Source organism: Neltuma alba, unplaced genomic scaffold (genome assembly GCF_004799145.2).
Source record: "Neltuma alba isolate B1F8T4 unplaced genomic scaffold, ASM479914v2 tig00012734_pilon, whole genome shotgun sequence".
NCBI lineage: Eukaryota > Viridiplantae > Streptophyta > Magnoliopsida > Fabales > Fabaceae > Neltuma > Neltuma alba.
Window position 1 is genome coordinate 714 of NW_021637154.1, and position 72,089 is coordinate 72,802.

Sequence of the window (72,089 nt, forward strand, 5' to 3'; positions counted from 1 at the left end):
ATGTATTTGTCCACAATAAAAATGTATGTTTAACAATGATGATTACCAGAAAGAGCTAGTTCTTCATAATAGAGTGACTAAAGACTTTATTTTATATTAGGAGTGATATCTACATTTAATATGTACTGGACTGTATTTTGGATAAGATTATCTTTGTGCTTAAGAAAAAGTGAGTATAAAAAATTAGGCTAATGATCATGCTATTTATTTTGTATGATAAACCAAAAAAATTAAAAAAAAAATTGAGCAAATCATGAAATCACTAGAATATTAGAATATTTTGTAAGATAATCTGATAAATCATATTTATTGTCTTTTGTTTAAAAGTATCACGTAGTTTCCTTAAAGAAAGTGTGCGCCACGTGGTCCCATGCTGCCTCCACATGTATCGGTCTCCCATGTGTAGTAAAATTGGTACATTTATGAAAAATTGATTGAGAAGTGATATAATTAATGCAAGGAATATTTATATTATGTGTGTGTGGTGTATGCTATTTGTCATTTTGTACTCAAAATGCCAATTTTTATGATAATAGGATATGTTAGAGGGAAGCCTACCTCTTCTAAGTTTAGGACACTGTCTTTCCGAACCATACAATTAATTTAATGATGCTTTTGAGGTTCCTTTCACCTCATCGCTGTTTTATTGGACAAAAGATTGAAATGCTCACGAAATCTTTCATTTTGCTTGTCTCCTGTCATTGGGAAATTAATGTTATATACAGGTTGTGTTCTTTTTCTATACGTATCTGAACTAACAAAACTAGTCACGGAAACTAGTTAGTATTATCTCTGATTCTTAATATAAGAGTTATTTGACTAATTTGAGTAGATTAAGAAAATTAGTTAAACTAGTTATTTGTAATAAATAAATACTGTTTTTCTTAAGTATCTATGCTAATCAAGTATATTAGTTAGAACTACTATTATTACAAGAACTATCTTAAAATAAATAAATAAATATAAGAGAAAAAGTGGATGTGGTCTTATATTTAGGACTAAAATAAAAATCAAACGAGCTCTTATATTAAGGATCAGAGGCAGTGTATAGTAAGAATATGCCAATTAAAAATGTGTATGTGTGCATTTAATGTCTTCTTCAGAATTTTGTAATAAATGGGGGTTTTTCCCCAATTATATAGTGATGCATTCAGGAAAAAAAGAGAAAAAAGAAACTAAATAATGCATGCTAAACTCTATGTTTTTGTCAAGGTTGTATTAGTTTAAATTAGTTTATTTTAAATAATTTACATTATGAGATAAAATTTTATTTTATAAAGCATGAAAATGATTAGATGTAGTGAAGCCAATTGATTACAACATCTCTTTTATTTCTCTAATCCAAAAGAGGGGAAAAATCCCTTGATGCCACAACAGACTTCAAAATACCCATCGTTCTTAAATACAAAATAAGTTTTATATTTAAGATCGGAAGATTATCATTTGATATGGTAATCTGGTCAAGTAATAAATTTTAGAGTGACTTGGGCTCATTCCTCTAGATGGAGAGTAGGCCCAGACTATTAGGCCCACCTTATAGGCCCAACAATAAAAAGTCCAACCAGGCCCCTATCCAAAATATTATTTGATTAAAGCAAAATTTCTGACACAACAATGAAATCTGATCGGTGGGGCTAAGATGAGCACCAATATAAGTCTTCATCTTTTATACAAGTTTTATGGCAAATTTCTTTCTAATTTATCAGCATGCCATGCCTAAGAAATTGGCTATATAGTTATATTACTGGAGACACAAATCTGATATGCTCAAAAAAGCAGTACAAAGGTATGTCAAACTAATAACAGTATCTCATCGAGTATCTTATATAATGGAGCCACACGTCACATATGTTCCCTTCCATGCATATACGTATATAATCCATGAAAATGGGATTAGTTTTGGTGAATATGTGCGTCACTTGCTTTCTACTTGGAGAACCTGAGAATGTCACGGGTAGTGTCACAACCAGAAAGGTAATGAACAGCTGGGAATTTCTGGTGGGTCGAAGAAGCCACAACACCAGAATGATCATTTGAAGAAGGAATGAATCTGTGGTGGTGTGAAGCAAGAAGCTTGTCCAAGAAAGACCAGTGATCATCATTATAGTTACTGAGATTAAGATTGAGTCCGCAGCCGCCATTATTACTGCCACTTGTGAGCTTCAACAAGTTGTGAGAGCATTCGACTACTTCGTCCATGGAGTTGGGTAATACTGCAGATTCAGGACTGAACAATTGGGGTAGGTGGATTGATCCATCAAGGCTATAGTTATGATGATCATATAGTGCTTGCATGTGATGATGATGATGGTGATGGTAGTGCTGTCTTGGGTCTAATACCTGCTGGTTTGATCCACTTCTTGTTCTCATTTGAGTAGCTAAGTACTCTTCCTCTTCCTTTCTGGTTGCAGGTAGCCTCTATTGAGATTCTTCTTCGTGAAAACCCTACACACTACCCATCCATCTTCCTGCACTCAAAATATAAAAAAAAAATAGACTGCCTTCATAAGCATAGAACATTTTGATGACGTACAGATGCAATCTAAAGTGATAATCAAGCCTCGGATGGAGACTTAGTAAAATGTTGTTGACTGACATGTGGCCTATTAGCTCAGTTGGTTAAGGTCGCAGGTTCGAGACCTGCATGGGCCATATGTTTTACTTTTTATGCTAATTTTTGACATTTTAGACAAATAATGTACCTGAACGTGGAGGTCATCTTCGTCAAGGCGATACTCGTGCATGATCCAATCAGTCTTTTGGCCGTGAGGAGCACGACCAGTGTAGAAGACGAGGGTTTTTCTGAGGCCAATCCTCTTGGAATTAGTGAGATAAATGGCTTTATCCCTTCCTGTGGCTTTCCAAAACCCAGCAGTGGTTGCCCTATTTGTTCTTGTTCCTGTTGGGTACTTCTTGTCCTTGTGGCTGAAGAAATACCACTCGTTCTGTGGCCCTGATCCAATCCTACACTTTTCTGCGATGTTATGTTATTCCACAACACCAAGTCAACACACAATATTATTGCATGCTTGCACTTCACTGAATCTAACTGAAATCTGTAAATTTTTGTTACCTTTGAGGTCCCAGGGCTCAAGTTTGTTAAGATCAACTTCTCTGATGACGTCGAGGTCAATGGCTTCGTAAGAGACCTTCTTCCTGAGGTAATAGTAAAGAAGTTCTTCCTCAGTGGGGTGAAACCGGAAACCCGGAGGAACTGTCACTTGTCCACCTCCTGGCATATCCTCCAATATGTATATTTCTCTCTTCTTTCTCTTAATTATACCTGACCAACACAAAGCATGTAAATCCAATCTTGTTTACGTATTTCCATAGAAGATGAAATAACCCTTTCGACGTAGTATCATACAAAGTCTGAGAAATAATACATTATTTACAACTTATGAATAATGTGCTAGGCTTCAGTTTTGTCCATCTCTCTCTCCATTGACTCTTTAATTTTCTTCTTTATTTAAGCATTTTCATGCTTTACGAGATAAAACTACTCTCATATATTTACTCATCATAAAATCACTTAAAATAAGCTAAATCAAATGAGTCGGTTTGGTGCATTTAGTTGTTAAATTCAGAGAGTTCATTTACAGCAGTGAGAGTAGTTGAATTTTATGTTCCATAGATTATAATATAGTAGTTTAATGCATGCATGCGAGTGGCTCAATGCAACGAAACTGATGAACATGGTTATATATATAATCAGGGGCTGAAATTTTTCCATGCACAGCATCATAATATTCAAAAATGAAGGCTAAGGTTTGGTGATTTCGAGGCTATTCTAATTTCTCCATATTCACACTGGAAGCAGAGATCAGAGGCGCTTTAATTATATATGACTAAGAAAGAAGAGAAGGAATTAAGGAATAAACGAAATTTATTGGAAATATTATATATTAACTCCAAATTAAACTAAACCAATTAGGCACACCTGACTAAACATGTATATGGAACCGATCGAATTCAAAGATCTGCTGAAAATATTAAACAAAGTACAGTTGACTACATAGAAATGACTCGTTCAAAAAATGGGAGCTAACTAGTAAGCCCTAGAATTATCCCTGAAAAAAGGAGCTAAGGTGGTTGGGATAACCTTTCTCGTTAATTACTTGATCAATTTCAAAATCCTACTTGAAAGTTCTTTATTAGGTTGGAATTAATCTTTTCTCTCCTTCATATCTATATACAAACCTGCATGCGCCATATGTTATGCATCAATTTCTTGAGAATTAATATAAACTGGCTTAGTGGAGACCAGAACTATTGACAGCAGCAACAACATATCAGAAAAATCTCACAACCCTTCAGAATCAGACAAAAATGAAAATAATATGTGCCTCATGACGGTGGATTTGCTTGAAAAAATGACTGCATATATCATTCATTTATATTCTGATATTTTCCAAAGGAAATTTTGGAAAGAAATCAAAATATATGTATGTATATATAAGAGAAATCAAATGAAGAGTACATGATCTCCACGTAACTTGTAGATGCTTCTGTTTACTTGTAGATCATAACACTGAACGCATTATGAAAGGAAACAAACACGTTTCTGCTGCTTTATTTTCTTTTGGAACTTTCGGATTAATCAGATATATCTGTCTGAAATTCAGTCTAAACAAGAGCTAAAAGCTCGAAATTCGGAAGAATCATGAAAATACCTCCAGAGACAAAAAGACAAAAACGAAAGAATTAAAGTGAAAATACCTCCAGAGGCAAAGAGACATGAACAAAAAGGCCATAAGAACAAACAGTAGGAACAATCGGATAGTCTAAAAAGTAGCTAAAGAACACAGGCCTTGATGTAGTGATAATAAGCAAGTGAATATCCCACCAGGACAAAAGAAACCAGACAAATTAAGAGTTACGTACCTTATTAGCTACCTAGGTTTGCCCAGTTCCTTCGCTTGAAGGGCACGGACGTGGGTTCTTAAGAGAGAGAGAGAGAGAGAGAGAGAGAGATAGAGATATGTGTGGTCTTCTGTGCAATATATGCTAGCTAGCTTCACTCACAAGTTTATCACAACCAAGAAATGGCACGGAAATATATAGAAAACTGTTTTCAATTAATTAATACTATTCATGATGTGATTATAACATTATTGTATTGCAGACAACTGATATGGTTGAAGAAGAGTAACACAAGTTAAGGAAGGACTTTTAGGCTATATCTAGCTGTTTGATATGCTCGTATCAGACAGATCAGTATTAGTTAATTGATGGGTTTTAATCTATAAAAACTAATAAATGTAATCAATCAAAATCATTTCATGAGAAATGCTGCATATCATACCAAAAAAGTTATAATTAATGTATATAAGCAGGAGTTACATGCATGTTTTAAAATCGATTTTTAGATCATTAAGTTTTTAAAACTAGATATCGTCTTTTCATACCTTATTGAATATAAGTCAATAACATTATTGCAATAATATCAAGAAGTCTTTGGTAATTGTCGGTTGAATGGGAGACCTAGCTCCTAAAAATCGCCTTGGATGAAGAAAAGTTGCTAACTGTCAATTACAATCCATATAAATCTATATATATGTGTGTGTGTGAAAATGTGGGGTTTAGTTTTCTTCATCTACAATATATATTGTATCTGTCTCTTAAGTAGTCTTAGTCAAATATAACTATAGAGCCATTTTGAGCCGATTTCATTGCATTAGTTCAATATGCTTTATTATTAGTATTATTTTAATCAAGATCTTTCCAACTGGAACCAGTTTATATGCCACTTGAAAGAGATTTTCAAATGAAAGTATTATACTTATCTATTTTGAATCACTTGAGCGTGTGTAAGACGAGCGATATTTGCGTCGTCATATTCATTCTGACCCATCTATAATTTACTTTAATATTAATTAATCATATTATTATTGCTTTAATTATTTTGATTTTGTGAAAGGTATTATCGTCAAACTCGGAAGAGGATGAAGATCCAGCGGCTAACCTTGAATCACGTTCATATGTAAGAGTGGAGAATTTGCATCAAATTCAGTGCAAAAGGGTCAAACCTTCGGGTTATATATATATATATATATATATATATATGCATATACACACATAGTACATACTATATACTGATAATTCAGTATGAACTTAGTCAGGCATTATGAATTAATTAATCACCGATTTAATTCTTTCGGTTCATTGGGATGCAGCTATGTTTCCCTTGGGATGACGCAGCATGATTATGGATCCAAGGCAATATTAAACGATTTACAGGAAAAAAAAGTGAATAAAGTTAAGGGAGTGAAAAAATTTTTAGCATCAGATTGATAATATTGATCGAACAAATCGAAGCACAAATTAGTTCTAATTAAACTAAAGACATGTAGCAGGTTAATAATTGGGTAAAATTAGTTAAAGTAATAAAATAATTTTTTTAAAATATACGCTTATTTATAGAAAGGGTGAATGAGATACCTTATAATTTTTCTTTATGAGCCTAACTACATATATCAACATAATTTATGTAGTTTATATTTCATGGTGGAAAGTATAGCAACCTTCATTTTTGTTTGTTACTTAAGACCGAGTTTGTTTGGTAGTACTTGAGACATGGAAGATGTTAATATGTGCTTTGACCATTCTTTTTCTCAAACTGTTCTGATCGTAATATTACATTTGTCATATTTTCTGGCAGCATTTTAGAATTAAGACTTTATAAGTTTAACTACCATAAACTGTACCCTCACGTGATCGAACTAATTATGGTGTTATATCCGAAATTATGCAGAAATGTGGTGAAAGCCAACAAAAATATTTGGCTGTATTATCTATGTTTTTATCCTCCAAAATTTCATCTATTCTTAAAATAATCACATATATGAGCAATTTATTTACACTGCTAATATATATTGTCTTAAAATTTGAATACATCCAATTATTACAGCTTATCTGGCCGATTAGCAGTAACGTGATTCATGCGTATATACTTTTATTGGCCATGAATCAACTTCTCTCCTCTTATTAAAGTGTGTATTTTTTGCGGTCCAAATCACCATTAAGTTGCATGTTTAACATTAATTTGTGTTACTCAGACTTACGTAGCTTCTTACACCCAAGAAGTCAATTTATATGCCCAAAGTTATGTTCAGAACTGGCTTTTGTGAAATGACTTGTTCACTAAAATGACTTTAAAGTTGAAGTAATTTTTTGGTCTTTTGGCTTTTTGACTTCCAGACTTTCAAAGATTTCAACATTTTAAAATTTTTTTTATCAAATTGATTTTTTTTCATAATAATCCAACTATAAATTATGTTATACTACTTGACTTTTATTTCAATTTTAGTTTGAAAATTTAATCGGAATAAGAGTTGTTTTTGCAAACTTAATTCAAACAAGCTCTTGCATAAATGGATAAGTTGACTCCTAATTTATTGTTTTGTGGACTGATAGTTTTTGGGAATTATACACCTTAAACATAAGTAAGGTTAAAAAGTTAGTAAATTCTAATATTACGTTAATAAAGTTTAAAATTTTCTTGGTTCTTGTAAACTATGTTGAATATGCACTATACAACGGGTCATGGAATATTAATTTTGTAATCACGGAAGATTTAAATGGAAATAAGGAAATAGTAACAGGGACAGAAGGTAGTGAGAAAGCAATAATATATAATAGTCCCTAAAATCCGTGGGTGATGCAAAACAGACTACACAAATCAAGGTATGGGTTAGATAAATCCCAATACATTATAATATAATATAATAATAATACAAAATCCCTTCGGATCTAGCTTTCTTCAACCCACTTTTAATTTCTTTTATTAAATTTTGTTATTCCAAGGTAGCTAGCAGGTCAAACACGTTGCTGTGCTGATGAATGGAAGAAAACCAAGCTATGCTTCTCTTATAATTTCTGTCATTAATTATATAGTAACACTGTGATTTTCTATGCAACCATTTAATTTGATGCTTAATTTAATTTATTTGCAACATGCATATATGAATGGTGCAGACTGCAGCTAGTTGCTGGTAGCAGTGCCGTCACCTTTACGAACACTCGATGATATTAATGATGTTTCTGGCTTTACTAATCATAATATCAGAATCTTATTATCACACACTCTCTCTCTCTGGAGTTTAAGATTCCATTAACTCAAGACAGCATCATTAGGCAAAGTGTTGCATGATCCTAGTGGTCAGAGAAACTGATGAGAAGTTGATATTCTGGCCTCGATCAACTGGAGTTTCAACAATCATATTCTCATTATTCAATGTAAAATATTACCTCCGGTCGTTAATAAAAAAACCGGATAAGTGGTTAGATTTGGTTCTAAATATAAAATCTCAATTTATTTTGTTTTTATTTTTGTCAAAATAACCTTGTTGATTATAGAAAATTCCATCAAAGGGTATTCTTCCAATGCACATAATTAAATAGAATAATTTAAGGACATCAGTACATATTGGTGATCAATATCCAACTCAACTAATTTTTTTTAATAGTTTAAATTAGTTATTGAATTCTTATATTAAGGACCGAAGGTAATATATTACTATAACACATCTATTTTGTATAAAACCTTAATTTATTTTATTTCTTAAATTAGCACATATTTCTAAAAAATAATTAATTGTTTAATTTTTTAAATTTGTATATAAATTAATTGTATAACTCCTATATTAAAAATTGGCGGGTATTCAAAAAATGTCAAGCCCGGAGTCTACAAGAACAGAAACCAAATTCAAAACTGGGCCGGTAACCCCGAGTGCGTACTTTCTCAAATCTCCAATAATATGTAGCGTTGCTCCTGGCCATTTGTTTTCGGTCAACGATCCAGGCCACTTTTAATTGTTTCATTTCACGTTTTAAAAATCACAGAAAGTCCTGCATCAATTAAAAAAAAAAATCAAAGAAAATCCCAGACATTGAAAAGCCCAGTCCATAGAGAGAGCCCATTGGGCCTCATACTCGACGTATAACATTTTTTCATCAGCCTTTTGATGAATGAGGATCCATTCCAAGCTAGCAAAGAGTTAGGGTGTGTTTGGATGAAACTTAAACCGTGATTTGGAAAAGTGATTCTGGAGAATAATTCTGTGGAAAATAAATTTGGAAGAATAGATTCTGAGAAAAAATGATTCTGAGAAGTGAGAGTGTTTGGATAGTTATTACCGGAAGCATTTTTTACATGTGGAAATTACCAAAAAGGGTATAAGTTAATATGATAATTATATAAGGGATAGATTTTATGATATATTTTGATTTGAAGAAATAAAATTGTTAATGAAAATTTTTTACTAACATAATTAATAATATATAAGATAATATAATTAATACATAATTAATATGTGTACATATATTTATAAAACATAATATTAAATATGTTTATAGAAAAATGATTTTTTATAATAGAAAAATATTAATTTTCTTTAAAGATTTTAAACGTGAAATCCCATAACATTTTTTCACAACTACTTTTTGTAATAACATACTACATGTATAATAACCTCTGATGTTTAATACAATTAATTAATTAATTGTCACCACATATATATTCATAAAATATAAGAGTGAAAATATTTTTAGAGAAGATGATAATTATTTTGTTGCAAACAGAAAGTCATGTATTTTTTATGAAGATTATAAAACATAAAATGGGATGATTATTTGATAAAATAGAATAAACACGTCTTAAAACAATTTATTAATTATTAAAGTAAGTAATAATTAGCTTGAGAATATAAGGTATAATATTAATAAAAGAAATATAAATAAAGAAAGTGTCATAATCATTAAGATGATGCATCGATACAAAGCATTTGTAATAGGTTTTGTTTTTAACTACATATTACAATTTATGATAAAAGGAAATAAATAAGACATGACTACTATCCTCGTATTGAATTAACAAGTTCATCTCTTTGCTGTCACGAACCTGAGCCATGTAAGATGAAGATTGAATTGATGAATGTATACGTGAAAATCTAACCCCATCATCATCATCTTCTGTATAAGTACCTTCTTCTTCTAACTGAACAAATCCAGGATCAGTAATAGATGTCGTTCTAATAAAATTATGTATAGCCATCGTTGCACAAACGATTTTAACTTGTGTTTCATAATCATAGGATGGCATGTTTTGTAAGATTGCGAACTTTTTTTTCCAAAATCCGAAAGTTCTTTCAATTGTACTCCTTAAACTTGAATGGAAATAATTAAAGATCTCATTGTCATTTTCAAACCCAGATGTCCTTCGAAAATCAGGCAGATGGTAACGCTCCCGTCTGTATGGGCCGAGATATCCATTCGGTGTTGGGTATCCAGCATCCACCAAATAATATTTTCCTATATAAAAAATGAAATTATTGTAAATTATGTTTCTATTATTAAGCTAAATATAAAAAAAATGTAGGAAATAAAAAAATACCTTCAGGTGGATGGGGAAAGTTCATTGAAGGAGTTGTGAGGGCATGATCAAATATCCGAGCATCATGTGTGCTACCTTCCCATCCCGCCAAGACAAAAGTAAAAACACATGTCCCAATCACAAACCGCCATGACATTTTGTGGACACTGTTCCTTTCCTAGAGATAAATTTAGTTTGATCTGTTGCACTGACAACGCAGGAAACATGTGTGCCATCAATTGCTCCAATAGCATGTTTAAAAAAAGGCCAGTATTTACCAAACCGAATTTTTGTATGAACATGCCGGAATGTTGGATCTTTTGGGTTTGATATTAGACATGGCAAGTCTACAGCATGCCATTAGGACATTATGAAAATGTCTGCTAATTGTCTCCCCTGAATGTTGAAATCTTTCTTGTTGCATTCTGCTACTAAGTGCATGGCCAACGGTATGTAAAAACATTGCAACTGATTCATGTAACCCTATATTTTTAGTTTCTTTTAGACCATGTTGTTGCAATTGTTCCACCAGACTTAAGAACACATCCCGTTCCATCCTAAACATGTTACTTATAGCAAGACTGGGGTTGCCATGTAAAACATCCCTTACCCATAAGCAACCTGTATAAGCACTTGTATGCCGAGGCTCCTTACACAAGTTCAAAGTAGCGTATGCACCGGCCAATGCTGCAACTTTGTAACCCTTTTTTTTCGTCCCTTAGCATGCTCTTCCACATTTAATTTCATCATCCATATTCGTTTTATCCTGTGCACATACACATAAAGTTTAGAATTCCTATGTAGAAATTACGAAACATTTATAAAAGTTACAGAGTTGTCTGATTCATATAACAATCCACTAGTCACATAAAACGATACACATATGAAACTGTCTAATATAATAAATAAGTCATAAATCCCTAGTGTAAAACTCCAAAATAGGCAGAAGTTGTTCCTTCTGATCCTTCAGAGCTGCATACATTTCCGTGCCTCCGGCCGTTCCATAAGGAGTTGTGTGCACCGTCTAAAGAAATCAGGATCACTGACAACTTCAGGAACTGTTTTGAGGTGAGACAGGACTCCCCTAATTGAAATCTCATAAGCACGCACTTCTTCTTCCAACCTTCTAGCTTCCACTCATGAAATGACCTCATTTTCACGCTCGGCCTCAGAAATATTTGTTTCAGCAATCTTGCTAAGTGCATCCGCTATTTTCATAGAGGGAGATGTGCGTTTCTTCTTGACTTCACTCTTTCTTCTGACCCCCAGTGAGCTACTAGGTCGACTCCTACCTCTGCTTGTACCCCCACCACTGTTATCCTGCCTCAATTCAGTGTTGCCTCCACTACCTCCACTATTATCATTGAAGTTCACTGTGTTAAATTTCCCACTTATACCAGTTGGTGCACCTAAAATTTCATCACTATCTCCGGACCCTTCTTCCAAATCTTCATTCGGTGTTCCTTCACTTGGAAGTGTCATGGAAGAAGGTGCCCATGCTTGTGATCCAGTTGCAGCCACACTCCCGAATAGTTGAGTTAATTGATCCCTAAATTGAAGTCCTTTTTCTCTAAATTTTTCATAGTTTGGAACTTCCTGCACATTAGACACCAATAATATCATAAAATATTCAAAAAATAGTAAATATGCACAAAACATTAACAGGCAAAGAAAATGTAAGATCAAAAGGTTCAAAAATTACCCTTATTTTCCTCTCCCACCAATCATCAGTTGCACTAACAGTATTCCTTTCAGTATCCCATCCCAATCCTGTCTCGCGAAGCAGCCTATCCCATGTCTGCCACTCCTTTTGTAGGGAATCATATTTATTTTTAAACTGAAATTTTTCATACACTCTCCCAGTTTTGGCAATAAACTTATCACCAAGAATATCCCAAGCTTTCTTTGTTAAGCTAGTACCTTTTCTTTCCCCTTGTTACACAAGTTTAATGCACAGGTCAAGAAACACTTTAGTGGTTCTTAGATCCCAGGAAGCTTTCACCGTATCCTTACCCATTATGCTATAGCACAATTACAGCTCTTCAGTCATCACAAGTTAATCAACCCAAAATCATATGAAATAACAAAAATCATATTGTCTACTCTAATAGGTGAAAAAGTTGATCACATTTTAAATCTCAATTCCTTCCTACCAAACCAAGTGTGACAAAAATTAACAAACACAAGAAAATTCTAATTTTACATGGCTGGAAAAAATACACCCCCTCCTTTCTAAACTTCATTATCTGTTTTTACTTCAAAATACTAAAACTTTTAAAACGTCCAAAATAACATGCCAATTAAATATACTTTTTTTTCATAACTATTGTAGAAAGACGATTGGAGGCCAAAATAATAAGAATAACCATATTTGAACTATCATGCACTATAAATCATCTCGTACTTAACCTTTGAATAACTGTGTATTACGAATATATTTGAAAAAAATTCGTTCATCTATGTAATTAATACAAATGTTCATGATGAACGCAATAATATTATAAAGCACATTATTGTTTTTAAAAAATAACATGTTGCACAAGCCTTTCATAATATTTTTTAAAAATTATATCCTTATTAGATTTGTCAACCGAAAATAAAAAAAAAACTACCAACATAAACCTCTGACCAAAATACAAATCACTTCCTTCAATATATACATGGATTTCAGTTGTGATTTCATTTTTCCTCACTCTCAAAAGTTGGCCATAAATTTATCAAAATCCTTAATACAACAATACAGGACAACACAATTCTTATCTCATCCCAAATCAGATCAACTCTTAACAAATAATGTTAATGAATTTACGTTTAATCACAAGTACTATCCACGGCAAAAAAAAAAAACCAAAGTCTCGACTTCATAGGCTTCTTCTCCGGGGGAAATCTGGACAGAAAAAACAATCCCACGCCAAGCAACAACAGGAAAAACAACTTGCATTGAATTTATATAACAATTGCCAGACTTTCTCATCCATATACGTCCCCTGCCTCCAGAACCAGACATTGATTACCAGAATCTGTTCCCTCTTCGTTTCATAAAATCAGAAGCAATTTACCAAACGAAGCAATAATGATATCATTCCTTCGAACAACAAAAACCTGGTTCAGCAAATTCAAAAATGGAACCGAGAGGAAGCTTGCAATTCAAAGAAGATATACAGCCAAATCATTCCAAATCAACATACCACAGTCAAAATACTAATAGCCACGGTTCTAAAAAAATTCATATGACTTGCAACTGGATGACAGACCGAAAACAAAGGAGGGACCAAACCAGAACCATAAGCAGGAAGCTGATAGATCGATGAATGGAGGAAATACATGAGTGAACAAAATTTTTAATATCACCAGAGAGAGCTAACCTGAGTACAAGATTTGACCAACCGAACTACACAAGCAGACCTCACCGGGCGAACTGAAGAACGAAGATTGGAGACAGAGGATGGATGGATTGGACTACCCAACGCTTGCTTTGGTTTTGGCGAGCCGAGAAAAACACACGACCACCCCTGTTTTCACGAGGCCAGGACGATCTCACCGGTGTCGAGTTTCAGAGCAGCGACGGCAAAGAGTCGAGCTGGTGAAGAGGCGACCTGGCGATGAAGAACGGGCGAAGACGCGACCTGATGATGAAGGGGCGAAGAGAGACGAGCTGATGATCAAGGGGCGAAGGGCCGAGCTTCAAGCTGAGTGGAGCGAATAATCACTCTGATCGTCGGCGAAGAGAAGGAGTGTCGGCCAACGAAGAAGAGAAGGAAAAGAATGTTTTTGGAATGACCATTGCCTACTGATGAGCCGTCCCAAATTTTTTACCAGAAGCGAATAATATTAGCTTCTGATAAAACCATGGTTTCACCGGGTGAAACCATGGTTTTATCTTAAACCACGGTTTGCAATTTTATGGAGCCTGTTTGGATGACATTTTGGGCAAACCATGGTTTGGGCTCCCAAACCATGGTTTCCAGTGTCATCCAAACAGGCCCTTAGTTTAATTAGTAGAGAGTCGGTTTATAATCTCACCATCTATGTAAGGATTTTATTGGTGGGCAATCTTTAATACTTCTATAAACGTTCTTGAATCTAAAAGTTTGCGCTAATCCTGGTAAGCTCCTAAGACTCAACCAATTTAATCTTTCTTGTAACAAAAAAAAAAAGATACATCTCCTCGCATTCATGGTTGAGTCTAACAGAAAGAGTTAATCATTTAAAATGTTGCAAACAAGATCATCTCTAATAAAAAAACGTGTGCTGGGTAATAAAAAAGAAGAAGAAGAACATACATCGCCTCTTGTACAGCGGCATAAACTGTTGTATATAGTATATACTTGTATGTTCTGTCTTATTGTGTTGTTTAATTATACATGGCCCATCTATTACTATATTTTAAATTATAAAATGAAATTTTACACAATATCTAATTTAACATGTTTATAAAATTTATAACCTTATTGAAAAATAATCATCCTATAACCAATAGATAAAGTACTACGTCCAATTCTAAAGATAAAAATTATATAACAAGTTTTTAAATATTAAAAAAATTAATTAAGTTAGTTATTTATAAGAAATGTGTGTCAGTTATGTTAAAACTGTCTCTTGATAGTATTCACCAAAAAAAAACTCTCTCTTGATAGAACCTTTGCTAATTAATAAGTGTAATCAATATGGATAATTTTAATGTTATAAGAAATGTGGATAATTTGAAGGGGAAAAAAAATAAATCTGGGTGTTAAAGTGTATTGAGATTCTCCATTCAGAACCAAAACAAACCTTTTAACTAGTTTTTATATTTGGAATTGGTGAGTATTAATTATTACTATCTCTAATCCTTAACATATGAGCTAGTTGAAAAGTCAATTTGGTCTTAAATATAATACTTCTCCGGTATTAAATATAAGACCTATTTTATAGTATAAAATACACTAAAAAATGGATATTATATTTAGGACCGAATGAGTATTTCAATCCGCTTTGTCTCCAATACTTAACTATTTTGCTTCTAAGTAATTCTTATAGTGATTACACATGTTAAGTAGTCTTCATTAATATGTATCTTTAATACACATAATTAATCAAAATATTTTTTAAAAATAATATTTATTTATAACAAATAACTAATTTAACTAATTTTTTTAATATTTGTAAATTAATTATATAGCTCTTATGTTAAGCATTAAAGAGGTAGTAATTAGCTGCATCTTGCATTTAGTAGATTGTTGAACTTTTGTTCATTGTGCGTTAGAAGAGCAGGCGATATATACATTCTCTGCCAAAACAATAACACCAATTTTTTAATGCGCTCTCTCTCTCACTCTGTGTGTGTGTCTATATATTATAAATTCACACAGCTATATGCTTTTTCTTTCGTGTGACATTGTGACATACGTGCTAGCATACCCAGCTTAATAGAATAAGGGGTACCTCCAAATCGCCAACACTTTCAGAACTTTTGAAGTGCAAAATGAAAACGCATGAATCATCGATCTATTTTAGAATATGAAAGGGTTGACAGCTAATAAATACTTCCCTAATTTATCTATAAGTCATTTTTAATATGTTTCACAGAGTAAGAAAAACCTAAAACTTTATTAACTCTCATTTAAAATTTAACCATTTTTTAACTTTATTCCTATTTAATATATATGATACTCTATGTAAATAAAGTCAACACAATAATAAACGAAAGGTAAAATTGTACATTCACGAAAATTTTTTTTCTCATAACCCTATAAATAAATAGGATCAAAAAATATTTTCTTTCTGCCCTGTAAATATATAGGACCAGAGGAGTACTGTGTTTTTGCCTAATTAAATTACATTTGATCACCGCCATAATCAATCACACGGAGTTCAAATAATGAGTCTTCCATGAATTGTGCAACTTATTATAAATTAATTTTATTATATATCGATTGCCAAAAAAAAATTATTATATATCATATACATGTATTTTAAATTGCACAAATTATTTAAATTTGCGTGTGGGTATAAAAATATGAGTCAATGTAAAAAAGAAAAAAAAAACATACTTGTTCAATAAGATACAGATTCATTGAATCAGTTACACCACCATATATCAAATTAATTAGGAAAAATTACAATAAGGTCATACCCAAGAGAATTAAATACAAAAAAGTATTTCGAAATCATCAAATTAATGTGAAGTTTCAAGAGACTCATTGCAAGAAATTTTATTTGTTTAATTATCAAATTGCCCTTATCTTTTTTTTTTTAATAAAAAAGTATACATTTACAACTGAAAGTACAGTCATTAACAACTTAAGGTATAACGATTAACAACTATAGTGGCAGATATTGACAACTCATGCATTATATTTTGTGATGCATTGAAAAAATGTGTTATTAATACCTGCCGCGATAGTTATTAATTGTTACACTTTAAGTTGTTAATAATTGTTCTTTAGTTGTCAATACATACTTTAAAAAAATAAGGACAATCTAGCAATTAAATAAATAAAATCTCTTGCAATGAGATCTTTGACACTTTAGAATAATTTGATAATTTCAAAAAACTTTTTTATATTTAATTCTTTCATGTGGGAACTTATTGTAATTTTTTCAGTTAATTAATGGTCGCATACCCACACCAAAATCTAGGTAAGGCAATCGCAAAACTTTTCCTAAAGAAATTGAATTATAATTATTCTACTTGGATTCACTAATTTGCATACATATCCTCGTCAAATTATAACTACAATTCCTTTTCTTTTTGTTAAATTAATTCCTTCTAATGTACTTTCCAGTTTTTTGGAGGATAGGTTTTTTTTTCTTGTTTTAATACTATGTAAATTTTGTAAATTTTAATATATCATTTTGCCTTTTTTAAAAAAAATTAAAATTCATATAAAATTTTGATTAAACAACTCTTAAATCCACTCAACAATATAAAGACTTCAGCCATCAAAACTTGCATTCACAACATAATAGAATTTTAACTAATTTAATTATAACACATTTTACTTATATTGACTTAAATAGTCAAAATTAGCTCCTGTAAATTTTTTATAGCCATACCCTATGTAAAAAGTTGGTCGTCACCCACTTTCCATATATTTGGAACACGCTCAAAATGTTTGGCTGCCAAATTTTAGCCTAACAAAAATATTTATTATTATTATTATTATTATTATTATTATTTTATTAAAACTAATCTTAATAATCATGTCATCCATACTTTGATGATTAAAATTGAAAACATTTGAATTCTTGCTTAGAGAGATGCCCACATTTAGTGATCAACAATACCTCGAACAGGATTGTCTCTAATTGGAGATACCTGTGCCTACTAAAAAAATAAAAATAAAAAATTTTCCTTGATTAATCATAGTTAACCATATGACTTTAAATTAAACTAACCCATTAAATTATATATGATATTGTTTTGTTAATATATAAATAATATTACATGCGTATTTAAAAATGCGTTTTCGCCATTCCATCAAATGGTTGGAATTTATGACTAGTACACGTTTAACTATCTATGAAGTAATTTCTTCAGATATGCTTCTACCTACACTCACCAAAAAGGAACCCATGCATTAATTCCTTGTGTGTAAGAGAAAAACTAGGACATGAAGAACATCAATAAATATATACGCACACATATAAATATACATATATACATATGAGTGTGTCAACCTATTGCAAATCAAAGAGAATGAGTACGTAGTGCAAGTGGAACAATTTAATTTAAGTTTTACCTCAAAATCAAGATTGTATTGCATGGTGTCCCTCTCTTTTCTTCGTTTGGAATCATGTTTTTAGTATGGTCTTATGAAAGAAACTTGAATAATCATGAATTTTTAATTAATTTATAAGAAAATGAATGACAAATAAAGGAAGAAAGTAGAAGAGATAATCCCAACCGGTTAAGACAACTGATGCAAAGAGAGTTACGCTAGATGGAATAACAAAATAACATTCTAAATTCTTTATATGCAGAAAGAGAGTGTGTGTAATATATATTTCAGTTTTGAACATACATTTAAATATAAGGTTTTTACTTTGCACTGTTCTTCGTTTGAGTTATCTTAGATTTTATACTTATTGACGTGCACGAAGCATACCATTTGATATTTATCATCGCTGATTATGATATAGAAACAAGTGGTTAACTCATCACTGTTAGCTCAAAAAAATGTGTGAACTTTCATGCTGAGAAAATTAATTAAATGCATTTTTTTTAATTCTACGTTTTAGTTATGGTGTTTTGGCTTTCAAAAAAGCCAAACATTTTGAATCAATGATTAGATGGCCATCAGTTATTTCAATTTTCAAGGTACCTGGAATCTTTCCAGTGATAACCTCCATTGTTAATATTCTCCATGCACATAATTTCACTTCTTCTTCTTTTCTTTTTTTTTTTTGTATTTTTGGGTTTTTAGATGAAGGTCCATTTATTTGTCCATTTATTTATACGTATGTTTTGATTGATAGTAGGTTCCTTGAAGATTGGGTACAATGTGAAAACAAATTCTCATCTCTCATTTAGTCATTTGACAAAAAAGAATATTCCCATCATAGTTGTAATACAAATAATTATGAGCCCCGCCATTGTACCAATAATTGTAAAATAAGTTATTTATGGGAGATTTTTAACTTCCTGCTCCTGGTTTGAAATATGAGTTACTCCTCCTGTACTAATAGAAGATTTAATTAACTAATTTAAGTAGATTAAGATATTAATTAAATTAGTTAATATGATACAATTTTTCTGAAACACTCTAACTATCTTCTTGATTATTGTTGAGAGAGTTTTAATTTGAAAAAAATTAATAAATATGTTAAATAGATTTACATAAAACTCTATAATTAGGTTTTACATTAAGGAGTAAAGGAGTACGAGTATTTCTTAAAATTGTTTGGATCAATGAATGGCTAAATGCCCTGATTTCAAGATTTGGAATAAAATAATAATAAATCATCTGAGAAAACACATTAAAAATATGGTTGACATATAAACTTTAATCAAAAGTGTGACTAGCACCATAAATTTTACTTGAATTTAAAAATATCCAAGAACATTTCTAAATGGGGGAAAGCCATCATTATATTTTAGGCTAGAAAAAAAATAAAAAAATAGTTGATATATGTAACACCTCACTTTTATATACTAATAGGATCATTTTAACGTCTGTGAATCACTAACGCCAGGTTTCCGCCCTGGGAAAAGACAGGGAATTTTTTTTTTTTCCTTAACATTGGAATCCGTTGATCAAATATTTCAAACCTTCAGATAGCAGATTAGTGATCCAATATCAACCCTGCTTTCAACTCAATCTATTATCACCTAAAATAATTTCATACTATACAATCTTATAATATTATATTAAAAATAAAGCAACGCTCTTGGTTGACAGCATATACATGCACCTGGCAATGCTCACCACCTTCTTCTAAAGGATACAAAATAATATTTCCATAAAGCAAGTAAAGTTACTTGCCCGAATATTTTACTATACAATTTACAGAATTATAACAGGTATCTCTGCTCTTCAATCAGCCCATCTTCTTCTTAAATAACCTCCTTGTCCTTCTAGCTACTAGCCTTCACTGTTCATCATAAATTGGGGGGTGAGATTCCGAAGAATCCCCGTAGTAGTAATTTCCATCAAACAAATGTGCAGACATGCAAAACAAGCCATATGGAACAAAACCTTGCAAGCTAATGCAATTAAGCATTTATGCGCTATGACAGATAGACAAGCTGAATAAATAATGCGCAAATAATAGGCAATCACTGCCGCGCATATAATTGGCAATCACTGCCCCATGTCTGTTAGACAAGCTGAATAAATAATGCGCAAATAATAGGCAATCACTGCCGCGCATATAATTGGCAATCACTGCCCCATGTCGGTTAGACAAGTTGAATAAGTAAAGCGCAAATAATTGGCAATCACTGCCCCATGTCTATCAGCTGCACGTGATCACGGCTAAAAATCCATGCAAGGAATAAAGGATTACATGTTCTCATGCTTTTTGAATAGCAATATGGCACAAACAGATATGCAGCAATCATACACAAGTGTAAGGGAGGAAAGAACTACTACCTGGTCCGCATCCCTCCAAATCAAACCTTACCGTTCTCCTTTCTTTCTATTTCTTGGTGGGCTTGAGCAGATATAAAAACCTATCATATTAGTAAGGGTAGGTTAATGCTTGATCCAACATAATTTATAAATTAAATAACTCTCTTTAAATCCCAATCTCTTTCAATCTCTACCCTTACTTAATAGTTGGTCATCCTGGACAATTTTTCTTATTTAAACTTTTCTCTTTGGAGAGTTTCCTTCCTTATCTCAACCCACATAGTTACTTTATTTAGTAACTAGTCATCTTAGTCAAAGATAATATGTGTGCGTGTGTATATATACACGCACTTTCAAAATCCTCATTTAACTCCCAAATTCATTTTGTTTAATCCAACAATCCTTAAACATCACTTAGAAACAAATCTGGAAATTTTCCAGATTCACACATATATCTAATAGGATTTAATCACCCCCCTGTTTCAACGACAATCCCTATGAAACTCAAATATACTTTCTCTATTCAGCTTCTCATTCAAATCTGGAAATTTTCCACCTTACAACAATAATTAAATCTTCATTTTACTGCTTCTAAATATAACTTAAAACATCCTTAATTCAAAACTTAACCACCTTAAGTTCTTCCTAACATCCCAAAATTTCAGTTCCCCTGTTTAGAAGCTAAACTCATTCTTTCATAAATATAAATTCTTGCTTTGAGAGTCATAAACCAGAAACTCAAATACATCCAACCAACCTCATTATTTTAATATTTCATGAACCAATTCGGCCTCTCTTGACAGCAACAACGTACATATAACAAGCATATATGGATATATATATATATATATTATATTTATATTCTAATCATTCCTGCCATTAGAATCCCACGGCCAAACCATCTGGAAAGCTCAGGAAAATATCAAACGATAAATTTCAAATCAATCTCAGCTATCCTTTCTATCTTCAAATGTTTTACGCAGTTAACAATCTTCTAAAAATGTATACAACATTTCTAATCTATTCTGGAAATTTCCAGTTTTAATCACCATTTTTTTTTCAGATTTAATAAAACCTTCTCCTAAAGATATTAAAAGCTTACTTCAACAAAATTTTCGTTCTTGCTAACTAATTTGCATTTTTAACTATACTTTAACCATCAACATAATTCAAACTTGATTTAACCACTGAACAAATTATTGAGCTTTTAGCCCCATAAACAGAAACTTAATTTAATTCAAACTTAACCATCTAATATATACAGCTCCCAAGTTCACTCATTACGTCACACGCACGCGCATGCACGTTCTGGTCCTCTAAATATCATACAACTCTATAGTATAAGTCCATTAGCTTTTGGGTACCATTCTCTCCTTAAAAATTCGGACAGCCCCACTGAATAAATCTGATTTTTTTTTTTTCCAGCTTTGGGAGTATAGATTCACATATTAATGCTCTGTTTTAACTTCAGTAAAAACTGAATGGCATGCCGTCAAACAAAGTTTCAGATTCGAAACACATGAATTTAAATCAGCAACTACAAGCTTGGATTATTATACTTCACTTTCACAAGCTATACCCGAAGCCAACAACTTGCAGAAATAACCACCTGTTTGGTAATCATAAACAGAGCAAAGCAGCGCATGCAACGACGTCGAAGTATACCAATATGTTATATCAGTTCGGTAATCTCAAAACAGAGTATCAACCTTACATGCAAGCCCAAAAACTGGTATCATATACCTCATTCTCGCCTCAGGACACGAACCAACCGGTCCTCCTCTTCTTTCGTCCATTTTCTCTCACTAACTCATCTCTCTCTCTCTTCCATTACAACCCAACTACGCAAATAACAGAAAAGAAAATGGTGGGAGTTTGATCAGGATGCTCACCTTGACAGTTTAACCGGTTTGCATGCAATTGAATCACCTCCGATCACCAAGATTCAGCACAGCATCTTCTCCCCTGCTCTCCCTCTCTCGCTCGCGCTCTCACTCTGATTTTCCACGAACACCGAAATGAATGAAGAAGTGGGTGAGTGTCTGATGGTTAAAAGGGCAGGGTACACGTATGAGGTGAGAGATATTCTTGGACCAAATTGCCCCTCTAACCATTCTTACTTCCAATTTCATCCTCTCACTAAATTTCTGAAATCATAGAATAAATCCAAAAATTTTCCATGATGTTTTGTTTGGATTTTCCTTCTCCATTATCTTCTTTGACCCATAAAATAATTTCTCTAAAAATTTCGGGTCAAAAATAATCTCCTACCTATTTTTCTTGAATTGTGGAAGAAAATAGCCCTTAAATCCAGAAATTAATCCTTAACCCATTTTAAGGATTTTATGCCTCAAATAAATTCTCTACATCATAAGATAATTTCTCTAAAATTTTCTAGTTAATTAGAAACCTCTAAGTATTTTTCCATAATTTTCAGAGAAAATAAACCATTTTTCTCTTAAAATTATCTATTAAAATTATTTAAGCCATTTTTGGGAAATACCTTTTCCAAAATGTCTCTAAACCCTAAAAATCATTATTCCATAATTTTTCCCCTTTATTTGGCAAATAAATAATTTTAATAAATTTTTCTCTTTTCTACTCATCTTAAATCATAAAATTCGGGGTGTTACAATATATGTGATAATATTTATACTAATAAGTTAAGAGATAAATTTATATTATATTCTTCTGAATATGATAGCATATGGGTTACAGATACGTTAATGATATGTACCATATGCCTAATTATGACTGTGGCTTGATATGAACTAGCATGTGGGCGTGTGAGCATCGATGATATAAAATTGAAAAAATTAGTATACATATTTATCAAACAACTATACTATATATCATTATTTTAACTTTTGAATCAGCAGTTGTCATCATTAATTAATCCTCATCCAAGCATCGATGGCCGGGGAAGAATATATTAAGAAATTTCATATATATATATATAAATAGAGAGAGGGGTGGAATCATGCATGTGGAAGACAAAACATTCGTTGAGAACTTGAGTTGTGACTAAACTAGACTTGTGATATAATTTTTTTAAAATAAAATGGCTGATAAATTACACATGTTACGGGGGAAAAAAAGAAAGATTGATGTATATTTGAATGTGTGGAGTGATATTATGACAGCTTTTATACTGAGGAGAAAATCTCTGTACTTTTATTTGTTTCATTGTTTTTTTTTTGCTGCTATTTTTTGTCCAAACACCAAATGAAAGTAGGTCTATCCAAACTCATTAAGATAATCAAAAGTGACATATGCAGAGGCAAATTAATATTGATTAGATTTTGAGTTAATAATGCATGATCCTCTCCACGGACTAAATGAGAAGTTTGTAATGTCCGGTTAACACTCTCTATTTATAACTATACCACAAATTAAAGTTTCCCAATCTCATTATTATATAACTTTATTTGAAGGCATTCATTTTACGAAAAAACGGTGACAAGTGCCCATTTAAAAAATTTATTGGCTGGTTGGAAAAAATTTGAATTTTAATATTGATATTTTTTTAATATAAAATCCTGTGAAGTACTGATACTTAAGTCTTTTTGTTTGACAAGTTCATGCACGAGTTCAATAGTTTCCTAATTTCACCGAACCATATATCATATTTGGTCTGATCTTCTATCTCTGTGTGTATGTGGGTGTGAATCATATTATTTATGCTTTATGAATAATATAATATAACTTATTTTTCTACCCTGTAATGCATTAGACTTGCTGTAATTTTTCCTTCCAAAAAACTCTAATTTGATTGTTTAGTTTTCTGATTTGGCATAATGATTTGTTTCTTAAAGTTCTCAAAGTGAATTTCTCATATTATTAAATGGATCCGATCATATATCAAATTTTCTAATCAATGAAAGGAAGCACTACAAAAAAGCTATAATGATGCTTTCATTTGTAGCCCAAAGTGCTGTATCAATAATATCTTCATGGAAAGTTGCCAACTCCATTGAGCTGGATCCCATACAGAACTAAAACTGAAAATATTAGTATTCCTGAAGGTGGCGGTATAATTGTTCTTGGTATATACACATATACAAAATTAAATTTAACAATGTCTCTATCCATTTTTGGTGCAACTAAAAAGGAAAATATCAACATTCAACAACTAACCTATAATATGGATGTTTGAAAAAATAAATTACAGATTTTTTTAAATATCGATAATAATTTTAAATTTTAGTTTGAATTTTTATAAAAATATATTTCATCAGCATAAATACATATTTTTATATGGAAGATATTGGTTCTTTCAAAATAAAAAATAAAAAATTGAATTCTATTTGTTTACAAAAGAGACATTATTTTTGTAATTAATAATATATGATTCATACATGTATAATACCGGCATATTATCTAATTCATAATCATAATAAAAGAACGAACTCGGAATTAAAAGAAGGGTATTAAAGTAATTTCGCGTCTATTAAGTGGCGGTCAAAAACATCGCGCGAACCCGGCAAAAGTATTTCGTACCCCGGTCCCCTGTGGAAGCGAACCAGAAGGCGGCCTACCTAGCACTACCATTATCTTCTCTTTAATGCCCAAAATGCCCCTTTTGTTTTGCAGGGGGGAAAAAAGACGGAGAATTGAAAGAGCACCATACAGAAGTTTGATATTTATTTAAAATTCACAAAAAGAACATTAATATTATACATTAATTCACTAAAAGAGTATGCATATTTTATTGTGTCATGATAAATATTACATATGTCTTGTATTAATAATTATCTGCTAGCAAAATTTTAAAGATCCACTGGATGTAAACTATAAACGAGGTCTTATAATTAGAACTAGAAGTAATATACTATAATAAAAAGAGGAGTCAGTAAGGTGCGTGGATAAGCAGAGGAAGCCATTAGACACCATCTTTTTTCTCCTCAACAACCCACCGTAGTTTTGAGGTCCAGAATAATCCACTTGGGCATCATATATGTACACATACACACACACATATATATAATAGTATAAATTTCTGTGCCTTCAAAATCTCGAATTCCCAATTGAGAATTCTGATAAAAGGTACTTTTTTTCTCTTTATACTCAGTTCTCATCCCTTCAATGACAGCAAAATTAGGACATATGAAGACTTGGGAAGAGAAAATGATGATGATCTGCTTCTTGTTTTCTGCATACTTGACTATTGCTGGTGGGTTAGTCACCGTTGGCGCAACCGCAGTCGGCGGTGGCGATAGCAGTTATACACAGAAGCTTCAGGTTCAGAGACACTTGAACAAGTTGAATAAACCAGCCGTTAAGTCCATCCAGGTGAAAAATTCCTACTTTCTGATTAATTTTAATTTCTGATATTTTCAAGTCGTCAAGACAACTTCAGTATGATCAAGCCATATAAAATTGATTTTCTCCCTCTGTTTTAACTTCTACTTGCTGGTCCCAATTAACTAAGCAACATATTGGTCCAATTTAAGACTGCTGAGATTAAAAATTTGGTGTTGTTAAAAACAGAGCTCTGATGGAGATACAATCGACTGTGTTCTCATCTCAAATCAACCCGCTTTTGATCATCCAGACCTCAGGAATCATAAAATTCAGGTAAAAACGATCGACCTTTTTAATTATGTTGAGATTTCTGTAATGACTAAAAATTTTGAAGTCTATTATTATTATTGTTCATATGAGTGAAGATGAGACCGAATTGGCACCCAGAAGGAAGAATGATTGCTGAGGAAGAAAGTAAAGTGACTTCAAATTCAAAGGGAATGAGTCAGTCATGGCAGAACAGTGGAAGTTGCCCCAAAGGTACGATTCCAATGAGAAGAACGAAAGAAGATGACATATTGAGAGCGAACTCTATTCAACAATTTGGAAAGAAGAAGCAAAAAAGCATCCCTCAACCCACATCTGCACAACCTCAATCTGAACTTATCACTAAAAGTAGTGGCCACCAGGTACAATATATATAAATATATATATCCTGTCATTCTCTTATAAAACTCACAGAATAAAATAGGAGTATGATCCTCTTCCCTAGTAAAATCAATCTAGATTTATGGTACTTTTCAGTATTATTCCAGGCTCAAATTAAATGAAAAGAGAGAATCCAGGAAAAAAAAAAAACGGGACTTTGGTTTTCTAGGCAATTTTTTCATGGGAACATGACATTGATAATAGCCTTGAAAAAAAGAAACAAGTGTATACTCCCCATATCCTATTTATAAGCTTCAAATTTGGAGAGGAGTGTGGTCTTTTTTATAAGCTTCAATTTGGAATTTGTCTTAATATTTAATACATTTTTTTTTTCAAACCTGCAATTAATTATTCTCTCTCCTTTATCATACTCTCTCTTATCACATTTCCTGACACATTTTCTTTCATCTTTTTTCTCATTTATTATAAAAGCATATTTGAAAATAAAATTATATTTCTAACCTATTTATTGCCTTTAACTAATTTTAACTAATGGTTTATTATCCGTGAATTAATTATTTAAAGCTTATAATAAGAACCGCAGGGAGTATATGCTGAAGGACCTAATCTCGATGTGAGATGGAATTGTTCATTCTTTAATTGATTGAATTTAAGTCCTTCTTAATACAGAAGATTATACTGAAATAGAAGGCTTCTATTTTATTCTTTATCAGCTAATTGAGGAATTGTTTTGGTTCTAAATCTAAAACATCAAATCACTTTCTCTAATTTTCTTCTTAAATTATCTCTATTATTGTACACATTTAAAGAAAATTTCTGTCAATGTCATAGTTTTTAATTTAAACGGTATTTTAGAAAAACCAAGGCTTTTTTTAACAAACAACCAATATAACTAATTTCATTAACATTCGTAAATTAGTTATTTAGTTTTTACTTTTAAGACTGAAGTGAGTAATTAAAAGATTATTGAAAATATTTTTAATGCATAATTTTCCTTATTTAAAGTAATTTTTCTCATCTTTTTCTCATGGTTTTGGATCATCTAGCATGCGATAGTATACGTACAAGGGGACAAATATTATGGAGCCAAGGCAACTATGAACGTTTGGAAACCCAATGTTCAAAAATCTAATGAGTTCAGTCTCTCTCAAATTTGGCTTTTGAGTGGCACTTTTGGTCAAGATCTCAATAGCATTGAAGCCGGCTGGCAGGTATGTATTCATTTAAAAACTATTATTATATTGCCAAAAAAAAAACTATAACATTAATTTTTTTCTAGTTGTCTCATCTTTTAGTACTTTGGAAAATTAGGTTAACCCAGATCTGTATGGGGATAATAACACCCGTTTGTTCACATATTGGACGGTGAGTTTAAACTTCTTAAAAGCTGATCAATTTGTCATATTTCCAGCCAGTATTCTCTCGTCATTATTATTAATTCTTTAATATTATTTTAAATATAACAGAGTGATTCGTATCAAGGAACTGGATGCTATAATCTATTTTGCTCTGGTTTTATTCAAACAAACAATGAAATAGCCCTTGGAGCAACCATCTCTCCACTTTCTGGCTTTGGTGGCTCCCAATATGACATCACCATTCTTATCTGGAAGGTTCGTGTGTTGCTTTTTCCCCCTTCTTATCTTTCTTTAATTTGCTTCACACACACACACACACACACACACACACACACACGTACACGTACACACACACACAATGACATTCTGGCAAGAATACATATAACCCCACTTGGCGGACACTTCCACGATATAAATACAAATGGACAGACATTATTACTTACTTATAAATCTAAAGGGCCTCTGACACATTTGGATTTTGTGGATGTTATTGGAGAGAATCGAGAATAATCAAATCTATGAAATGATTAAAAGTTAGATAAATATATAGTTACGGGTTAAATATGCTTAAAATAAAATCTGTGGTTGCTATATAGATCAAAATAGATGCATTTTGTTAAGTAGTTTAGATCCTTTTAGAACATGACACATGCTAGGAGATAAGAAATTCGACACATAACGTGCTGATGATGGGATATCAATATGAATTATTGTGAATTGCATAATATGTGCTGTCTCCATCTAGTCGATCTGTACATCCTTTTCTTTTCTCATAAAAACACAATGCCCTATATCTTTTGTCCACATATGACATGATTTAAATTCTCTTTTGTTGGATCCATATATATCCAATATATTCATATTTATTCATAAGAAAATAAACGGACTTTCTCTATTTATCTCTTATAATTATTATATGCTATTGGTATATATATTAATCTAGATGCATACATTTTCATGCTCAATTTTTGTTTTTGTTTTTTGAATTTATGTGACTTTAACAAGGATTCAAAGTCAGAACCCTGAAATAGACTATAGACATTAGCTCCGCTAGGCCACTAATTCGTTTTTGATGCATCTCTAACATTTAATTTAAAATACAAACAAGAACAATTGGTTATTTTATTTTAGGTTAAAATATGCATTTAGTCATTTATTTTTACTTAAGATTTCAGTTTGATCCCTTAAAAAGCATATTTTTAGTCTTTTAACCATAAAATCATTAGTCTTAAATGATAATTTTTTCCTAACAATTATGATTGTTTTGAAAATTAAATTTAATATTTTAGTATATGATAATGTTTTATCAACAATAATCATTTTTTTATTTTTTTCGTTAATAATTTTAGGATTAAAGGACTAAAAATATATTTTTTAAAGTTATAGGACCAAACTAAAATCTTATACAAAGCACCAAATGTGTATTTTAGTCCTTATTTAATTTTTCAGGGCCATTACCAAAAAAAAAAAAAGCAAGAGCTGATTTTTCCCATTTGAATAAGCGGGTTAAGGAGGGAAAATCAAGAAATCAGCTCTAAATTAACATAAAATCATGAGATACAATTGTTTTTTCCAAGTAAAATCAACTTATATTTTGATATATCTTTTTATAATTGACTTAACGAACTTTTTTCCCTAATTAGACTCATCTGAGAAAATAATCTTGTTCTGTAACTTGCTTGGTTAACGAAATCTGCATCAAACAGGATCCAAAACAAGGAAACTGGTGGATGCAATTTGGGAATGAACAAGTTCTCGGATACTGGCCAGCCTCTCTGTTCCCAAATCTATCAGACAGTGCAACAGTGATAGAATGGGGAGGTGAAATTGTGAACTCAGGATCTAATGGACAACACACCACAACACAAATGGGAAGTGGCCGTTTTCCTGAAGAAGGTTTTGGAAAAGCCAGCTTTTTCAAAGACCTCCAAGTTGTTAATCAAGATAATCAACTTTTGCCTCCTCCTGATATTTCCACCTACACTGATCAGTCTAATTGCTACAATGTGAAGAGTGGTTATTCTGATAATTGGGGCAATTACTTCTACTATGGGGGACCTGGCAGAAATCCTAATTGCCCATGATCCTGATAAACTATTCATTCAGATCAATTCATATGTATCTAAAGAATTTAAAGAAAAAGAAAGTATTACTGTTATATTTTGTTTACCGTTTGCAGAATTTTTTTTTTTTATATTTCAAAGTGTCAATAATTTGAATAAATTTGTAGCTTTTTCCCCTTAAATTTTACTGAAGTTATATGAATTTTTTTTAATTTTTAAAATATATCACGTAAAGTTTTTATAAAACAAACATTTAGACTTTAGTTCGTTTTTGTGTTCCCAAAGGGCCTCGTAACTATCGGACGAACTACATATTGTTGATGAGAACTGAGAAATCCTTCTCTCAAGAGAACTTTCCGTATTTCTATTATAACATTAAACTACCTCGTTATCTTAGATCAAGCAAAACAATCAATGAATAATTTTCAGAATTAGAGCCAAAAAAGGCGAAAGCTAGTAAAACTTCATGTGTTATAGAATAAAGAAGGCAAATTTAATTAACTTACACGATTGATTTATATTCTTTCTCTTATTTATCTCAGGATCTTTAGTGCATATAAGTGTCTTCTCAATCACTTAAACACTTTTCCTAATCTTATTACAAAATTCTTTATGTTAATTAGCACAAGTGATGATTACCGCGCTACTCCGTTTAAATTACGCAAGGTCCTTAGGTATATTCCTATCCTAAACACAAATCAATTCACAAGGATCAATCCTAAAATTCAACCCGTTAAAAACTTTTTCGTTCATCCAAAAATAAAAACCTGCATTTTAAAATTGATTTGATATTTTTGTTTTCATTATATGTGGAATCCATCTAAAATCCTTATATAATAAATAAGATCCAATAGGAAAAAAATAGTGGATATGACGTAAAGTTGTGTCTCCTAATGCAAGTGACTATTTCAAATTTTCAATCCCAGTAACCATTCTAACTGCTATACTACTCTGATTATCGAGTTACCCACTTCTTTTATGGTGGTCCTGTAGGAAAACCTAATTATCCAAGATTATCATCTTAAACGAAAAAAAAAAAGTCACTAATATTAGCCCTTTTTATAATTTTTGCTTTGTGCAATTGTAAGGTCTCAGAGTTATTGGTGAAAGGTGGAGGTGGTGATGGTGATGATCGATCGAGTAAATTAAGAATCAAAATCAAGCATCATGCCTGGTAGATTAGTAAAAATTTAAAATGGTGACAAAACACCACATATAATATCTTTGAATCAATCTCATTTCGTGCAACACATGACGTTAGCGGAATTCATAGTCGGATTCCATAAGTTTGGTCCAACCTAAACATATATAATCATTTTCCCAGCACTAGAAAAAGGGAGAAAAAACACCATATTATATGTTTGGTTTATCCATGAACATGAAGATGAGAACCCAGAAGTTGAAAGCTGCAATAAACCTGCAAGAAAGATGCCTTGTTAAGTTGAAAGCTGTTTTCCATGTTTCAAAGGCATGCTTACTTATTGTCTTGTTAAACTGTCAATAGACGTATTTTGGATGAAAAATCTCCTTAAACAGAAGGATAATTATGTAATTTCAAAAAATCTTAAGTCATCCTATAAATTTCTTCAAGATCGACTCTTGAATCTCCAAGTCAGAATTTTCACTGAAGTAGTTGCTTGCTTCATATCTCTGAGCTTTCATGGCGTACGAACTAGGATATGAGAAGACTTGGCTGCTAAGTGTTGTCTGCTTTTTATTGTCTTTTGTGCACATGACGATGGCAGAACAAGACACAATCAGCAAGGCCAAGACTGGCAATGGTAGATTTGCTGAGCAACTTGAGGTTAGGAAGCTTCTGAAGAAGTTGAATGAACCAGCTGTTAAGTCTATTAAGGTATCCAACTCATCTTCTTCGACTGGTTTTTCGATCTGCTGTTTTTAATTTCTTTTTCATATATATAATTGTTTCTTACCTGTATATGTTTGTAGCGTTGGTAGAGAAGAAAGAAGATTACGTTAAGCGTTAGTGTTTCATGTTCAGGAATACATATATTTACACACAAGTGTGCACGTATATAATAGAATTAATCAAGCAATTTGTAATATTTTTCTTGGAGTTTCACTTAAAGAAGAAATTATTTCTTGTTTTTTATCATAACAGTACATAATTTACGATTGTTTGGGTTAATTTGGTATTAAAAAGAGAAGAGTCATGATGGTGACATAATCGACTGCGTGCATATTCTGAATCGGCCAGCTGCTTTCGATCATCCAAAACTGAAGAATCACAAAATTCAGGTAAAATTAATAATTTATCTAAGTTTATGTTTTAGTTTTATTGGATTTCATAACTCATAATTCTGAGGCCAATTATTTCCTATTCTAGGAAGATGAGGCGAACATTTCTTCAAAAAGGAAGAAGGTTAACTGAATCAAAGCCAATTGCTCAAATGTGGCACCACAGTGGAAGTTGTCCTGAAAGAACCGTTCCTATAAGAAGAACAACAAAAGAGGACATATTGAGGCCATCAGGATCTTTCCAACAATATGGAAAGAAGGATAACAAGAGCATCCCAAATCTGTCCGGATTATTATACTCATCCACGGATAGCCACGAAGTACCTTTATTGCCGTGATGTTATCAATTTATTAGAATGTTTGAAGTGTATATTATATTTAATATGCAAAATATACGCTGGCATGTCAGGAGTGGATTGACTTGACTTGGATAAAGTTGGGTTAAAAGATGGAATATAAATGGAAGGACCCAGCATAAACTTATTTCCCTAAGATTTTGGATTCAGATATAGTGTGGAGACCACTTATACGCATAATCCCCCCAGTTCCTAACCCAATTAGGTCTCTCCCCTTTTTCAGGATTTCTCAGTTTGGATTTTGCCGCCCATTTTTGGGTTTCTCCCTCCAATCCCAACAATTTACTCACCAAATTTAACATATGCCTTAGAAAACAATATAGTTTGATGTTTACTAATCAAACTTGTGTTGTTGGACAGATTGGATACAGGTAGTAGAGTCGAACCAGGATTAATCAAGGTACTAAAAACCAGACTGGTAATTGAACCGGTCAAGGCAATGGGTCAAGGGTCAGTAGATTAGACTGGAGTCAAATCGGGGGTCAAACCAGTGATAAATAAAAAAATAAAAAAAAATTCAATGTTCACTAAGAACTAGATATCAATTTAATATCTTGAATCACTAGTAAACTAATCACATCCTTACAATTTCTTATAATATCATATTACTAAAATCACTAAATATTCATCCCAACAAAATATCAAAATAGATATATGAAAACAAAATATTTCTCTCTATAATTATTCAATCACTAAGTCCTAATTATCAACAACTTTTAAAAAAAATCATCAAAATATTTTTTTTAAAACAAAAAGGGGGACTCGGGTTAACCCACCAAACTGGGCGGGTCACCCCGGTTTAGTTCGAGTCACACCAAGTCACCATGAACCTAGTTCACAAACTCAACCTGACCAGTTTCCTTCATCGATTTCCTGTCTAAACCGGTTGATCTGGTCCGGTTTTCAATACCATGGATTAATTATAGTTGAAGCTTTTCACTTCAGACTAAAAAGAGGGCTTGTTTGTGTGTGTTTGTATGTTAAATACATACATTATATTCGTCTCTGATGGCTTTGGTGCCTCTAGTATGCCACAGTGATAACTCATTATTTTGAATATCTTGAAAGAATATTTTGAGTGATTTTTGGAGAGTTATCAATAGGATTTTGGATGATTTAAAAGAGATTTGAAAAGAAATTAATTGTGAGCATTATTTGGGGGATTTTATTATAAATCTTAGTTTGAAATAAATAAAAATAATTAATATTAAGTTTAAGATTTAGTTGATTTTATTTTCTATTATTTCAATTTCTTATATTTTATTTCCTTTCCTTTCATTTTATTTTCCTTTTCATTTTAATTTTTCCTTTTATTTGTTTTATTTTCTTCTTCTTTCAGCAAGCATCAACGCTCGTTTAGGAAATTCTTGAATGGGATCATGAGGAGCACGTGCTGATGGTGGAGATGGGGGACGACAACGTTTTGGGGAAGCAATTTTTGAATCGTTGAGACCTGGAGGGCGTTGGAGGATTTGGGGGATATTCATCTTGAAGGCGCCCAAACAGGAGGGTCGGAGACTGAAAGCGCCGAACTGGTGCGGAGCAGTTCTGTATCTTCTTCTTCTTCGCTGGATTCTGAAGAGAGACGCCGAGAAGAATAGTGAGGAAGGGAGTGAGGCGCGACTGGAACTTCTTCTCTGAAGGTGGCCGACGGGTTCTGCAGGAGGAGAAGTTCGACACTGTTCACAGCAAGGAGACTGGACGTCATCTTCTTCTCTTGCTCTTGGACTCGACTGGTTCAGTGAGCGAGAGAGGGAGGAGGCAGACATTGCGAGAGGCCGAATCTGGTTTTGAGCAGAGGAGCACGAGCTGTGGTAGGAGCTTCGAACAGTGTTTTGTTTCCAATCTTTCTTTCTTTCTATCATGATTTTGAATCTGGAATTATTGTTGCTGAATTGAGATTGCTTGAAGTCATGTGTGGCCAGTGTGTTTTACAGCCTAGAGAAACTATGAACTTGTTAGTGGATTGAGCTTTGTTTTCACTGAACTGGGGATGCTTAATGTTAAATTTTAGTTACTTAATCTTGTTTTTTATTTATCCATTTGATCACTGGCCACCATTAATTGTGAATTTGAGAATTAAAGTTTTTCTTGACAAAGAGGATTTTAATTAAGCTCTTAGATTAAGTAATATGGGATTGGATGATAATCTAATTTGTGATTAGAATAGAATTATACCTAATTGCCCCGTATAATTGTTGATAAGTGAGACCAAATTGTTTAGCCAATTGTGTGAAAGATTACATAATTAATTTAAGAGAGGGTTATAAGTGGACCATCAGGTACTTGTAGCTAATTGAACTCTAGATTAACAAAATTAACATTAAAGCTAATCAATTCAGTGAAACAAGATTTAAGAAGCTAGCAAGGGATTAGTGACTATAAGTTGGCCTTTTAATATTTGCTTACATTAACTGAAGAAATCTTTGTTTTGTTTTATTTTAATTTCTTTTCACCCAATTTCTTTTAATCCTGATTTTCTCAACTTAAACAAAAGAGAATTTTTATTGCCTAATCACTGTTATATGAGTTTTCTATAGGATCGACCTTGATTTGCTACTATCTATTTTTGTGACCTGTACACTTGCGGTGTGTTTTAATATTTCGAAGCATCACACAGCTGAAGTGAAGGGAGATGAATATCACGGAGCCAAAGCATTCATAAACATTTGGAAGACAAATGTTCAACGACGCAATGAATTTAGTCTCTCTCAAATTTGGATTATGAATCAAGATGATACTGATAATGTCGAAAGCATCGAAGCAGGTTGGCAGGTATTCTATAATTTCTCTCACATATCACGCGTACGCATCATCAGTACATTTCAACATGTCTATTCAAGAAATGTATTAACTCTGTACGTGCTACGCTGTTCCTTGATTTGGACAACTAGATTCATCCAATGCTATATGGGGATGATAAACGAAGACTTTTTGCATATTGGACAGTAAGTTCAAATTTCTTATCAACCCAATTTCTTGTTTCTTCACATCACTCGCTTTTTGTTGTTTTTTTCAAATGGATTATTTCTTCATCCAACAGAGTGATTCATATGAACAAACTGGCTGTTATAACCTACAATGTCCTGGCTTTGTTCAACTTTCCAATACGGTATTGATGGGAGCCACCCTCCAACCATTATCTGTCGATGGTGGTTCTCAATATGGAATCTCCATCCTTATCAGGAAGGTATACCTTTTTCTGGGGATAGAATTAACATAAATCCCTTTTTAAAACAATCATAATATAGATCCTCCTAATGCCATCTGATTTTTAATTTTTGTCTTGGTTTAATGTAAACTAACAATAAACGTAATACTAATTAATCAGCAGGATCCACGAAGTGGGAACTGGTGGATGAGATTTGGGGATACAGATGTGGGATACTGGCCAGCTTCTATGTTTGATCGCCTGTCTAAGAGTCAATCAATAATACAGTGGGGAGGTGAAGTGATGAACAAGAAATCTGAAGGGAAACACACAACAACAGAAATGGGAAGTGGATATTTCGCTCGAGCAGGTTTTGGGAGGGCTAGCTTTTTCAAGGACATTTCCATTGTTGATGAAGAAAATTATTTTGTGACTCCCAAGTACTTCAGCACTGTTGCTGGCAAAGCCATGTGCTACGACATTGTCCTAGGTGATTATTCTGATGATTGGGGTGCCAACTTCTACTATGGTGGTCCCGGAAGAAGCCCATTTTGTCAAACTTAATGTTAAACTAGCTATTTGACAAAATCAAGATAATACCAGCTAGCTAGCTAGATGGGAAACTAGATATTAGGAGACTCTCTAAAGCTGTGTACTTAGGAAATAAAGGAATTCAATTGTAGCATGGAGTGAATTCCCTAACCTCATCATTAGTACTACATACCAGGCTTGGTGGGATATTTTATAAAATAAAGCCTAATGAAATAAGGCTAGATAAGATTATAATGCTATGTAATGTTTGGTGTGACATTGTATAGTATGTGTAATGTTGTCCTATATATGTTTGATTAGGTATGTTGTATGCTTTAACGGCGGATGAGATAAAAAGGTTTTGCTTTGTCAAAAAAAAAAACAACACACACACACACACAAATGTGAAAAAATGAGTAGCCTCTATAATGTAATAGATGACATAGCGTAAATATTGTATGAAATACTACCTCTAGTCCTAATTATATGAACTCATTTATAGTCTATAAACAAAGTCTTATAATTAGGACCAGAGATAGTATTATCTTCACAGTAACCACCTAAAACTATTGGTTAGGATTTGTTGTATATAGTTGCCGTCTTGCAGAATATATATAGTTAGCATGTAACAAATAATTAAGTCTTGTATATATACACAAAAAAGTCTTGTGATGATTTATACTTAATCCATTGAGTTTTAGAATTAACTGATCATAGGAATGGTATTTTTTTCATTACCATGTTACTTGTCATAACCTGTACATTTGCCGTGTGGACTGGGAACCAGCTTTTATTCGTAATTAATTCAATCTTTTATTTAGTCTATATATTCTTCTATTTTATTCTAACATTTGTTGTATTTTATTCTATGATTCGTATTCGATTTTTATTATTATTTAATTTTAACTTTCCATTTTTGTGATCTCTTTTTTTTTTTTATTTAAAAATTCAAGAACATTTAGCTAAAAAGGAAGTTAAAATATCAGCTTTGTTAAATCAATCTATACCTAAGCATTAGAAACAATTGAAGATACGATTCTCATGCCAAAACAAGCCTAATGGATGCATCTTATTCAAGGAACCACTCTTCATTTGTTTTAAATTTAACCATTGCCAATAAAGCAGCAGGAGATTTCTCTATAAAAGCCATTCCTTTGAAACCAAACTGTATGGTCAATTGACATTAAAATTATTACAAATTGTATTTATAATTGATTTATATATTAATTTTTATTTTATATATATATGTATATCAAATAATCTATCTAAATTTTCATAGAGATGATAACAAGATCCTCCAAGTGAAGGAAATTAATTAGTCGATGAAATCAACCAATATTAATATTATTATATGTTCACGCATCTCATCCTTGATATAGAGTGCAAAGATGAAAAATTAAATTTAAAATTTAATATATGTGCAACACATGCACCACACCACAATTTACAATGGAAAGTGGTCATTTTTCCTCAAGAAGGTTCAATGAAATTAAATATCACCAAGTGCATGATGAGTCACCTGACGAATCCTATGCCAGAGATTTTAAACTAATATATTATTGCAAATTTTTGTGGCAGGCAATTGGATGGCCAACTGTAAGTTAGATTAACAGGAAATATTGGGGTTTTTTTTTTTTTTAGCTTAGTCAATCGAATCATCTATCTGTTCCCCATATTACAACTATCAGATATGATTAACTGAGATAGTGGGTACTAGTCTTCTTTAGTTCAACTCCAAAAATATGTATTGAAAATTGATTTGATATATTTATCTTCATTATATGTCCAATGTGTCTAAAATCTTTATACAATATAGATATATGTAGGATCCAATCGAAGGAAATTGCTAGATGACGATATGTATAAGATAAAGATCACCAAAGTTGTGTCTCCTAATGCTAATTACTTTTCAATCACTTTGACCATTCTAAGTGCCACAATTAATATATTGTGCCCAATGGTTAATCTGATGATTGGGGCACCCAGTTCTTTTATGATGGTCCTCTGGGAAACAAATATCGTTGCAAGTAGTTAATAATGTTAGCGTGTTTCATGATTTTTGCTTTGTGAGAATTAAGATAAATTATAATTTCTGTAGTAAATTAAAATAACTTATAATTTCTTTGTCAATCTAAATTTCCACATCAATCAACAGAAAAATAGTTGAATCTAAATTCCTTTTATTTAATTTGGGTTATTTTTTATCTTTGAAAATTTTGGTCATTGCTTTTTATCTCAATAATTAAACTCTTTTTTTTTTTCCTACACACTAGTACTATCCTATTAGAGACAATCCTATCTGAAACATGGTTGACCATTAAACGTAAGCACTTCTTTAAGCAATGATTCAAACATCATTTTTTCTTCTGCGTTTTGATTACATATTCTTTCTTCAATTTTATCTAAGTTCTTATATTTCTTTTCCATTTTGTTTTGATTACAGGTTTATGAAAAGATAATCCATCCATCTAAACTCTAAAAATATTGCTTATAATGATTAGAAATTGGGATTGATACATATTATGGGTATTTCAAAAAATGAAAGCATCCAAATTTCCTAAACTCTCTTTATATCCATAACAGTTGGAGCAATATGCCAATTTCCTCCATCAAGATGAATTGTCCAGTGATGTCAAGTCCTGTAGCAACAAGATAATCAGAATAATAACATATTTTTACTGGATAATGCAAATCAAATAATTACAATTTGTACCAAAAAAATAAATAATCATAATTAAGCATGACGCCTTGGTGGATCAGCTAGTAAAAATAAAATCGGTAACCAAATAGGGAGAATTGCAATAAGATCTCATGAAAAGAACATAATTCACAAAAAAGCCCATAGCAATTGAATAGCTTACAATGACAAGTTTCAAAGTAAGAAATAATAATAAATTTCAACTGTTCACTAGTTATTGAAATTTTTAGTAATTATCTTTCTTTTATAGATTCTCACAGGAATTCTCCCTACAAAATATTTCTTTATGTGACTATCATTTCGTGTAACACATGCCGTTAACGGAATTCATAGTCAGATTCCATAGCTTTGGTTTAATCAAACCGTTCTAGAAAAGTTTCTATTGGTTTAACCCTAAACTTGAAGATGTGGACCAAAAAATGTGACTACTTGCGGAGGAAGAAATTCCAACATTATACTCCTCCGGTCCTTAATGTGGAATCTAATTAGAAAGTTAATCTTGATCCTATATGTAAGACTTATTTTATATGTTTATCAATTTTTTTCAAATTAAACCTATTAATATTCTCCTAACAATAATTAAGTAGGAGAGGAAGGAATGATGCTTAGGATGTTTTAGAAAAAGACATATCATATTAATTAATTTAGTTAACATCTTTAATCTATTCAGATTAATTAATTAGGTTTTACATTAAAGACCAGAGGAGTATTATGGTATCACGTATTGATCGTTGGAATCTAGGAAACTATAGGAAGATGTATAGCGAAGGCAAGTGGCTCAAAGAGTAAGAGTAAATTGATAGAAGGAAGCTAAGAAGGTTGTAACTGAAGTTAATAGTATTGTTGGTCATATAAATAATACTTTTGTTATTTACTTGTTTGGCTTTTGTTTAGTCATGTATGATTATAATTTTGTATACAATTGTAAATATGTAAGAGATTATAGGTTTTGTATGTACCTCCCTATGGCTCCGGTAGCCTGCACGTAAGTGCCATCTAGTAGTTAAATAGTGATATCAATCGTTAGTTCTATTCATCTATCGGAATAGATATGGGCAACTGTATGCACCGTGCGCAGGAATAGTATAGTAGCTTGAACGGAGAAATAGTTTTATTGATTTATATATTAATAAAGTGTTGAGCTTTGACAATGTAGAGCCCGAATATCAAGATAAATTTTACCAGTCAAGTACTTGAACCACTAGACAGGCTTCATAGTAAATAAGTTTGAAAAGTTTAAAATTTTTCAGTAAACCTCGTTCCCTAACAAGATCGAACCATGTGTTTGGGAAATGTTTTAAATATACATATATCAAAGAATTTTGTTTTTCCTAGGATTATACTTGTGCTTTTAGTGGTTCAAAGGTAATTAGAATTACCCCATTGGTGTATAAAGATAAGGTGTTATAAGAAGACATATTGAGGACAAGCTATCTACTGTCATACGCTGGAGGTCAACGTGTCAACAAGGTATCACTAAGTGTTGTCTCTCTAATAACCAAACGACAACCTTAATGTGTTTTTGTTTGTAACAAGTATAAATTCTTAGGAGAATCATACCCCAAAAGCTAACTGTTATAGAGTTGGAACCAAGGCCTTATCAGGCATCTCATTGTAGCCTTTTGATGTGAGATTCATGGCATTTATTTGATGTTTTTATTTTTTGAGGTGTCCAGCATGCCTCAATTTTTGTGAGAGGAGATAAATATTATGGAGGTTCCACAGACGTCGAATGGAGTGTCTCCGCATTTTGGGTTATGAATGACGCTGATAAACAAAAACTCAATGCATTTTTTGCTGGTGGCAGGTAAGAAAGCATATGAACATATGCAAACGTATTTTCACTTTTTGCACAATCAGGTGAATCCATATCCATATGGGGATAATCGAGCCAGACTTTTTACATCTTGGACTGTGCGTTCCAAGTTCTTAATTAGGAGCCCTACATGTTGGACATACAATTTTTTCGGCCAAACAAAAACTTTTATGTAATTTTAAACTTTATATAATTTGTTTTATATAATAATAATTTTTTGCTTCAATATACGATAATGATTATTGTCAAATATCAACTTTTTTATTTTCAGAACAAAAAATTACTAAGTTTTAGTACATTAAACGGGATAGATGCATTGTAATCTTTAATTTGTTAATGTCCTAGTCAGCTATCAGTCTACATGTACACACGCCCCATTATCGAATAGAATTTGTTTTTCGATTGGAAATATTGGTTCCAATCAGCAACTGGTTGACCTATATGGTTGACCACACTTAAAAAAAAAGGGATTAGTGACGGAATTTAGCAGCAGAATTTTATTCCATCACTGATCCGTCACCAATCCCTCACAAATTTGGTTACTAAAATTAACAACAGAATTTATTGACGGAAAATTTCTATCACTGAATAAGCGATGAATTAGTGACAAATTAGTGACCGAATTTTATTCCGTCACTAAATTCTGTCACAAGTCTGTCGCTGATTTTGTTTTAAATGATTAGTGATGGAAAAATTCAGTTACTAACTCCTATCACAAAACATTTTGTGACGGAAATTAGTGACATAATTTTTCTGTCATTAATTTTCGTTGCAATTCCGTCACTAATCCGACACAAAAAATAAAATATAAATATATAATAATTATTTTTAAACTTATTATTAAAATAAAAATATAATATATCATAATTTTTAAATACTATATTATATAAAAATTAAAAAAGATAAATATTATAAAAGAAAATAAAAATAAAAATATACAATATAGTTATTACTTCTCCGGTTCATAATATAAGACTTATTTAACTAATTTGATTAGATTAAGAAAGTTAGGTAAGTTAGTTGATAATAAAAAATATGATATTTTTTTCATAAAACATCATAATCATCTTTCTTAATATCCTCCTCCCATCTTCTACTTGATCATGGTTGAGGGAGTATCCATAGGGGTAATTTAGAAAAAAATGATAAATATGAGAAATAAGTTTTATATTTAGGACCAAAATTAACCTAACAATTAGGTCCTATATTAAGGATAGGAGGAGTATTTTGGTAAATATATGAATGAAAATATAAATTATTAGAAATTTTTTACTAAAATAAATATTATATTTGTATTTGTTATTAAAAATATTATATATATTTATTTTTGCATAAAAATTTCACAGGTGCTTCTCACCTCAACTCGCAAAGGCTTCAGCACCCATGTAGGAGGTGATGGAAGAGCATGGTGTGATCAAGAGTACGGGCAAAGAGCCCAAACAAAGAAGTCCAACATTCCAAAAAGATCCATTATAAGGTATTGGTGGCCCAATGATAAGAGCAAGGACCAAAGCTATAAGAGGCCCTAAATTTTCTAATAAAAGAGCTAAAAGAGTTGGAACCCATTTATTTGGAAGAAGCACATTTTAATGAGCTTAAAAGGAGTCCAAAAATGGTGATCACATTGCTAGAAGCCCAACAAGATGATGTACAAGGCCCATGTGTGGTTCAAATTGAAGAATTCACTTAAAATACCATGTGACAAGCATGTGCCTTAGACAAGGATCATAAGTGACGTCCAAGAATCTTCAAGAAGGCATCATTATGAATTGATTATGATTTAAATTCGTTTTTCTGGTCAAGAAGTGTTCTAGAAGATCATGTTTTGATCTACTTTCCTATTTTTAAATAGTAGACTTGCTCTTGAAGTTTAAGTTATTTCTTTTTATTTCTATGTAATAAATGGTGCCTCCTATAGTCAAATAATCATTAATGAGGTATCATCCCTAGCATTTATGTCTTACGATGTTGATTCTAGCGTGTTCTATTGTTGCCTATATATAGGCTAGGTTTTTTGTAATTGAATTTAGATTTAAATGAATGAGAATTGAGTTTATTTCTCTCTAAGTGAGCTTTGCTTGCATCCTTGTATTCTCGTAAGAATACTTGACAGTATCAAGGGATTGATCAACCTTGTGGCATCTTCATGGCTAGGGTTGTAAGAGACAGGTTCTCTTAAGGTCCTACCTTGATCAACCACCCGTTCGTTACTTGATTCTAGCCGGTCCGTACATCCCCCCATATCAGGAAGTCTCAGGATCGAACCAATGCATAAAAATTTCACAGGTGCTTCTTAGCTCAACTGTTAAAGGTTTCAGCACGTATGTAGGAGGTCTCAGGATCGAACCAACACTCCTTCACAAAATTGAGCCAATTTGTGATGTGGTGATTATGTGGACAAGGCAATGACTTGGAGGCTCATAATGTTGGACAAGTGGCGATAATGTAGATGATGGGATGAAGTGGTTGTGATGAAAAATTCCGTCATAAATCCGTCACTATTCTGTGACAGAATTTTTGTGTGATATCTGCCGCTAATTACTGATAGATTATTGACGGAATATTCCCGTCACTAATTTTTATTGCTAATACATTAGTAATACATCACTAATTAGCAACGAAATTTTGAATTTTGTCACTAATTATTTAGTGACGGTGGAATTAGTGACGGAAAAAAATTCCGTCACCAACTAAAATCTGTCATTAATTCGTTGCTAATTTTGATTAGTGACAGGAATTCTGTCACTAAATTTTGTCATTAATTTGATTTTTTTTTGTAGTGCCAGAAAGCGCACACACCCCCATTTTAGTTTAGTCAATCAGATAATCTAATTTATTCACCTTACTGTAACTTAATCAGTCAAGAATATTGCATTTGGATGGTGGACATCGGACTTCTTCGGTTCAACTTCAAAATATTCCACATTTCATTTCTTATGATCAATATAATATCTTATATACTTTAGAATTGCACTGATGATTCTCCATTTTATTGTGATTCAAAAGCAATAGGTAATATCGATGTTATTTTCTCTTTTTATATAAAACGGAGAAATAACTCATAATACACGCGAATACTTCAAGAATAAATCTATTATGAAAATTGAATAGTTTCCAAATTAAATTCCAGGTAAAAGCTGAAAAGAGAAACTTAAACTAGACTTAATACGCTGCTGAACAGGTTGACACCTCAAAAGATGATGATGATGATGATGATGATTATGATTATGATTATTATTATTATATCTAAAATTTCTCTATATAGATAATGAACAAGATCCAAACGAAGGAAATTGGGAGATGTATAATGATAATGATCACCAAGTTTTGTCTCCTAATCCTAAGATGAGTTGGTCAATTACTTTGACAATTCCAACGGCTGCGATATTGTCCCCAGTGGCTATTTTGATTATTGGAGCACCCACTTCTATTATGGTGATCTCGGAAGTAAACCTAATTATCCATGATTATGAATCCTGAATTTGGAAGAAAAAAAAAAGAAAGAAAAGATGTCAGTGATGTACAGTCCTTCTCTAGTTTTTGGTTTAATTTTGCAATAGTAACGTCTTAAAATATAGAATTGTTGGTGAAAGGTGTAGTAGTGACTTTCCAAGCAGAAAAGCAAAATGTATTATTCTCAGTGTTATTGTATTTCCGTATATACTACGATCAATTCTAAATATAAAAACTAGTTAAAGATTTAATTTGATCATAAATATGAAAGTGTGATTCACTTTATTTCCTATATTTATTTATTTTTCCATAAATACTCCTCATAGTCATTATACGTATTAAATGATTTTTATTATAATGCACATGATTAATAAGGATATTTTAGAAAAGACAACTCCTATTTATTACAAATAACTAACTTAACTAATTTTCTTAATATTCGCAAATTAGTTATCTAACTCTTGTATAAGAGATCATTTTACATAATGTTCATCCTGTTCTTTATCCTCATCGCACTCTCTTATTTGGTTTGTGAATATATCTTCAAGTGAACAAATAATAGATACAATCTGACAACGCCCAATTTCCAGGCCTATAGAATATTCTGCAGGTCACTTCTTCTTCGTCAAGGGCCACGGTTTAGACTATGCAAAGATGGAACATAGTTATACTTGACTCATCGCACCAATAAACTAAAAGCAGATGTTTATACTACCTATGGGATGGATCAGCTAACTTTTTTGGACATACGAGCTACAGTAACAGCCTAATCACATATTGTTAGGACGTTCAAGTGTAAGTAAACTTAGGTTGATATAGGATGTTTCCCACCAGATAAAATTGGGCTTAATGAGTAATATATAGTTAAGTGAAATTAATGACTCATAAATTTGAGCCTTAAATTATGAGTTAAGGTGTGATATTCTTCACTATTTTATTATTCCCCTGTTTTGAGTTTTGCTCCCCGTTCCTCGCCCGATGTTTGGTACAAGGGAGTTAGAGGAGAGCAGATGGAATGGAATAGAAAATTTTAACGAGCTTAATTTAAAAAATTGGAGAAGTGATGTTATAAAATTTTGATAAAGAAAAGATGAAAGATAAAAGAGTAAGTAAAATTAGTTAAAGTTCTTAACCACAACTCTCTCATGTTTTTTTATTTTTCTCATACCAAACGGACCCTTAGGCTTTATAAGTAGCATATAATCGGTGAAAGGACGCATAAATTGAAGTCTTAGGGTTGCAAAGATGTCGTGTCATCAACTACTTATCACCCATTTATTTATTCTCTCCCCCTATTCCAAGTTTCACTTCCCTCCCTTATACGTATAATGTCCTAATGAGTAAATCAATATTTAATATAGTTGAAAAATAGTCAATCTTTTTCATAAAAAAGTTATATTTTGAAAATTTTAAAATAAAAATGAAAGGACTAATTAAAAACCCTTTTATGCATCCTCTTAAAGAGTGATATTTTGAAATCTGGAGTAGGAAATGGAGAGAAAATATGTTCGAAGAGAGCAAGATTGAAAGGAAGAAGAGGTAGGGAGAGAGATAATTAAAAAAGATTTATCTTCATAGTTGTGAGTACACATCGCTCGTAGCACTTACAAGTTATACACAGTAAGTTTGACATTTTTATATTATTCTCATAACTTCATCATCACAGAAGGATCAATATGCCAATTTAATTCCCACCTAGACGACTAATCATCTAGTGATTGGGAGTCAAGCAGCAATATTGTTATTGGGTTGCTCGATCAATCAAAGTAAAATAAAGAATCAAAATACAGATGCCTTTTGGAATAAAAATCTCCTCAAAAAAGGATAATCAAGTAATTTCCAGAAAGCACAAATCATCCTATAAATTTGTGCTCCATCAAGTCGTAGAGTATCCATTGAGAATTTTGGTTTAGGTGCTTGCTTAGCTTCCTATTTCCGATCAACCAGCTCCAATGGCGGACAAACTAGGAAATGAGAAGACTTGGATGGTGAGTATGATTTTCTTCTTGTTGTTGTGTTTTGTTCACATGACAATGGCAGGTCAAGAAACAGTCAACAAAGCTAAGGAACTTGAGGTTGAGAAACTCTTGAAGAAGTTGAATAAACCAGCCGTTAAGTCCATTAAGGTTACAGTTTAGCCCCCTTCCACTATTTTTGGTTAATTATGATTGACATTTAAATTCAAAAATTTGACCACTACTCATTCAATCTTAACTTTGTGTTAGACTACCAATTTGCAAACTTAGTTTCATTTTATGTGAAAAAGAAGATTATATGATTCATTATGCTTTGGCAGTTAACGTTCTTATATAGTAGAATATCAAGAACATGCATTATGCTAATTTTTGTCGAGTTCCACTTAAGAAGAAATTTATATATTTCTGGGTTTTATAATTTATCATTATATTTGTGTTAACGTTTAGTATTATAAAATAAAATAAAAAGCAGAGTCCCGATGGTGACATAATCGACTGCGTACATATTTTAAATCAACCAGCTTTTGATCATCCGAAGTTGAAGAATCACAAAATTCAGGTAAAATAATTTATTTTGATTATTTGTCCTTTTTGTTATATAAATTGGATTTTCTCGCCCACAATTCTGAGGCTTAAAATTGTATTCTATATTCGATGAAGATGAGGCCAACATTCTGTCCAAAAAGAAGCAATTTTTCACAATCAAACCCAATTGCTCAATTGTGGCACCAAAGTGGAAATTGTCCAAAAGGAACCATTCCCATAAGAAGAACAACAAAAGATGACGTATTGAGGGCAGATTCTATCCATCAATTTGGGAAGAAGATCAATCAGACCATTCCTGATCTGTCTGGATCATTATACTCTACTAATGGCCATGAGGTACTAATATTGCCAGTTATCAATTTCTCCAGATTAAAAAAAAAAGATAGAAAATCAATATGTTAAGTCCCTCGCTATAACATTTTCACCTCATTTTTAATTCAGTTCTAATTATAGTTTTTCCTTTTCATTTGGTCCTTATACTTTCCTTAATGATAGGTATTAGTCCCTATACTCATTATTTGTTAGTTTGTAAGAGGAAGGGCATGACTAACCATGATGACATGGTTCTTATGCGCTCGACATGCATCTGAATTAATTTTACCGTGTTGATTTAAATACAATCATGAAAACCAACCATATTATAGATTATATAAGGATGCGTGAGGAGACAACTATGAACATAATAATGTACTTTTATGTTGATAATAAAGAAATTTTATTTCATTTCCAAAAACTTTTTTATTTTGTATTTTGTGACAACTTACATGCATTTTTAGTTAGTATTCACATAAGCTCTAATTAACAGATTATTAGCGTAAGAACTAAAACCTATAATTGCGACCTAGTTAAACATCCAGTGAAACCGTAAGAACTGGCCATTTAATTTTTCCCAAAAGACTTATTTGTGTAGATGTTTTGCATATATTGATTATATCATTATATTTTTCTTTGTTTCGTTGTGTTTGGTGCCTCTAGTATGCCATAGCCGATTTGCGAGGAAATAGATACTATGGAGCCCAGGCATCCATAAACATTTGGAAGCCCCACGTTCAAGAATCCAATGAATTTAGCCTCTCTCAAATTTGGATTGTGAATAGTGATGATTCTAATAAGGTTGAGACCATCGAATCTGGTTGGCAGGTATATATACGACATATATATGCATATATGTTCCGTATATAATTTCTTGGACATCACATGTATATGGATGAGTGCATTTCTATATTTCTCTTCAAGGAATACTATTTTTGATCTGTCTGTTCCTTGGTTTGGAAAATCAGATCTATCAAGGACTATATGGGGATGATAAACCCAGACTTTTTATATATTGGACAGTAAGTTCAAATCTCTCTTACCAACCTAGCTATAATTTGTTGTGTCCTCAAATAATTGCATTTGTTGTTATATATTAATTACTGTTATTATTTTTAATACATATACATACATATATATACACACCACACGCCTTTTTCTTGCCCATAGAGCGACTCATATGACCGCACTGGATGTTACAATCTTGGCTGCTCTGGCTTTGTTCAAGTTGATAATAAAATAGCAGTTGGAGGCAGCCTGCAACCATTCTCCGTATATGGTGGTTCTCAATATGCATTCTCCATCCTTATCTGGAAGGTAAGGTCGTTTTGAAAACAGAAAACCAAACAAGTGTACCAGTACATAAATGATTAATTTTATTGGCTCAAACATAAAAGTTAAATGGTTAAAACTTGAAGAACTATGTTAAATGAGCTAAAGTTCATGCATTGAGTTATAACCAAATCAAAAATACATAACTGATCAATTATGATCAACCCGTTCTTTTTCCTTCTTGCAATAGAGAAAATCGGGTAAAAAGTTTCTATTTGAAAATTTTATTGGCAAGAAAGATCTTATATATTTTTATCCATAAAAAAGTACGGGTACTTTGTAGGATTTCATAAACAGAAGATACTTGTACTCAAATTTAGATTTTTCTAGTAAATAAAATTTCTAAATAAGGACTGTTCACCAATTATCTCTTTGTAACAAAACATATAGCCCTTGAGAAATCCAAACAATTCATATCAGCAGTAATAAACTCGAAAGAAACCCTAATGGCATAATATCATATGATTCCCTCTGTGTTTGAGAAAAAATATAACAATAATTATGATGATGGATGGGGCAGGATCCAGGAAGTGGAAACTGGTGGATGTTACTTGGGAATAGTATATTTGTGGGATATTGGCCAGCTTCTTTGTTCAATCATATGTCTGGGAGTGCATCAAATGTGCAGTGGGGAGGTGAAATAATAAACATAAGGTCTTACGGCCAGCACACCACAACAGGAATGGGAAGTGGTTATTTCCCTCAAGCAGGATTTGGAAAGGCTAGCTTCTACAAGGACGTTTCTACTGTTAATAGAAATAATTATCTTGTGTCTCCAAGTAACTTTGGCACTTACGCTAGCAATGCCAAGTGCTATGATATTACCCCATTTGGTCATTCTAATAACTGGGGTGCCTACTTCTTCTATGGAGGTCCTGGAAGAAACCGAGACTGTCTGTAGAAAAACTATATGAGAAGTTTAAAAAGTCTAAATCTATCTTGTTATGTCAAGCAAATAAAGAAAGGAATTGTGGCGTGAGTACTATAACTGCGTGATGGGATCTGTATCAGATAAGGCTTGATAAAGACAAGTCCTTATAATTTAGAATGTAATATTATGTAGTGGGACAATATGCAATGTCATATTGTGATATCCTTTGACCCAAAAAAATCAGATTGTGTTACTAGCTTCAGTTCTTAATATAAGACCTACTTGACTAATTTAAAGAGATTAAAAAAGCTAATAATTTTTCTTAATAAAAACTGAAGCTGCATTAAAACAAAAAACGAGTACATACAACAGAAATTAACAACCCTATCCTTCATCAACATCTGTCTCCTGAGCAAGAAATGGAGGTTGATGAAGGAGCAAAAATTTCCCGATCCTATGCGCCAACTTAACAAGCCTATCAGCAATAGTGAGATAATCCTTGTACACATGAGTAATGTTAACTTGCCAATCTCTATGAATATTAAGTCTAGCCTCATCCACCGCATCCTTAAAAGGGTGATCTCTATCACAGCCTCTAAGGCAAATATTAATTGCTTCGATACAATCAGAGAGTAAAATGATTTTCCCGTGGCCGTATATGAATCCAATTAGCTCTGCAATCGCCTATGAAACTGCAATCAGTTTACAACTAAATCCACAAATGCATCTGTCCTGTGAGAAAGCTACTAAATTACTTTAAAGTATTTTTAATTTTTTTTTCCAAACTAATTTGACTCACTTTTGATTTATAATATAATGATACACAGATGTATTTTAGAGAGATCATGTAATATATGTTATAATTTAGTAATTTTTTAAATCTATCCAAATTAATTAATTGGGTCCTATATTAAAAACTGAAGGTAGTGGTATGTTATAAATTTTGCATACAATGCAGAGGTTCTGCATACGTACACACATAAATATATGTGTGAGTATGTATTGTATCATAATATTGACTGATTTTATAAATTACTTTTACATTTCACAAGACAAATTAATTTTATGATGATTACAAAATGTTTATTTAAAATTTCAAATGGATTGGTTCTTAAAATAATGATATTATGGAAAAAAATAATGGGTAATAGATTAGTACTCTTAATTTTTTTTTTCTAAAAAATATTTCTTATCCCACGTATTATCTTCAGGAAATACAATACTTTAAATGAAGATAATTTTAACATTTTTAATAAATAAATATTTTTATGTTGAAACTTCTCATTTTTTGTATTGGGCCTAACTTGGCCAGTACTTGCCCATCTCAATCCAGACCCAGTCATCCCCAGGCAAGGTTTAAACATGAGCTGCAATAGTCGGACTCGACCAAACCAATCCATACGCGGAAATGCAAGTCTCTCCTTGTTGTACGGGGAAAATTTTCTCTTTATAACCAATTGAAACACATGAAAAAATTTGTAAGAGGTGTTGTTTTATTATTTGCAAATTGCAAGTCTTCTTTACAGATTCTGCAATCATCCTTAATTTTTAAGGATTTTTCACATTTGGCAACTTGTACTTTTCAAAAATAAATTATAGATTAAATGACCAAACAATTATATATATATTACCGTTAAATAAACCAAATCCCGATGTGGAAAAGAGGAATTAATCAAATCCCCGTGATTGCTGGGTTAGGAATCCCCTTGATCTAGACATTAAAAAATTTCCTTTATGCGATGCCTTCTTTAATCCTTGTTACCAGATTCATCTTGCAAGGAAAATCTTGTCAAGAAGGATAATATCAAATAATTTGAGATTGTAACAGCACAAATCAGCCCATAAATTCCGGTGTCATCGTCTCGAATAACCACTTGGGAACTTCCACAAAAGGTACTCCATATTTCTCACTACGGCGAACAAATTAAGAAATAAGAAGACTTGGGTTGTGTTCTGCTTCCTGTTCCTTTTTGTGCAAATGACGATGGCAAATCGAAACCTCAAAGATGGTAATTCTATCCAGAAACTTGATGCTCAGAAGCTTTTGAAGAAGTTGAACAAACAGGCTGTCAAGAGTATCAAGGTAGACATATGCGTGTTTATATATAAAGCAAGCAAGCAAGTGAATTTTTTTTTTGGGTACTTTTACTGAAAATTTGAAATTATTTGTGGTTTTTACAATTTATGATGCTCTGTGCTAACAATTTGTCTGATTAAATGCAGAGTCCTGATGGAGATATAATTGACTGTGTTGACATTTTAAAACAACCAGCTTTCGATCACCCAAAACTGAAAAATCACAAAATTCGGGTACGAGGTTTCCCTTTTGTTTTACTATTTCTCTGGTTCAAATTTTGAAACCAGGCAATTATTAATTATTTCTTACATGATTGAAGATGAGGCCAAGCTCTTACCCAGAAGGGATAGTATTTGAAGAAAGCAACGTGGCATCAAAATCAGCGCCAATTTCTCAACTTTGGCACCAAAGTGGAAGTTGTCCAGAAGGAACCATTCCTATTAGAAGAATAACAGAAGAAGACATATTGAGGACAAGTTCTACACAAAAATTTGGGGAGAAGAATCTCCAGACAAGCCATTTACCGTCATACGCTGGAGGTCAACGTGTCAACGAAGTATCACTAAATGTGGTCTCTCTAATAACCAGACTACAAGCTTAGTGTGTGTTTTGTTTTGTTTATTGTAACGAGCATAAATTCTTAGGAGAATCACATCCCAAAAGCTAGCTGTTAGAGTTGGGGAACAAAGGCCTCATCAGGCCTCTCATTGTAGCCTTCTGATGCGAGATGTATGACATTTATTTGATGTTTTTATATTCTTGGAGTGTCCAGCATGCCTCAATTTTTGTGAAAGGGGATAAATATTATGGAGGCAAGGGAACCATGAACGTTTGGAACCCTAAAGTTCTACAGGACGTGGAATGGAGTGTATCTGCAATTTGGGTTATGAATGATGCTGATAAACAAAAACTCAATGCAATTTTTGCTGGTTGGCGGGTAAAATAAAAAATATAAGTATTAGAAAGCATATGAACAAATACAAACGTATTTTGACTTGCTGCTTTACTTTTTGCACAATCAGGTGAATCCATATCTATATGGGGATAATCGAACCAGACTTTTTACATTTTGGACTGTGAGTTCCAACTTCCAAGTTCTTAGCAGCCCCACAATTCTTCTTCTTGCTTTTTAAAATGTTTTATCAATTTCTTTGTGTGATGTCGTTGATCTTTTCTTAATATTTGTGAGATGACAGGATGTTATGATCTTCGCTGTTCTGGCTTTATCCAACTTAACGCTGGAGTAGCCGTTGGAAGCACAATCAAACCCTTATCTGTATACAATGACACAAATTCCCAATATGATATCACCATCATGATCTGGAAGGTGCCATTTTTCCTTAGTTGTGTCCTCTCTCTTTGCAGGAATATATAGCTTCACCAATTAGAAAATTACGTATTCCATATACTTCGGTTTATGTATATAAGTTATACAAAAAGCCACGTTAATATTCATATGTTATAAGGCCTTGAACTTAACTCCAACAACTAGCTTTTGAGGTGTGGTTCCTCTAAGAACTTGTGCTTGTTACAAAGCTTGATCTATTTGTCTTTTTTATAACTCCGGCTTACATTAGAATATCAAGAACCGTGTAAATATTTTTTTTTGAAATAGAAAATTTGTATAATTAATGAGCAGGACAAAAGCAACGGAGACTGGTGGATGCAATACGGTGCTGATAAAGTTATGGGATATTGGCCTTCGTCTCTGTTCACGCACCTCTCTGATAGCGCATCAATCATACAGTGGGGGGGTCAAATTGTAAATGCAGCAACTAATGGGCAACACACCACAACTCAAATGGGAAGTGGGCAATTTCCAAGAGAACATTTTGGAAAAGCTAGCTATTTCAAGAACATTAAGTTTGTTAATGGTCAAAACCAAATGGTTCCTGCTGATAACACTTTCCCTCAGGTTGATCGTCCCAATTGCTATGATGTCCAATCTGGCCGTTCTGATGACTGGGGAAGATTCTTCTATTTTGGGGGTCCTGGCAGAAACCCTAATTGTCCATGATCTTTGTTTGATTCGAATAATAGATATATCTAAAAGCAATATTAATGGACTATGATGTTCGAATTTGCCAAATGTTTTATTCATCAGTATACGCCTTACAAGCTCATCTTTTCTCGTAGCAAGACCCTTAAATTATTTTGGAAAGAGCGTCACGATTGATTTAAGACACATGTTATATATTTCACTTCTGTCATTTTTGTGCTTTTATTACGCATTTGGTAGTGCTATGATTCATGAAAATATGGAATTGAAGCTCATAAATTAAAATTTGCATTTTGATTATTTGGTTGCTATTCATTTGCTATATTTAGATTTTTGTCAAACTTTAAAAATTTATAACTAATTATAAAAAATTTATATGAGGATTCTTTGAAATTCTATTTTTAAAGTTCTGGAAATCATTTATTTACGTGAGAAAAAAAAATGATTTTGGCATTGAGATGTGCCAATCAATATAGTTTATTAGTTTTCTAAAATTACTCTAGTTTTTTAACAGATTTTTTTTGCCTTAACTTTAAAATTCACAACTCATGTTTCATACTTTTATACTATTTTTGTACAAAAATGCCAAAAAGAAAACAAATGAATTTCATTGCATTCAGTTAGTTAAAAAGAATTTCCAAAACCAATCCATTTGTCAACTTACAGTTTTCAATACTTAGCTAACTTAAGAATCAAGAGTGACTTGCTGAAAATTTGAATTTCAGTGACTATTTTCATTGTTGAAAGCTCTCTATTTTTCTTGCAGCGGTGAAAGCCACGTCATCAGGTACTAACCCAATTTCTCTTGCTAAGTAACAAATTTTGAGTCTAGGGATCAATACCTATAACTAAGGGAAGTGTAATAAGAACACAATAAAAAGAGAAAAACTATAAGGACTTCATTAAAAATGAAGTCAAATTATAGTAATATGCATATTAATTGTCCCTTAATGTTATGATAAGTTCATGCATCTCATCCCTTAATATTATTATATGTTCATCATTCAAATGCAGCGCACCAGAAAATGGTAAAGTTTGGTGGTAGGAAGTAGTTACCAGTAATAAGTTAACCAGTGTATTGATTATGGTTTTTAGTTTGCCAAGTAATGGAGTCAACTGATGAATCCTATGGCAGTGATTTTAATGGAAATTTTAGTGGCAGGAGAGAGTTACCGGTACGCAATAAGTTAGGTTAACCCGTGTGATTGGTTTTTTTTTTTTTTAGTTTATTCAAATCGAATGATCTATCAAATTCCACATATTATAAGTAACTTTATTGGATTTTTTTTATAGAAAAATCTAGGCGAGTTGGGTTCTGGTAGCTTACCAGGATCAGAGTATACCTCTAGGTTTAATAAGCGGTTATAGAAATACTTACACATTGCCTACCAAAAAAGCTCCCACATGTTGAAGTCATGATCTTATAGATTATGAGCTAATTCTTTACTAACTGGACCAACTGTTGATTGTAACTTCATTAGATTTCACTAAGACATAGTGTGCATTAGTCTTTTTTGGTTCAACTCCAAAAACCTGTATTGAATTGATTTGATATATTTACTATAATTAATCTATGTCCATTCTACCTAATATATGTGTGTCCGTGTGTGTGTGTGTGAGAGAGAGAGAGAGAGAGAGAGAGATGTATGTATAGGATAAAGATCACCTAAGTTGTGTTTCCTAATGCTTAATTACTTTTCAATCATACTGGCCATTCTATGTGCTGCGATATATATATATTGCCCCCAATGGTTACTCTGATGATTGGGGCAACCACTTATGATGGTTACTAATGTTAGCGTGTTTCATAATGTTTGCTTCGTGCGATAACATGATAGATTTATTATTTCATTCCGTAATAATATATAAAATTAATATTTTATACTGATTTAAGTAATTTAATTTTTTATGATAATATCAATAACAATAAATTATCAGTTCAATTCATTCTTTATTCCTAGCTAATATATTTAAATCATAAGATATGATGAATCAAAATATACGTGTAAGTCTCATCTTTTATTGCTTATATATTGAAAAATCACAAACTTACTTTATTTATCATTCGTGTGTACACCCTTGGACACACACATAAACATAGCAAACATTCTTTCTATCCTATTTTAGATTTTATAAGTTTATTATTATTTATTTAATTTGGGTTATTTTATATATATATGAGAATTTAAGTTTTTTTTTATGTCAATAATTAATTTTTTTGCTTGCTCATAATATTCTTCATATTAGAGGTAATATAATTCCAATTAGAGATAATCATGTTTAAGGTATGGTTAAGCACTAAATATGAGCATATTTTTCAGGAGGGATTTGAGCCTCATTATTTTTCCTATGATTTTTTGTCACATATTCTTTCTTATATTTAATCTCATCAAAGTTCTCATATTTCTTTTCCATTTTTTTTTATGATTACAGATTTATAAAATTAATAATCCAACTAAACTCTAAAATTTTGCTAATGATTAGAAATCGGAATTGGGACATACTGTGCATATTTCAAATCGAAAAGTAAGATATTTTTACTGGGCTGCTCGATCGATAATGTAAATTGAAGAATGATAATGAAGCATGAAGCCTTGGTGGACTAGTAAAAATAAGAAATACACCCCAAATTACCTCTATAAGTGGCCATCGTTTCGTTTCGTGTACAGAACACATGGAGTTAGTGAATCCCATAGCTCTCTAATAATTTTTCTAGCACTATAAAATGTTTTACTCTTTCTTGTACCAAAAAAATTTTACTCTTTCAGCAATAAATGTAGGAACTAATTAAAGAATTATTTACCACTTAATTTTCTTTTATCTTCCAAATTTATAAGGCTTGTTTGTTTTTTTTTTTTTGGTTCTTAGAACAAATTTATAAAAATTTTCTTTAAAATAAGAGTTGAGAATAAAAAAATGCTTGAATGATTTTTTTAAAATCACATTTGAAATAAAAAATAATAAAATAATCACATTTGGGAGGCCACGGTTGCCGCGTCAGCAGTAGGTGAGAAGAGAAGAAGGTTTTACCAATTTTTCAAAAAAAAAAAAAAAAAAAAAGAAAAATGTAAATTTCTTTTTTAGTTTTTAAAACCATATTACTGTATGTTTGTTTTTGTAGAACAACCAACTAAAACAACTTATCAAGTATTTTTTTGTTTTTAAAAAATACAAAATTGTTTTCAAAATAAGAAACCAAAGAAGTTGGTGTAAAGTTGGGGTTTCATCAAAAAATTGCATTTTTCTTTGAATTATCTGTGTATTGATTGAACATATTAAAGTCGGGGTTTCATTAATAGGGTTTTAATGCAAATAATTAAAAAAGGATATTTTTGACTTTGAGCAACCAACACTCTTTTTTTTATATAAGTAATTAACTTAACTAATTTTTTTTAACATTTGTAAGTTAGTTATATAGGTAGCTTCTACATTTTATTCATAATAGAGTATTAATTTAACCCGAATAAAATTTGAAGATGTGGACCCAAAAATCTGGGGAGGAATTTCCAAGTTCCAACATTAATGTACAGAGTATCACGACGCCCAAAGGCTTTTAGGTTATTCAGTTGTCCTGTTCCTACCTACATTATATAAAGTCATGTAAACAAGCAATCATACATTGTTTTGAGGTTATTTATTCCCCTATAGTTTATAATGTATGATTGCAGAGATTTCCTTTACTTGGTGACATTTGATTTAATAAAAAGTATATAAAAGAATTGCACAATCGTATAGCTGTTAGACTATAAGATATATTTTCTCCTCTTTAAGCTTTGTCCTTGAAAAGGAAAAGAAAGATGGTTTGCATAGGGGAGAATAAGAAAGGATCATCTTACATTAAAATGCAGAATTTGATAAAATGGATTTTATTTCATCTTTTTAGAAAATTAATAGAACGTTATCTCAATAACACTCATTTATATTTCTAAAGTAAATCCATTATTAAAATTGAATAATTTCCAGAGATTAAAAAGAGAAACTTGAAGAAAAACCAGAATTTCAATGATCAGAAGATACTCAAAATACCAGCGCTAAAAAAAAGGGAAGAAAAAGCTGAGAGAGCTTCCTCATTTAAAACTTTCGGCAAGTTTAAATTGACATTTTAGGAAACAGGAAAAGATTTAGATAATTTGCAAAACAATCATTTTAATAACTGTTGGTATTATTAATTAACATTAGAATATCACGCATATGCTTATTTTGTTTCATACCAGCCAGTGTTGGTTGTTTTCTTGTTAAATTATTAAAAGATGTCTCTTCTTGCAAGAAGAATATTTTTCCAAAAAAAAAAAAATCGATTAATTTTCCAAACAGCATCGACCATCATATAAATTGTTGCATGAACAAAAAATCTTGAATATCCATTTCAGAATTTTCATTAAGTTGCTTGCCTCATATTTCTCGGCTTCAATTCAATTTTATTATATATATATATATTTTACCATAAAAGTCAAATGATACAAATTATCAGTTTAATTTTTTATGGATTTTCCATTTTTATTAAAAAATTTTTTTGGAGATAGAGTTCTTTTCAAATAAAAAAGAAAAAAAAATTAAACTTTTGTTTTGTGTAAGCTTTACGTCTCTATGCAATTTTCATGCAAGATTTATACAAGTATACGGGTTGGTGCCGCTCGGAGGTAAAAGGTTAAGTGATATATAATTAGAACTAATGCTATGACCCAAAACTAATATCATCAAATGTGGAGAGAATTAATGTATAATAATAATTAAAGAAAATTCCTTATTCCAGTAATTTCTACTCGTTGGGTTTTATTTAAAGGTTGAGAGAAGATATTTTTTTTAACCTATTATGAGTTACATCGCTATATTACTCTTTATTTAATATTATCACCCAAAAATAATATTATCAGATGTGGACACAATTAATATATAATAATAATAATAACTAAAGAAAATTCCTTATTCCACTAATTTCTACTCGTTAGGTTTCATTAATAAGGTAGGAAGAAATTTTTTTTTTATCCTATTATGAGTTACATCACTAAATTTTCAACATAGATGTACAATTTTATTCTTTATTTATTATTATGTAGACTTTTTTTCATGATATATAATGTATATTAAATTAGGGTAGGGTTGGAAAGGTTTTAAATCTTAAGCATGGATAATGAGATTTAATATTTTTCTTGATTTTGCTGTAACATGTTGAAAGTAATTTAAAAATTAGTCTAGATATGTATGTGGGTCCATCTTTCATCATATATTCATCTGGCCTTTATTTATACATGCTTCACAGTTTATACAAATTAAAAAAATCTTAAATTCCAATAACAATGCCTTAAAATATAACAACTTTTCAACCTTACTTATATTCAACATATGCACTTTTCAAAAAAAAAAAATAACAATATACGCTATAATAAATGAAAGACAAAATAGTACATTAATTCATGTTAAAAATTTAATGATGTGACTTGTAAATAGAATAAAAAAAGTATTCTCTCCCTACCTTACAAATAAGACCAAAGGAGTACTTATTTATTATTTTAATTTGTCAATAGATGCCATTTGCAAGAAAAATCTATCAACCAAAAGGATAATTAAGTAATTTCCGAATATCCCAAATCACCTATAAATTTCTGGTTGATGAACTCTTGGACATGCACTTCAGAATCTTCATTTGGGTGCTTTACTTCATAGTTCTTAGCATCAATGGCAAACAAGACTTGGGTGGTAAGTGTGGTGTTCTGCTTCTTGTTCTCTTTTGTTCACATTACAAAGGCAGGTCAAGACAGAGTCGCCAAAGCTAAGGAACTTGAGGCAAATTGGTAGCATCATTTGTTCTTCTGAGTTTCGATTAAGAAGAAATTATGTTTGGGGTTTATGATTTATTATTGTTTTGGTTAACAGTTGGCGTTAAAAAAACGTAGAGTCCTGATGGTGACATAATTGACTACGTCCATATTTTACATCAGCCAGCTTTCGATCATCCCAAACTAAAAAATCACAAAATTCAGGTAAAACATATTAATTTACTATTATGTTTTATTGTTTTATTATTGGATTTTCAAACTATAACTGAATTCTGAGGCCAATTATTGGGTATTCAATGAAGATGAGGCCAACATTTCTTCCAAAAGGAGGGTCTTCAAAATCAAAGAAAATTGCTCAGTTGTGGCACCAAAGTGGAAGTTGTCCCGAAGGAACAATTCCTATAAGAACAATAAAAGATGACATAACGAGGGCAGGCTCTTTCCAACGATTTGGGATGAAGGATAGCAACACCATCCCTAATTTGTCTGAATCACTATATTCTCCCGGAAGCAACCATGACAAGTGTAGGAGGGTTTTAGAGTGTGGTTTTTATTGGCCTTCTCTATTTAAGGATGCTTATTCTTTCTGCAAGTCTTATGATAAGTGTTAGAGGTTTGGGAGTTTGGGTAGGAAGCATGAGATGCCTCTAAGACCTATGCATTTTTGTGAAATCTTTGATGTGTGGGGCATGGACTTTATGGGTCCCTTCCCTTCGTCTTTTGAGTTTTCATACATATTACTTGCAGTAGATTATGTGTCTTGATGGGTAGAGGCAATGCCAACTAGGAAAGATGATGCTTCTACTATTGCCAAGTTTTTACGTTCTCATATCTTTAGTAAGTATGGAATTCCAAGAGCAATCATTAGTGACCAAGGAACACACTTCTGCAACAAGACCATCAAGTCTCTATTGGCTAAACATGGAGTCAATCACAAGCTGGCCACTCCTTATCACCCTCAGACGAATGGGTTAGCTGAAGTCTCTAACCGGGAAGTGAAACGAATACTTGAGAAGATTGTGAAACCATCCCGTAAAGATTGGAGTGAAAGGCTTGAGGAAGCTCTTTGGGCTTACAAGACTGCCTACAAGACCCCTATAGGCATGTCCCCCCTCCGGTTGCTTTATGGCAAGGCTTGCTAATGTTGCCATCTACCTATGGAGATCGAGCACAAATCTTATTGGGCAATCAAGGCATGTGATGCAGATCTCGAATCTTCACTAGTCAATCAGAAGATGAAACTCCAAGAACTTGAAGAAATGAGACTTGAATCCTATGACAATGCCAGAATCTACAAAGACAAGCTGAAAATGATTCATGACAAACAGATTCTAAGGAAGCAGTTTCATGAAGGTGACAAGGTTCTAAAGTTTAAAGCCCGGTTGAAGCTGATGCCCGGGAAGTTTGTCACCAAGTGGGAAGGTCCGTTTAGAGTTACTAAAGTATATCCCTTTGGCACGGTAGAGCTCGTAGATGAGGAGACCGGTATAACTTCACAAGTCAACGGCCATCTGCTGAAGCATTACCATGAGGATCAAAGGCCCCCTGATCACAAGGTTGTTCCCTTCCACCCTACTCTTTTACTTTCTGTTGTGTTGCTGGTGATATCTGTTTGCTGAGATAGTTAGGAGTAAGTGTGGGGGAGGAAACTTCTCTAGTAGTTGTATGTAGCTATTTATTTCTATTTAGTAGTTGTTTGTTTTGTTTCCTCTTGATTCTGCCATCTCTTTTGATCACTTGATTTATGCTTGTCCATTTTCTTTTCACATTATCTTATCCTATCTCTCCCTTCTTTCTTCTTCGTGATAGTGATATGTTGTGCTTCGATTTCAAATCGGACTTCACAACTTCCACTTCACCCGAGAGTTTAGGTTAAGATAATGTTGTTTTTCTTACATTGAGGACAATGTATTGATCAAGTATGGGGGAGGGATTGTTGTTGAGTTGTTGAGTTTTTTTTTGGAAAAAAAAAATTTGCCTTTGGATTTGCTCCTGTTTCCTAAGTATTGCTGCTATAATTGCTCTTTCTTTGCCTTATTGGTTGATTTCTGAATTGCATTGCATGACTTGAGAGTGATTCTTGCTTGGAATTTTGCTGCTAGTTTCTATGTCCTCTTGCTTTCATTCGCCTCAGTGTTCTGCACTGCTGTATGGGCGAGTTGTTGTTTTCTCTGTTGCTGACTTTTGACTTTTGTAATCCTTGGGCATCTCTTTTAAAATCCTTTTGCACAATGCTTGTGAATGTTGCACGGCTGAGTTTGATTGCATTTGATTTAAGTGATCTCTGTTCTTAGTTGATTAGCATAGTAGAATGCCTTTGGTGCAGTGTTATTAACCTTGTTTCATAACTTGACCCATAAGGAGGAAACATCTTGGAGAAAGCCTTGATGGAAGGATTGTTGAGCCATATATTCTTTCTCATCTTGTGTGATTTTCACCTAATTGTGGTTAACCTCTAGAACTTGTTTAGATTCTTTGTCAAAGCTGCATTAATACTTAGATTTGTGAAGATGATAGGGGCATTCATTTCTAAACCTTTACCCAAACACAAACCACTTCATTTAACCTTTGTTCACCCCTTTGAGCCTTCACTTTCATTCCATTCATTGTGTTTTTTTAGCAGGTGTTTTGCATGAGTTATTTGGTTTTTCATTTTGAAAAGTACATAATTAAAGTCTATATCTCTGCCTTCTTGGGTTTGGATGCCAAAAAGAAAAAGAAAAACAAAAAAATGGGGAAAAAAAAGAAAAAAAAAAAAAGGAAGTTATAGAAAAAGAAAATAAGTTACAACAAAATAAAATTTGAAATAAGGCATTCCATGATGGTTTGAAGAGCAAGGATTTCTGTTTCAAAAGTTTAAAATCTGCACTTTGGTGTTCTTTCATGATTGTACTTTAGCTCACTTTGAGTTGATATTTTACTACTCATGCATTTCACTTGTTAGTTCATTTCTTTCATTTGGCCCTACTTTCCAACATTACAACCCTTCAAGTCCCCTTGATCATGAGTCTAAGGTATGTTAGTGGTGGAGACATTAGAATCTCTACAAGCTAATGGTAGGTGCTAATCAAGGTGAATTGAGTGAAATTTTTCCCATTTCAGAGATGAGTGAAACACTTGTACCCTATATGAGCTCTATTATGTTTCTCTTCTTTTATCCTGCTATGTTTCAAGTGTTAATTTCTTTGCATTGAAGTATTCTACAATTGTTGATTGATTAGGAATAAAGGTTGCTTGAGTTAATTGCACATTCATGCTTAGTTAGTTTTATGTTTGCTTGCATTGAGTCTCTTTATTGAATTCTTCTTTATTGATGTTTTGCCCAGGAGTGCAAAAGGCTAAGTGTGGGGAGTTGACAAACTCAATTGTTTTATATATTTTGATATCTTTTATATGGGTTTTGTCAACTTAACTAGTTCTTTTGGCCTAATTGATTGTTAATTGATTTAATATATTTTATTTTGAATTATTATTTTATAGGGGCAAAATTGTCATATTTTGGTTTAATCGTGAGTAATTGATTTTTTAGGACAATTAATGCTACTTATTCTTAAATTTTGATTGCAGGTTTTTAGAAGTTTTAAAAATTAAAAAAAAGAGAAATAAATAAATAAATAATAATTAAAGGGGAGAGCAAAACGTTGTGTTTTGCTCCCATCCCTAATATCAATATTATCAATATCTATCATCATCTTGGTGGAAGGACCGGGGGGCGCACACACGAACAGCGAGAGCAGAGACATAGACCAGGGGACCTGACGGCGCTAGAGAAGGACCGAAGGACGTGCACAAGAGTGACGACGGCAGAAATAAAAAGAGAAGGGCAAACCAGGCGGCGAGACCATTGACGGAAATCTCTCCATTCATCTTCTCTGCGTCTTCTCACTGGTGGCAGAGAGAAGATGGTGAGCGTAAGCAAACCAGAGGGAGAGAAGCAGGAGCTCGACGGCAACACTTATCATCTTCTTCTTTTCCTTTGTCTAGAATCAACAGCGAGCAGAACAGAGTGATAGAACTAGAGGAGACCAGCGACGGTGATCATCTTCTCCCTCTCCACGTTCTGACAGAATCAGAGGACCAAGGGAGTGACGGCTTGAAGGAGAACCAGAGAAGCTCGACGATTTTCTCCACTCTTCCTTCCATATTCTTCATGGCTGGATATGGTAGACTGCTCGAGGTGGCATTTTTTATGGCAAACCGTGGCTAACTTCATAATTCTCTAATTCAACAATAATGGCAGGAGTTCGGACATCAAAAGGGAGTTTTAGTTGCTTTAATTTTCTGTCCAATAGTTGTTTAGCAATTCCTAGGTCTTAGGATAGTTATTCTGATTATTGGAAAATTTTTATTGTTTAATCTGATTATATTTGGAGATTATTGTGACTGGATTATTGTTTAGCATTTGACATTGAGTTGTTTATAGCTTTAATTTCAATTATAATGTTGTGGTTATGACATTTGTATTGATTTTGGAGTTAATACATTGTGATTTTCTAAGGTGGCTTGGAATCTTGGATCATATTGTCTCTTGCTAACTTTAATTCTGTTGTTTTGGATTTAAGAGTTCTGACTAAGCATTGGTTTTTAGCATCCTTAATCCCATTTTATTATTCTGGTTGCAGTCAATAAGTTGGGATTTTAGAAAAATATTTTGTGACAATTCGAGGTGGCTCGGTTGTTGGATTAAAAGCTTAATTATAATTCTTAATTCATTGTTTTAACTCTCGTATCTTTTGGAGTGATGATTGCCTGCGTTGTTGAATTAGAGGATTGATTGTTATCATTGTTATTTGTTTGTTTCATTTTCATTTCTTTAATCTTCATTCATTTTAATCATTTTTATATAAAAACAAAACAAAGTATTTTAATTTCAATTTAATTCAAGGTGTTTACTTAGAAATTATCAAATCAAAAATCCTTTTTTATAGTTTAGGTTACTTGCATTTATTTACTAGGATTTAATTTTGTTTTTGGCTCCTCAAAGTGAATACGACCCGGATTGTGCACTATATTACATTAATTCGGTTAATTTTTGGAGTAACCCCAAAGCGACAAATTAAGGGCAATTATTTCAAGGAGGTTATCCTAAATAACCTTTAAAGAACGATGATGAAGAGGAAAATGGGAAGGAGAGAATACTATGAAAGAAAACTTCTAAGAGCAATAATATTTTCGGAAGTTTTTCCTCTTGATAGTTCTCTCCATTCTATTTTTCTCCCCATCCAAACAAAGTTTACATGTGTAATTCTGAGGATTTCTCTCAATTTACACATATTTACTGAAATTTTAAATTGTTTATATCTAAATTTTAGTGATACTACAAATTAATTTATATTTTTGTAAACTAATGAACATGATAACAATAATTAATAATAACAATGACCAAGATCCAAGAAGTGGAAACTGGTGGTTGAGAGCTCAGGATATAAATATGGGGTACTGGGCAGCTTCTATGCTCAATTGTCGGTCAAAGAGTGCAACAATAGTACGGTAGGGAAGTGAAATACTCCTCTGGTCCTTAATATAAAATCTATTTAACTAATGTGGTTAAATAAGGAAGCTAGGTAAGTTAGTTGATTATAAGAAATATGATATGTTTTTCCAAAAACATCATAATCATTTTTCTTAATATCCTTCCTTTCTCACTTACTTGATTATGGTTGGGGGAGTATCTATAGGGATAATTTAGGAAAAATTGATAAATATGAGAAATAAATCTTATATTTAGGAATAAAATTAACTTAACAATTAGGTCCTATATTAAGAATCGAAAAAGTATTAAACAGGAAATCTAAGGGGAGACACACCACAATAGAAATGGAAAGTGGTTATTTCTCCAAGGCAGGTTATGGGAAGGCTGGCTATTTTGAACAACTTTCCACTGTTAATGAGAACAATACTCTGGTCACTCCTGATAACTTTAAGGTTTTTGCTAGCAAACCCACTGACCCTAAACCTGTCATGAATGGTGATGTCTGCTTCTCCTACGGTGGCCCTGGAAGAAACTCAAATTGCCTAATTTAAACATGAGGGACTTTGAAAAGTCTAAATCCATCCATCTATGTCAAGGAAAGAAGGGAGTTCTATTGGCCTGCATGGATTGAACTCCGTAGCCTAATCACTAGTACTATATATAGTTAAGACCTCATCCATGGGATGGATATTATATCCAAGGCCTCGTATATAGGCTCATAGAATAAGATTGGCCGGAGATACAATTTTAATAACGCTATGTATTTAGTGTTTGGTGTGACATTGTATCAGATCATTGTTCGCCGAATAGCTTAACCGCAAGAGGACGGGTCACAAGTAATATAAAAAGTATAGTTCCCTCAGAGACTAAGGCCCGATGAGTTAAAAATCATATATAATTGTGTTTTTGATTAGGTTAGGTGAAGCAAAAGTTGTACTAGAGTTGTGAAATGAGATTAGGAAAAACAAAGATTTAAATCAAAGTGAATTCAACTTGACTTTGAGACAAATAAGGGTCTAGTAGGGTTATTTTTCACTAATATACTTCCTAAAACTTGATTAATCACTTCTCAAATAGTAGTTAACAATAAGTTCAGTTAGCCCAGGGTTCACAGAATTGATTAAACTTTCTCAAGTCAAAACCAAATTTTGCAATCTCAATAAAACATAGCAATTTCTTACATTTGTTTGAAAAGGTTGCACTTTGAAAACCAAAACCTCTTTTTAGGCTATGCTAGATCAATAGATATATCTCTATTTTATCAACAAGCCTTCCATTTAATAAGATAAATTTCCAGTCTAGCACGTTTTTACCAAAGTTCAAAGATTAATTTAATTTTCTCAAGCTTCAACCAATCAACTAATCAATCCAAATGATGGCCCGTCACAAGGAAGCAATAAGCTCAAGGTAAAAACAACAAAACATTATCATTAACACTAAAGAGAGAGTTAAAACAAGTCTTAATTCATATAATAGATCAAAATAACCCTAAGATGACTATTCTAGCTACACATGTTTAGCAAAGAGCCACAACTATAAAGATAGTTCCTAGCCATTACAGAAACAAAGGAGAGGAGAAGAAAACCAAGAAAAAAAATGAGGAAGAAGCTTTCAATCTCTTGTAACTTTGAGCCTAATGTTCCCAAGCTTTAAAACCTCCAAACCCTAGTAGAGCAAGCCTCTAAATGAACCCCAAGGTCGAAGTATATCCAAAAATCACTAGTCCCCCTATGTATATGCCCTGATTTTTAAGTTATAGTGTAAAACGCACAGTTGCGAGGGGTCAGACGTCGTGATGGACCTAGTCATCAGCCTGGCGGATTACACAGAATGGGACTTTGGGTGAAAGGTTGGGCGCTGCGGTGGATATGGTCAGGAGCCATAGCTCCTCACACCGAATAGCATCTTCTTTAGACAGCTTGGGCACCGCAGCGGATGGGGATAGGCGCCGCGGCGGATCACACCGAATGCCTTCAATCTTCTCTATTGGAACCGCCGTGGCAGTTGTCTTCATGCGCTGCGGCAGTTGGTTCCCTTTTTGTTTTTCTGCTTCCGGTCCCTCTTCATTGCTCACTCTAGGTCTTTGGTCTACCCTGATCGCCCAGACTCGGTTGAATCCTTCTCCTTGTAATCATCTTTCAGCTCTTGCACTTTCCTACACAAAGAATAGAAGCCTTGCACCAATAATCTCCCAATGGTTAGCCTAAATCAAAGTTCACTTTGACAAATTATATTTTCTAACTTTAAGAGGAAAATCCTACACAATTAACTTCCAAAATCCATTAAAGAGTGCTAAAACAAGTCAAATTAGTAGGAATTTCAAGAGGTTATCAATCAGGTACAATATAATGTTATATGGTGTTTGACGATGTATGTCGTGTGCTTCAATTTGTCGTGGAAGGGATAAAATGTATTTCTTTTTTGGGGATGACATCACCTTTAGTTTATAAAATTTGACTTTGTTTTAGTTACGGTCTATGAAATGGGAAACTAGTGGTTTTAAGGTTTTAGGCACTTAAAACAATGTTTTAGGAACGTAACTAAAAATCTTTAGATGGATCACAACGGGGTTGAATTTCAGGGGAACTAAAACCAAAACAAGATCTAATTTTATATACTAAAGATGATATTAACCCTTACGTACTCTCTATATAAATACAATACTCCCTATGCTAAAAAAAAGGACATGTTGACGACTTCTTAAAATTAATGAAATTTGTTAAAATTTGTTAAATATAAAATTTTCTTAAACTTCTCAAAATTACCTTGATCAAGTTGAAGTTATTATTTAAGAGTGAAAAGAGTGAATCAGAGAATAACATTTTTTTAAATGAGTGAGAAATGTTTTATTAAATTTTGAAACATTTCTGAAATATAATAGTTGTCGCCACTCAACATTAAAAAAATTGAGAAAATTGTTTAAAAGGATCTGCTCGGCAAATTTATTGTATAAAAGGACCTGAAAATCATTTCAATGATCAATAATATCCTTTAGGGCAGATAGATATGAGGAGGAAATGATGAAATTGTCATTAAATGAAAACACGTACATATAAAATTTCAGAATATGATCACAAGTTTTCCTGAAAACATAGAACTTTTCCAAATAGTGAAACAATGTTTCCAGAAATCATGTTAATAGAAGAAAACTTTAAGAACACTGGAGAAGCATACACACTATTGAAGAAGACTTACATAAAAGACAAGTTGGAAACGCGATTCCTTTAGTGGTCATGGAAGAAAAATACATACAATTGAAGAAACATGCGTAGAGTGAAAGAAAGATTACATAAAGGGGAAGACAGTTTGTTACATACATTGTTATATATCTCATTTTTTTCTTTTACGAAAGCCAACACTATGTATGGTTGCCGCGTGCATGGATATCACAGATTTAAACATTAAAAAGTGTCTTTATTTTGGTTATCGTTGTTAATTACCAGGTTCATTTCCCGGGGAAAATCTTGTCATAAAAAGGACAATCAAATTAAATAACTTCACAATGTACTAGGACAAATCAGCCTATAAATTAGTGTCATCAGGTCTTGTGTATCCCCTTGAGAAATTTGACAAATGGTTCTTGCTTGATATATCTTTGTCACCAACAATGGCGGACAAATTAGGAAACGAAAATACCAGCTGGGTAGAGAAGGTGTTCTTCTTCTTCTTCTTGTTTTTGTTTTCTGTGCGGATGATAATAGCAGATCAAGACACAGTTATCAGTCATAGTCATAAACTTGAGGTTGATAAACTTTTGAAGAAGTTGAATAAACCAGCTGCTAAGTCCATTAAGGTATGTAATTCATCTCCTGGTTTCTCATTCCCGTTATGTTTGAAACAGTGAAGAAAATTATTGGTAAGTTTTAGTATTTATGGTAGTTTATGTCAACAATTTGTTTTTCTTAATCCAGAGTCCTGATGAAGATATTATCGATTGTGTCTCTATTCTAAGTCAGCCAGCTTTTAATCATCCGAAACTAAAAAATCACAAGATTAAGGGGAAACACTTGGCTTGATTGCTTCATATAGATATGTATAACTTTAAACTCCTGATAAAAAAAAAACTCAATCCGATTGACGATTTCATGTTTGAATGAAGATGAGGCCCAATTTTCAACCACAAGATAATATACTTGAAGTGAGTGATGAAATATCTTCAAAATCAAAGCCAATCGTTCAGCTATGGCACCAAAGTGGAAGTTGTCCAGAGGGTACTATTCCGATAAGAAGAACAAGAGAAGAGGACATACTGAGAGCAAGCTCCATGCAACAATTCGGGAAGAAGAATCTCAAGAACGTCGTACTACCCTTAACCCCAAATGTTGGAGGTCAAGGGGGATACGAGGTACGTACTTGTATTGTCCCTACACACACACACAACCCAAAATGAGAGAGGCTTTAGATTTTGTGTTTCGTTTTGCTTTGTTTGATGTATTTTTCTTGTTTCTTTGATGCTTTTGGAGTTTCCAGTATGCCTCAGTATTTATTAAAGGAGATAAATATTATGGAGGCAAGGGAGCCATGAACGTTTGGAATCCTAATGTTGAACAATCCCAAGAATATAGTCTCTCTGCAACTTGGGTTGGAAGTGGTTCTGATCCTGAAAATATCGAAGTTATTGAAGCTGGTTGGCAGGTATTCTTTATATTTTTAAACTGAAGATTGAACAAAAATAATTAAATTAATAATAAGAAAATACTGACATATAAAATAAAACATTTTTTTGGCTTCTCATGCTTTTGTATGCTTGAATATCTGTTGAAGTTATTATGCACTTATCTATCTAGTTAATTGTCGATTTTTGATTTGGATATTTAGGTGAATCCACAGCTATATGGGGATAATCACACCGGGCTTTTCACATTTTGAACTGTGAGTTCAACTTTTCATAACAGCCCTACATGTTTGATTTGTTAGTTCAGATATTTTTCTTAGTCCTTAGAAATTTCTCTCATTTACCTCTGTATATATGACAGAGTGATTCAAGTAAGAACACGGGATGCTATGATCTTCTTTGTTCTGGCTTTGTTCAAGTTTACTCTGCAGTAGCTTTGGGAAGCAGCATCATGCCCTTATCCCTATACAATGACACTAATTCCCAGTATCAAATCACCATTACCATCTGGAAGGTATATCATTTTACATAATGCCAATTATTAATTATTTGTATTAAATAGGAAGCAAGTAATTTTGATATACTCCTCTTGAAAGTCAAGATAAAAAGATACTCCATCCATTCCCAATGTGTATAAGAGCTGGTTGGAGATTGAATTTGATTCTAAATACAAGACCTCAATTTATTTTGTTTCTCATATTTATTATTTTTCTACAAGCTAATTTACTTATAAACTGATATAGTGATATAGTGTTTCACAAGGGTATTTTATGGAGATCATGTCATATTTGCTATAATTAATTAATTAATCCAACTTTCTTAATATACTCAAATCAGTCAAATAACTCGTGTATCAAGGACTAAATGGAATATTATTTTTCCTCAGAATTTTGTAAAATGCCTCACATATTGAAATGTAGAACTTTTCAGAAAGTGCCTTGTATTTGAAACAGAGATAGTAATTAATAATTGTGATAATTAATGAACAGGATAAAGGCGATGTAGACTGGTGGATGCGATATGGCACTGATCAAATTGCGGGATATTGGCCTTCCTCTTTGTTCTCAAGTCTATCAGACAGTGCAACAGTGATAGAGTGAGCAGGTGAAGTAGGAAACTCAGGAACTAATGGACAACACACAACAACACAAATGGGAAGTGGGCATTTTGCAGGGAAAAGCTAGTTATTTCAAGGATATTAAATTTGTTAATGGTAACAACCAAATGGTGACTTCTAATAACGTTGTGTCTTACGCTGACCGTTCCAATTGCTACAATGTACTCCAACCTGGGTATTCAAGGATAATAACGTTGTGTCTTACGCTGACCGTAACAATGAATTCTTATCAATAGAAATAAAAGATTCGTGAAGTCGGTCCTTAAGAATAATTCTTGCTATTTATTAATGTTACTTCCTATCGATCTCATTCTCTATTTCGCTATTGGCCAATTAGGTGCACCCACAACTATATGGGGATAACGCGACCAGACTGTTCACCTACTGGACTGTGAGCTCAAGGTCCTTAGCAATCACACGCGCGCGCACATTCTTGCAATCGTTTTCTTTTTGTCATTTTGATTCTCAATTTTTTTTAATATATGACACTGACAGAGTGATTCATATAAAAGCACCGGATGTTATGACCTTCTTTGTTCTGGGTTTGTTCAACTTGATGCTGGAATAGCTGTGGGAAGTCGCATCACACCATTATCTGTCTATGGTGACGCTAATTCCCAATATGGTATCACCATCATGATCTGGAAGGTACTTTTTAGTGATCAGATTACTTAATTGGGACAGCACTATGATTTTTCAAAGTAATATAACTCAATCTTTTTGGTAAACGTAGCTAAACCACTATTTATTCTTGTAGATCATCAAATCAGCATGTGTGAGATGTCTTGTTTTGTTTGAAAATTGAGATGCAATATGGTGAAGATAAAGTCATGGGATATTGGCCTTCGTCTTTGTTCTCACACTTATCTGATAGTTCAACAGCGATACAGTTGGGAGGTGAAGTAGTAAACTCAGAATCAGAAGGCCAGCACAGCACAACGCAAATGGGAAGTGGCCATTTTCCTTCAGAAGGTCAAGGGAAGGCTGGCTACTTCATCAACATTAAGTATATTAATGGCCAAAACCAACTCTTGCCTGCTGGTAACTTGGTCCCTTACGTTGATCATCCCAATTGCTATGATCTCCGAACTGATCATAATGATGATTGGGGCAACTTCTTCTTTTATGGCGGACCTGGAAGAAACCCTAATTGCCCATGATCGATCCCTTTGTCCTCAATTAATATTATCTTGTATGTTTATATTAGTATGTTATCTTTCCTCCACTACAATTCTAAAATAAGGATGGATGAGAAAACAGACAAATGCATCTTGAATATGTTTTCATTTGAACTTTCTAAAAGCTGAACTTTATAAGAGCTTTGTAACATACTACCTCCGATTCTTAATATAAGACCTCATTTGATTTTTATTTTGGTTCTAAATATAAAACTCCAATCTAATTTGTCTCTCATGTTTATCTATTTTTTCTTAATATAGTCCTTCTAATAATAGTAGTTCTAACTAATAAACTTGATTAGTAAGGATATTTTAAGAAAAACAACACCTATTTATTACGAATAACTAACTTAACTTATTTTCTTAATATATTTCAATTAATCAACTAGCTCTTACAATTAAGATTGGAGGTAGTATATTATTATAAATTTTTCATATTTTTATTTTAAATTAAAAGCTAAGGATAGACACTAACTGCATGATATTATAACTGAGATTAATCCTACAATCTCTCACTTACAAGGGGAGTTATTTGAATTTGCATCTTAAATAGAATAGATATGTCAAAATATAAACGGGTATTCATTTAACTCATCTCAATTAGTTTGGCGAATTGAAAATTGAAACTTGACTCTTTAATTTAGAGGATCAGAATGAGGTAGCCCACCTAAATTACCAAAAAATTTAAAAACTTAAAAAAAAATATATATCTTTAAACATTTAACATTCATTAATTTTTTTCTATTGATATCATTCCTCTTTTTTTTTTTTTTTTGGCTACGCATAAGTAT

At 32.4% G+C, this 72,089-nt stretch overlaps 7 protein-coding genes and 1 pseudogene across 7 annotated transcripts; 7 read left to right on the forward strand and 1 right to left on the reverse strand.

The window, feature by feature from the left end:
* Positions 1-1,876: 1,876 nt before the first annotated feature.
* Positions 1,877-3,271, reverse strand: LOC114730466 (NAC domain-containing protein 76-like; annotated as a pseudogene).
* A 22,135-nt stretch (positions 3,272-25,406) lies between these two features.
* Positions 25,407-29,867, forward strand: LOC114730469 (uncharacterized). The gene is made up of 7 exons (XM_028917551.1): positions 25,407-25,719; positions 25,918-26,004; positions 26,097-26,360; positions 27,387-27,551; positions 27,652-27,705; positions 27,807-27,953; positions 29,405-29,867. The coding sequence occupies exons 1-7, from the start codon at positions 25,513-25,515 to the stop codon at positions 29,780-29,782; spliced, it is 1,302 nt and encodes a 433-aa protein (XP_028773384.1). The 5' UTR covers positions 25,407-25,512; the 3' UTR covers positions 29,783-29,867.
* A 5,145-nt stretch (positions 29,868-35,012) lies between these two features.
* On the forward strand, positions 35,013-36,091 carry LOC114730470 (uncharacterized). The gene is made up of 4 exons (XM_028917552.1): positions 35,013-35,151; positions 35,271-35,324; positions 35,420-35,566; positions 35,711-36,091. The coding sequence occupies exons 1-4, from the start codon at positions 35,101-35,103 to the stop codon at positions 36,089-36,091; spliced, it is 633 nt and encodes a 210-aa protein (XP_028773385.1). The 5' UTR covers positions 35,013-35,100.
* A 9,967-nt stretch (positions 36,092-46,058) lies between these two features.
* On the forward strand, positions 46,059-49,092 carry LOC114730471 (uncharacterized). The gene is made up of 6 exons (XM_028917554.1): positions 46,059-46,151; positions 46,662-46,883; positions 47,523-47,687; positions 47,828-47,881; positions 48,030-48,176; positions 48,712-49,092. Exons 1-6 carry the CDS (start codon positions 46,059-46,061, stop codon positions 49,090-49,092), a joined length of 1,062 nt encoding a protein of 353 aa, XP_028773387.1.
* A 1,954-nt stretch (positions 49,093-51,046) lies between these two features.
* Positions 51,047-53,156, forward strand: LOC114730472 (uncharacterized). The gene is made up of 7 exons (XM_028917555.1): positions 51,047-51,145; positions 51,286-51,372; positions 51,459-51,695; positions 51,912-52,076; positions 52,162-52,233; positions 52,329-52,466; positions 52,779-53,156. Exons 1-7 carry the CDS (start codon positions 51,047-51,049, stop codon positions 53,154-53,156), a joined length of 1,176 nt encoding a protein of 391 aa, XP_028773388.1.
* Positions 53,157-60,072: 6,916 nt separating this feature from the next.
* On the forward strand, positions 60,073-60,534 carry LOC114730473 (uncharacterized). The gene has a single exon (XM_028917556.1). The coding sequence runs from the start codon at positions 60,073-60,075 to the stop codon at positions 60,532-60,534; it is 462 nt and encodes a 153-aa protein (XP_028773389.1).
* A 7,461-nt stretch (positions 60,535-67,995) lies between these two features.
* On the forward strand, positions 67,996-70,103 carry LOC114730474 (uncharacterized). Its single transcript, XM_028917557.1, has 5 exons — positions 67,996-68,181; positions 68,488-68,733; positions 68,859-69,023; positions 69,365-69,517; positions 69,993-70,103. The coding sequence occupies exons 1-5, from the start codon at positions 67,996-67,998 to the stop codon at positions 70,101-70,103; spliced, it is 861 nt and encodes a 286-aa protein (XP_028773390.1).
* A 28-nt stretch (positions 70,104-70,131) lies between these two features.
* Positions 70,132-71,280, forward strand: LOC114730475 (uncharacterized). Its single transcript, XM_028917558.1, has 4 exons — positions 70,132-70,281; positions 70,458-70,511; positions 70,616-70,768; positions 70,927-71,280. Exons 1-4 carry the CDS (start codon positions 70,132-70,134, stop codon positions 71,278-71,280), a joined length of 711 nt encoding a protein of 236 aa, XP_028773391.1.
* The last annotated feature ends 809 nt before the right edge of the window (positions 71,281-72,089 follow it).

Excerpts from the sequence above, each read along its gene's own strand:
- LOC114730475 (XM_028917558.1), top strand. The coding sequence starts at position 70,132 with ATGGACAACACACAACAACACAAATGGGAAGTGGGCATTTTGCAGGGA. Across the intron at positions 70,282-70,457 it reads ACCGTTCCAATTGCTACAAT|GTGCACCCACAACTATATGG; the intron begins GTACTCCAACCT and ends TTGGCCAATTAG. Across the intron at positions 70,512-70,615 it reads GACTGTTCACCTACTGGACT|AGTGATTCATATAAAAGCAC; the intron begins GTGAGCTCAAGG and ends TGACACTGACAG.
- LOC114730473 (XM_028917556.1), top strand. The coding sequence starts at position 60,073 with ATGGAGATCGAGCACAAATCTTATTGGGCAATCAAGGCATGTGATGCA.
- LOC114730470 (XM_028917552.1), top strand. The coding sequence starts at position 35,101 with ATGAATCAAGATGATACTGATAATGTCGAAAGCATCGAAGCAGGTTGG. Across the intron at positions 35,152-35,270 it reads GCATCGAAGCAGGTTGGCAG|ATTCATCCAATGCTATATGG; the intron begins GTATTCTATAAT and ends TTGGACAACTAG. Across the intron at positions 35,567-35,710 it reads TCTCCATCCTTATCAGGAAG|GATCCACGAAGTGGGAACTG; the intron begins GTATACCTTTTT and ends ATTAATCAGCAG.
- LOC114730474 (XM_028917557.1), top strand. The coding sequence starts at position 67,996 with ATGGCGGACAAATTAGGAAACGAAAATACCAGCTGGGTAGAGAAGGTG. Across the intron at positions 68,182-68,487 it reads CAGCTGCTAAGTCCATTAAG|ATGAGGCCCAATTTTCAACC; the intron begins GTATGTAATTCA and ends GTTTGAATGAAG. Across the intron at positions 69,518-69,992 it reads TCACCATTACCATCTGGAAG|GATAAAGGCGATGTAGACTG; the intron begins GTATATCATTTT and ends ATTAATGAACAG.
- LOC114730471 (XM_028917554.1), top strand. The coding sequence starts at position 46,059 with ATGGCAGGTCAAGAAACAGTCAACAAAGCTAAGGAACTTGAGGTTGAG. Across the intron at positions 46,884-47,522 it reads ACTCTACTAATGGCCATGAG|TATGCCATAGCCGATTTGCG; the intron begins GTACTAATATTG and ends TGGTGCCTCTAG. Across the intron at positions 47,882-48,029 it reads GACTTTTTATATATTGGACA|AGCGACTCATATGACCGCAC; the intron begins GTAAGTTCAAAT and ends TCTTGCCCATAG.
- LOC114730469 (XM_028917551.1), top strand. The coding sequence starts at position 25,513 with ATGACAGCAAAATTAGGACATATGAAGACTTGGGAAGAGAAAATGATG. Across the intron at positions 26,005-26,096 it reads TCAGGAATCATAAAATTCAG|ATGAGACCGAATTGGCACCC; the intron begins GTAAAAACGATC and ends ATATGAGTGAAG. Across the intron at positions 26,361-27,386 it reads CTAAAAGTAGTGGCCACCAG|CATGCGATAGTATACGTACA; the intron begins GTACAATATATA and ends TGGATCATCTAG.
- LOC114730472 (XM_028917555.1), top strand. The coding sequence starts at position 51,047 with ATGGCAAATCGAAACCTCAAAGATGGTAATTCTATCCAGAAACTTGAT. Across the intron at positions 51,373-51,458 it reads TGAAAAATCACAAAATTCGG|ATGAGGCCAAGCTCTTACCC; the intron begins GTACGAGGTTTC and ends ACATGATTGAAG. Across the intron at positions 52,234-52,328 it reads CTGTGAGTTCCAACTTCCAA|ATGACAGGATGTTATGATCT; the intron begins GTTCTTAGCAGC and ends AATATTTGTGAG.